General features: G+C 53.8%; 1 protein-coding gene across 2 annotated transcripts; it reads left to right on the top strand.

Annotated features, from left to right (window-relative positions):
• The first annotated feature begins 5,285 nt into the window (after positions 1–5,285).
• Positions 5,286–58,857, top strand: RUNX3 (RUNX family transcription factor 3). Of its 2 annotated transcripts, XM_055140357.1 has the most exons (6): positions 5,286–5,343; positions 37,221–37,495; positions 39,417–39,573; positions 48,180–48,284; positions 55,827–55,982; positions 58,252–58,857. In XM_055140357.1, the coding sequence occupies exons 1-6, from the start codon at positions 5,286–5,288 to the stop codon at positions 58,785–58,787; spliced, it is 1,287 nt and encodes a 428-aa protein (XP_054996332.1). In that variant the 3' UTR covers positions 58,788–58,857. The 2 variants fall into 2 exon arrangements, with proteins under 2 accessions (XP_054996332.1, XP_004603512.2); XM_004603455.2 differs by lacking the exon at positions 5,286–5,343 and having other exon boundaries at positions 37,205–37,495.
• The last annotated feature ends 11,554 nt before the right edge of the window (positions 58,858–70,411 follow it).

The raw sequence follows: 70,411 nt of genomic DNA on the forward strand, positions 1-70,411 counted from the left end.
TGATTTCCCCCAAAAAATGGCAGGGAGAATGGGATACAGAAGCAATGGAGCTCCCAGAGTGGGTCAGGTCATTGTGGGGGGGAGCAGCGGCAGCCTCCATGACTGCCCCTCCCCATAGACATGCTGCTTCTCACTCTGGCTGGAGACCCCCAAGCCCTCCCCAATCCCGTAGCAGTTAAGTTCGAAATCAGCCAGACCCCTGCACACAGCAGGCTCTCCGCATTTTATAGGCAAGGAAAATGAGGCTCCTGAAGGAAGAGCCTCACACCTGATTGCACCCCAATGCAAGAGCAGGATGGGCCTTGCTGGAAGGTGTGGGGGACAGGTCACATCTCCTCTAGATGTTTCCGTGCTGGGCCCTAAGGTAGAGTCCACTGGCAAGCCTGTAGCAGATACTAAATATTGGTCCAGACCTTTCCTTGGGTTAGGTACTGTGATTTGATGACAACTCAAAATCTATGCTGGCATGACACTAGAATTACTGGACCTCCAAGGCCATCGCCTTCCCTCAAGTCTGCAACCAGTTGTCCAAGCTGGGTGCTCAGACTTCTGCAGGTAAACTAAAACTTGGGGTTCACCCCTAAGATTGGTCTCTTCCTCATCAAAGAGTTACACGTATCTTGCAGGGTTTTAGGGTTGGAGGGGGGGCACATTGTACAGATTCCGGAGTTATTGCTATATAAACTATAAGGATCAGAGATGAGCCCTGCCTGACCAGGGCCTACTCACCAATCACTGGTCCCCTTCCCCTAGCTTAGAGGGGAAACATCAGCTTGCACACAGCTTAAGAAAATGAGTCCTATCACCACTCACAGTAGGTGCTCTCCTCATTGACCCCCATGTTACCTGCTCTTGGTGTTCTTTGTTATTTGTGAGAGAAAATAGCAAATAGCATGTTCTTGAGGGAACCACGTGTGAGGGACCCACTAGCCCACTGAGCTGTCAACTTGCCAGCATCAACTGGATTTGCTCCCAAACCCAAGTATGCCAGCAGGGCTTTCATGTTGCAAAAATTCATGGGACATTACGGGCTGGTAATGGAGCATCCTCAGGCACATCTGCCCCTTCTCTGCTTCTCCTACAGGGCAGAGTCTGACTCCATACTCCAAACCCCCCAGTGAGTTGACTCCATTTCCACCAGAGGCACGAGGCACAGATTGGAGGAGAGAAGGATGAGACACTCAAGGGTTTCTTTTCCCTCATTCTTGTCCTGGGTGGAGGGATCAAGATCTCCAAAGTGGTTGTTCCAGCAAATGTGGGACCCTTCAACAATGCCCCCTGCTTCCTGCTATGACCACCTATTATTGTACCAAGGGATGGCTTCCAGCTGCGACTAATCTCAGGGCTCCATACCATCTTTGTCAGACCTCTCAGCTCCCACCATGTTGCCAAGAACCCCTGTATTTACTCCTATGCTCTCCAAGCCTCTAATATCGTTTCCCTGACTGAAGCCTCATGACTGGTGACTTGCTATTATTGATAATATGTGTATGCTTTTTAATGAAAACTTGCCTGAGAACTTTGGAAAGACTCTGTGAGGGCAAGTTGCTGAGAAAGCACGTGGAGTTAGGAAGGGGTGGAAATTGTCCAAGTTCAGGGGCAATGAGGGTGATCCTGTGATTAGCACTGTTCTGTTCCGTTCATGTGCCTACAGAAAGCAAGACTGGACCTTGTAGGAGATGTCTTCCTGGTTGGCTTCAGACAGAAGAACAGAAAGAAAGCCATTTATAACGCACATCTCAAGACATCAACTCACAAGAGAAGATTGGTAGAAAATAGATATTAGTTACGATTCCCTTCTTCAACCTAATTTTAGGATGAACCCGATCTAATTGGTCCAGCAGCTTCTATGGCAGAGAACATTTTTTTTTTCCAAAGGATGGTCTTCCAAGAGAACATAGAAATGAAGGAACGAATAGGGCCCATCCCTGGAATTTGGGCACCAATAACATATTAGGCGAGCTCATCATACTTCATCTTTGAATCCCCTCTGCACTTTTGTGTTCACAGTTGAGTCTTGTTTCACAAGCTAGGAAGCTTAAAGCCTCTGTCCCATGTTCTCAGCGCCCACAAGATTCAAAGGCAGGCTTCACGAAGGTTCCTTCAGCTTCCCCAGCACCTCCAGCTATCCTTCAGTCTGGCCCTGCTTCAAGGGCTATTGGAGACAAGTGTCTCAGGCAACCCCAGGGAGGTTGTGATGTTTGGCTATGTTACCCCTCTCCTGAGGTCTTCCAATTCCAGGGCCTCGACTCAGTTCCCAAGGAAAGGGTATCCCTCAGAGTGGTCAAGTCTGATGGTGTAGGGGGGCACCATGTGGAAAAACCAGCCAAGTGCGTAGGGGGAGATGACAAAAACTGGAGGTGGTGCTGAGAAGCAGGGGACCCGGGTTCCACTGACTCACTGGGTAAACTTGGGTGATCCTCCACCCCTCTAAGGGCCTCTGTTTCCACTTACGTTGAAGGGGGTCTTCTCTGCGGTGCCCATCTGGACCCTTTCACAATGTCACAGATTCCAGAATACTCCGAATTTAACCACCTGGTGCAGGCCCCTTAGCAGGTGTCCCTATGCCTCTGAGCCACCCCCAGGCCCCCCACTCCAGCCTGGCAAGCTGCTGAGTTTATGTGGGGGGAAGGATGATTTTCCCTCCTCTCATTGTGACACTCCTTACCTGAGCTTACTCATAATGGACCCCTAATTACGTCACCAAGGCGGGCATGGAAACCAGTATATACCATGCCCTCACCCGGTTGCCTGCCCCTCCAAAGAGTGTGTGACCCCCATTTTATAAAGGAAGGAAACTGAAGCCCAGAGAGCCTACTAGACTTTAAATAAACTCCTGGAACTGCCCGGGGAAGCCAAGGGAACATTCTGGAAGACCTTGACTTGTGTTGAAGCTGGGAGTGCAGTGTCTTTCTCTATAAACTGGTTTCCTCTGGAGCAACTTAAATTCCACCCCCACTATCATCCCAATCAAGTCACCCTTGAGACACAAAAGACTGAATGCTCTTGGGGTTCCGGATGAGGCGCGGTGCATTTCCGAGTGTGTTCTGCTGGTGAGCCCGTGTGTCTGTCTGTGGGTACACATAGCTCTGTGTTGCCTTGGACAAGCCCTTCTTCCTCCTCAGTGTCCCTCCCACAGGGACAAACAAGAGTCCAGGCAAGACCTCTAGCTCTGGTTCCCCAGGGTGGAGGAGGGAGGTGTATGGGCCAGGTTTTCTGAAGTCTCAGGACTCCGAGTCTTAGAGGGCGCTTGTCTCATGGCAGAGGCCCAGGATGGTGAGTCAGAGGCAGCTGGTCTAAGACTGCTCAGAATTCTGCTGTGGAGCCTTGCACAAGCCCAGGGCACTGTTGTGGGCCTCAGCGGTCTGGGCTGTGAAATGGGAGAGTGGAGCTTGCCAGGGAAAGGGCCTCAACCCCCACCCCTGCACCCAGGCTGCTCTGGGAACCCAGAAGTGTATGGTTGATGCATCCTCCTGCTCCATATCTTTACTACTTTCGGGGGGGGTGGGGGAGGCAGGTGACGGGACACCCGGCGATGCTCGGGGGTTATTCCTGGTTCTATGCTCAGGAATTATCTCTGGCAGTGTTTAGGGGACCGTATGGGATGCTGGGGGTCAAACCCGAGTTCGGAGAGTGCAAGCAAATGCCCTACCTGCTGTACTATCACTCCAGCCCTCTTTACTAGTCCAGAGTCTCCTCTGAACCGCAGCCCCTCTGGGATGAAGGATCCCACAAAGGCCACTGTGGGTGGTGATGGCAGCAGGATCGGGATGTGAGGCGGGCGAATGCAGACAGGGTACACAGAGGCAGAAGCCCCAGGGGAGGCACGGGGGCAAAGGAAGCCCAGAGCTCACGGCCCGGCCTCAGCTGGCTGTGCTGCCCAACATCCTGAGGCCAGCTTCCCCGATGGACACGCAGAGGCGGAGCCTGAGCTGCTGATGTCGCCTCATGTGTTTTCCATTTGTACTTAATCCCAACTCCCATAAACCCCTCCTGAAGTGCCACCCAGCCACCCATGGGGATACCTCTCCTTGGCAACAAACAGAGTTGATGGACAATAGCGGGGTGTCGGCTGCAGCCTGAGGGGTGGGGGCACGCCGGCAAGCCCTCCACCCTCTGGTTGGTAGATCTGGGCTCCTGGTCTCAGTGAGAGCCCAGTAGGGTTCCCAGACCGCCCAGGCCAATGCTGTCCTTAATTAAAAAGGAGTCTCCCCCAGGATCCCAACCACCGCCTGGCCACCCCCACTCCAACTGCTTCCCGGCCGCGTGCTGAGGCCAGCCTCACAAATAAAAGCCATCGCTCCCCCCTATCCACCCCCCCGACACACACACACACACACACACACACACACACACACACGCATGCACACACACGAGCGCGCGCACACACACACGCACACACACACATACACACACACACTCTTTCTCTTTCTTTCTTTTTATTTTTTTCCCCCAAAAAGGAGAGCGAGGCAGCCACAAAATCTTCTAAGAGTCAGTGACATCACAGCCCCAGGTGACCAGGGCCCAGCCAATGGGCCCAGGCTGTGAGCTGGCTTCTCGCATCCTGTGAGCTGAGGTTGGGTTGACACTGTGAAGGCCTGGTCCCTCGACCACAGAACCACAAGGCCAGGCCCTCAGCCGCCTTCAGGGCCCTGTGAGGGAGCTGGTTGGCTCCTGGTCCTCCCCACCCCCTGGCCGCCCTCGCACCCACTGGAGCCTAAGCTCTGTCGGGGGGTAAAGCCTCATTCATTCATTCCCTGTGGCGCTCCTGCAGGGCCTGGCTGCGCTCACTGCCCCGCCAGCGCCTCTGCCCTGGCTGCCGAAGGCCCCTTCCCGCCATCTAATCATACACTCTGCATACGCTTCTGTTGAAAATTTGTGGCTAGACATTCCTGTGGGACCGGGAATCCAAATTCTTGGGTACAAACAGAAACTTACTTTCCTTGGGGATTTTTTTTCCTCTCTCTCTCTCTCTCTCTCTCTCTCTCTCTCTCTCTCTCTCTCTCTCTCTCTCTCTCTCTCTCTCTCTCTCTCTCTCATACACACACACACACACACACACACACATACACACACACTCGCGTTCTTTCCTTTTTTCTTTTTCGTAGCAGTAGGGGGAAAAGAGACAAAACAACAACAACAAAAACCAAACAAAAAGCAACACTCCCCCCACCCACCCCCCCTTGAATTTTCAGAAGTAGCTAGGAAAAAATAAAACAGCCAACCAACTCCATCCCAACCCAACCCCGGGAAGGGCTGACTTCTCGCCTTCCTCAGAGCGGGGCATGGCATCAAACAGCATCTTCGATTCCTTCCCGACCTACTCGCCAACCTTCATCCGCGGTGAGTAACCACTGCCCTGGGCCCTGGGCTGGCGCTTTCGGGTGGGGAGCTGCAGCCAGGCCCCGGGCAGATAGCAGGCGGCATCTCTCCACCGGCTCCTTTCAGTGCATGACCCGCTCCCTCAACCTCGGGCTGGGAAAGCAGACGTGGGCACAGGGAACTCGGTGGCTCCGTGGTCTCCTGCGCTGGAACATCTTGGTGGGGTTTCCATCCGCGGTGGGGGCAGTGGGTACCACAAGACCTCAAGAGCTCCGAGCCAAGCCCCCCTCGGAGGGTCTTGGGGTAGAGAGGACACGGGGTTGTCCCTGGGACCCAGGGCTCCCTGCCTCACTAAAAGGGCTCCTGTGCCTGGAGGTCTGACCTCCAAGCCCACCGGAGACTGTGGCCCTCCTGCTGGGGGCAGGCAGACCCTGACCCCCAAAGTCAGGCCAGTGCCATGGAGCAAGTGGTGGGGCCAGAGCTTCCTCTCAGGGTCTGGAGGTCCTCCCGAGGATCTGCTACTCTGTTTTCCAAGGGACTTCCTGGGCTGAGGGAAGCAGAGGCAGGGAAGGCGGCTCCGGGCTTTTGGAGAGAGCTTGTGCAGCTCTGAGTGGCTTTAGGCAGGAACCAAGTGGGGAGTAGATCCGGGAAAGGCTTGGGGTCTCAGAAGAAGGAATTTCTTGGTGGCTTGTAGCTCTGTCTGTGGCCTACCCAGATCTGGAGGTCTAGGTCATGTCCCTCAACAAGCACTTGTGACCCCTAATTTGATACCTCTGGTAGATACTGAAAGTCAGGGGAGATTTCCCCTGCCTCTGTCTGGCCCTCAGAGCTGATATGCCTTGGCCTGGACACCCCTCTACTGCCTTCCTGATCCCCGGCCTCACGGGAGCCCAGGCGGGGCTCTGGTACTTGAGATTGGGGATCAAGAATCTCGGAGTATGAGGCCCCTGCTCAGCATCGACCTTGCTGCGAGTTCTTAGGCAAGTTACTTAACCTCTCTGTGCACCAGACCGAGGTCCCCAAGATCCCTCTGAGGCTGGGACTGAGCTGTGTATGGAGACAGAACCTCTGGGCGGTACATGAGGAGCCCTTCTCCCCCCGGGTAGTGGGGCCGAGTAGCATCTGGGACTCCGGGTTTGAAGAACTGCTGGTCCTTTTTCTTAGCTGAGCTGGTCAGCTGAAACGCAGAAGTTGTTCTGGGGCGTCTGTCTTCCCATGTGTCCATCTGCCTGTCCCACTTGTGGCTGACAGAACGATTCAGAACCAGTCCCCAGGCGGCGGCTGCGAGTGCCTTTGAGGGCTGCTAGTCCAAAGGTTTCTGCACATTGTTGTCTGAGAATGGGGCACGTCTTAACCCCCTGCGGCGGGTTGTCGGGCTACAGATGGGGGCCGGGGGTGCAGGGTTGCCACTGCGGCCACCAAACCTGCTATGGCTGGTGACCAACTGCAGCCCGAGTCGGGGAGTCACGGGCTATGGGTCCCCTCCTTCAAACTGCTCCTATTATAACGCTATTCCCTTTGTAGTCCTCAGAGCTAATTAAAGGCAGTGCTGTGGCAAGAAAATAAGAGTTTATAAAGACCATTTGCTGGCTCTTTGTAATCTGTATTTTTTTTCCTCCATGACCATAATGGAGAAATGTAGGTTTAAAGCAAGGGATCTTCGGGAGGCCAGGGCCAGCTCACCTCGGACGGGATCCAGGGGCCACGGTGCCCAAGAAAGGGCTAATGGCGACAGGAGGGGTGGAGAGAGGAGCTAGTGACTTTGGGTCCTGTGTGCACTCACAGACAGGAGGCTGCGGCAGATGGGGCTGATCTCTTTGAGGGGGGAGTCAGGATTGTAGATGAGCCCAGGGAAACCTGAGTCTGGAGGGGGCCTCTGGGACGGGAGTCTGAAACTGTACCCGCATTTCCATGGAAACACCCTGTCTGCACTCTTCATTCTCACTCTCACCCCGTTCTCGTTCCTGTGTTCCACTCACAACATGCAGATTTGTGGGGTTCTATCTCCTGAGTTCTGTCCCAGAGGCTCACAGGCCTGCAGCTGCTGGTTCTGTCCCCCGTGAGATCCGACTTCTAGGTCCTGCCGTACTGAACTCAACACTGTCCCATGAAGGGTCCTTAACCTGTTCTGGGCTACAGACCTTTCCAGACTCTCAGGAAACCTCAGCACTGATTCTCAGTCACATTTTTAAATGCACAAAGCAAAATTCCAAAGGCTAGGCTGGTGAGAGAACTCAATGGGCTGAAGCTCATGCTTTGCCTGCTGGAGACCTAGGTCCCATCCCCGTAAACCATGTTTTCCCAGAGCACCAAGCTGGAAATAGTTCTGGAATATCGTTAGCTTAAGAAACCTAATAATAGGGACAGAAGAGATAGTACGGTGGGTAGGGCGCTTGCCTTGCACAGGGCTGGCCCAGGTTCGATCATAGGATTCCCTGAGTCCCACCAGGAGTGCTTCCTGAGTGCAGAGCCAGAAGTTAACCCTAAGCACTGCTGGATGTGGCCCCAAAACAAACAAATAAAAAATACTATAATAATCATACAATAAATTCAAACATTTACTAAATCTATTTTGGAAGCCAAATATAGTTATTGATCACTGTATCACTGTCATCCCGTTGTTCATCCATTTACTCGAGCAGGCGCCAGTAACATCTCGATTCGTCCCAGCCCTGAGATTTTAGCAGCCTCTCCTTACTTGTCTTTCCCAATGACTATGACTGGAGGCTCTTTCAGGGTCAGGGGAATGAGACTCATCATTGTTACTGTTTTTGGCATATCGAATATGCCATAGGGAGCTTGCCAGGCTCTGCCATTCATAGTTATCAATCTAACAAAAATTAATAATAATTCCATGGCCAGGGTGGGGAGATGGAGCACAAGCTGGAGCATATGCTTTACATGCAGGAGTCCCAGGTTCAATCCCCAACACTTCATGGTCTCCCTACTACTGCCGGTACCTCGTACAGAGTCGGGAATAGCCCGTGAACACCTCCAGGTGTGCCCCTGCAAAAAAAAAAACAACAAAAAACAGTAAAGACACTCAAGTTGTTGATGAGCAAACTTGCTCAGGGAGTCCAGCAAGGGCCTGGAAGCCCCAGCATGTGCCGTTTTCAGGAGCCCAGACCCCAGTATATCTGTCATTTCTGTGGGTGATAGAAAAGAGACCACATTTCACTTCAATGCAGGGAAAGCTGTCATATCTGTCATATGTTGCGCACTCGTTCACGGCCCCTGAACTCTGTGTCTGCAGGCTGGGAGGGAGGCAGCGTGTCTCTGGACATTGCCCCCCAGAGCCTTGAAATGTGGGTGCCGGACTGCAGGATTCTGTGTGCACCCTGGAGGAAGGAGGTTTGGGAAGGGGGTGGCAAGGCTGCGTCTCCTGCCTGGCAGGAGCAGGGGACAAGATGGAGGGGCTCAGAGGGGAGCAAGTGCAATTCCCACTGAGCAGGACTGTGTGCTGTGTGCTGAGCTGTGCATGTCCCCTTCTACCCAGAAGAACAAGGGTGATTATTCCTCTCTCGATTAACTGGGGAGCTGGCTCTCAGGGCTGTGACTCAGACTGTGTTGGGGCCATCTTCTCTTGGGGCCTCAGTTTCCTCATCTGACACACTCAGGCAATGAGCCCCAGGGCACATTCACAGCTCCATTGAAGGTCAGCACCTCTATCCCAATTTCTGCGCCCCCCACCTCTCTGCGCCTTCCAGGGCGGGTGTGTTAGCCCCACATAGTAATTCTACATGAGCTCATCCAGGAGCCAACTGAGAGCTGAGATTTAGTTGTGGACGCTGCCGTCAGTCCCCGCGTTCAAGGTTTAACACTCTTTCACTCTGCAGCTGGGGCAGGCCACTTGAGCAATTTTGTACCTCTCTTTACCCACAATGGGGGTGAGGACGGCACCAACTTAGTTGGTCTCTGGAAAGGATGAAGCAAGCAGGTGTCTGACACAGCCTAAGTGCTCAGTTGATATTTTCCTTCTGTTGATTATTTCTGATGAACTTGGCTTGGGTGGGGCTCTCTGCCCTCAAGCTGCTGACGGTCTGGTGTGGAAAGAGATGGGAAGCAAACTTTGCACTGGGCGAATGAAAGATTGTGGGGGAATCGCAGCGGGGCTGGAAGAGCTTTGGGGTGTTAAAGTCCATTTCCCTGGAGAAGGGGCATGTCAGATGGGATTGGCAAAATGAGGGGGTGACCAAGGGCTGGAGGGAATGGCCGAGGCAAGGGTGTGAAGGCAAGGCAGAGTGAGAGGATTCAGGGAGCCCTTCTCTCTCATAGGAAGGCACAGGACAGAGGGAAAGCATGAGGTGACCGCGAGGGACTGGGGTCCATCTGGCCCTGGCTCGGCTGTGTTCAAGGCTGGCTTAGCAGCGATTGGGTACGGGCAGCAGCTCCACCCCTGCAGGCGCCTGGAGAAACAGAAAATGGCCTTTCAGATGAACAAAATGGCCCTGGGCAGGTCCAGCCAAGATGGTCTGACTCAGCAGCGTGGACAGGAGGGAGCTGCCCAGACTGGAGAGGTCAGTCACTGGGTCCTTTCCCTGGTTCCTGGCAGCGACTGTAACCGGGGACTCTGCCAGTGTGAGCTGAGTGTCTCATTCCAGTCCTTCAGGACAGTTGGTCACCCTGATCCGGGCACCCACAGTGCCCCCCCACCCCCACTCCGCCCTCCCCCACCATGAGCAGCCTGACCGCCAGCATCTGCACCCGCCATGGTGCTTCCCTGGCGCCACGTCTGCCAGGCCTCCGCAGACCACCCTGCCTGTCCAAAGCACCCCCCCAACAACTGGAAGGACATTCCTGGGAGCCCCCCACCAGCCACAGGGTCTGGGAGGGCGTGAACTGGCCCCACACAGTGGGACTGTGTGTCCAGGCCTCGCCCGCACCCACACCGGCCCCCAGCGGCCCCCTGTCACATAGAAGGCCCATTGACGCGGCCGCCGCCTTCACAAGGCCGCATCAAAGCAGACCTGAGGGGTGGGGGAATGTACGGAGGGAGGCAGGCCAGGAGACGATGCTCCCAGCATCCCGCCCGCAGCCCAGCCTGCAGACAGCTCCAGGAGGCAGGGAGAAAGCAGCGGCCCCGGACCCCAGCCCCACCAGTCAGAGGGCCAGACTGAGGTCCGGGCGCCAGCCTTAGGCAGGGCATCTCCTACTCGACTCTCTGCAAATAGGGCACCTCATCTCGAGCTACCCGATTCAAACACGTTCCCCAGAATGTGCCCCACGGGGAGTTGGGGACCCACACCCAGACTGCAAGCTCAGAGCTTACCTTACCAGGAGGTCTTCCTGGCCTCTCGACCACCGCAGCACCCTGACCTCGAAACTGTGGGTGCCAGGGCCAGCCTCGGACTACACATGTCCCTCCCGTAAGGGTCCTTCCTTGGGAAAGTCAGGCCGTGGGCAGGGAGAGGCATCTAGTCTCCGTGAATTAGGAGCCTGGGTCCCTCCATCCTGGGTCTTGAAATTAGCACCTCCTGAAGGACCCCTAAACACAGGGTAAGGGTCTGAGAGGGTCAAACCTCAAAGAGTGGACAGGGCAAGGAAGAGGGAACTGATTCAGAAGGTGGGAGCCGGCGGGCGGCACATCACCTGATCCTTTCATAGATAAGGTCCAGAGAGGGGTCTAGGGCTGGAGTGATAGTAAGACGGGTAAGGCGCTTGCCTTGTACACAACCCAGATTCAGTCCCCAATGCTCCATATGGTTCCCTGAGACCTGCCAGAAGTGATCCCTAAGCTCAAAGACAAGAGGAAGTTCTGAGCACAGCCAGGTACAGGCAAAAAAACAAACAAATTAAAGAGGTTTCACGTCAAGCTAATTTCAATAGCAGGAGCACTAAGTCCTCTGCATAGTTAGGGAGACACACAGGCTGGGCTGGGTGAGTCAATGGGTGAATCCACCCACCTATTTCCACCTCCAGGTGCTCCTCTGAAAGAGGCATTTAAGAGCAGAGATCTCAAAAGGTCTTCAGCGAGAGAATATAACCCCATTTCAGGAACCTAGATGCAGTTGGCTTCTTTGGACCCCTCGGCTGCATCCCCAGCTGTACCCCCAAGCACGGGAAAACTGTAGAGTGACTGCCACAGCCCTTGTCAATAGTTCCTGGGTGGAGAAGAGGGTGCTCTAGTGAGGGGAGGCAGCCTGAAAGGCAGTTCTAAGTCTGGACTGGAGCCCTTGGAATCAGGTGCTTTAGCTCTGACCTCAGTTTTCTCCTCTGTAAAATAGGAAGAAAACACAGCTCCCTCAATATTTTCTGAATAGACTTAAGGAAGCAGATCTGGGCAAAGTCTCCAGCTCTCCCTAAATGCTAGACATTGCTACAGTTTTCCAAATTCCTCTCCTGCAAACGGTTCTCTGGCTGAGGGGCCCTCTCTCCTCTCAAGGGCTTGCTGACTGATTGTCCTTTTGGGGGTGGGGGGAGATCTTCTCAAGCTCCTTGTCTTCTCCCTTCCAGGCTTCAGGCGTGCTGGCCATGGCCCCCCACCCCCTGGGAGGTGTACATGTTGGGCAGGGGGGGGGCTCATGCACTCAGCATTCTTGCCGAAGGGCGGAGGAAGGCAGGGAGAAGCAGGTGGCCAGTGAATGAATGGGCTGGTAGCTGGCCTGTCTAGTCCCAGCATCCCCCCTCACTTCCCCCTTTGCTGTCTGGCTTTTTCTTTGAAATGCTCTTTGGTGAGAGCCTGGGTGCTCGCGTCCAGTCGGCATGGCAGCACAAAGGTTTAGGTTCCTCTTTGGGGTTTTCTTTTGCGTCTGGGAAAAGTGTTTCTGGCAAAAGGTTCAGACTTAATGTGGTGTGGGCGGAAAGGGCGGACACCCATAACTCATGATTCGAAGGGGTGACCAAAGTCAGCCCCCCTTTCCAAACACCCGAGCTGTATGTGCTGGCGACTTGAACCCCATCCTCGGCACACAGCCCCTCCGAGGTGAAGTCTTGCCCACTGAGCCTGGTTTTCAACGCAGGTTCCTTGCAGTCCTGCACACCTGAGTGTGGGGGAACCTGCCTGGTCTGCCCAGGGGCTGAGAGCAAGCAGTAGTATCAAGGGAAAGGAAAACTCTGGACACTGATGGAAAAGAAGGGAAAGTGAGAGAGGGGGGAGGGAAGGTTATGCTCCTGCCTCAAACTCTACTTTCCTGCCTGCCTAGCTGAGGACCATCGTCCCACTGTCCCAACACGCACCCCCGCCCTGTGGATTTCTCTTTGACTTCCCACTCTGGGAGGTCCAAGTTCTAGGCCCCATGGAGGGATTAGGTGCTGCAGTCTGGAGTAGGGGGGCCCCTGCCACAGCTCCAAGCACCCCATTCCAATCTTAGGCAGACAATCAGGCCTAGGAGAGCCGGAATCAGAGGATGGGTCATTGTGGCCCTCCAGAGGAGAGTCTGGGTCTCTCCCTCCAGCCAATATGCCCTGCTCAGGGGCAAAGGAAGTCACCTCTGAGAACAAGGCAAGTTTATGGAAAAGACTGGCTGGGGAAAAACTGAAAGACAGAAGCTTGTGCTATACGGTGCTACCATGGCAGGAGTTGATCTTTCCATTCCTCTGGGGAATGTGTGTTTTTCAGACTTTTAGCTCTGAATGGGTCTTAATTGAAGAGGAAAACTTTTTTCTTCCAAAGGAAGAGGAAGAGGCATCCCTGGTGTCTCAGACGAGCCGGGCCTCCTCTGCCAGGAGCAGCTCCTGCCCAGGCAAAGCCCCTGCTGGCCTCCCTCCCCCTCTCTTCTGCCCCCCAAGTGGCCATGTCCTGCGCTCTGGGCGGCAGAGCTAAACTGACCCTGAGCTCAGAGCCTGTGTGTAGGCCACATGCACTCAGCGTATGCGTGTGGCCAGCAGCTGGGCAGTCCAGCAGAGCAGAGTCCCTGGAAAGGGCTGGCTTCCCTGGCCTAGAACCGTGATGCCTGCAAATTGTCACTGTGATCACAACACACCTTTATTGAGCATTGACTTATACCAAGCACTGTTCTGGACTCCAGGGATCCAGGTGGGAACAGAATAGACAGAGGTGCCTAACTCCCCACACACACCACACACCAGACAACCCCCCCCCACACACACCCCAACTAGCATTTTATTTTTTTTATATAAAGTAGTTCACAATATTTGATTACATTTAATATTCAAACACCAATCCCACCACCATTACACCTTCCCACCACCATATTTTGGATGTTTCCATCCTGAACCTCAATCCCTGCCCCAAAGCAGAACCCAAATGATATATTTTGTATTGCTTGTTATGAAAAACCGCTGAAAATACTACAAAAAAGTATCCTTAGAGGAAAGAGTGTGAAGATTGTTGTATTTCACCCAGGGGCTATTAAGTCCTTCTATAAGAGATTGCAAACATGTTGTTAAAGATTGAGCCTTGTATAGATAGATAGATAGATAGATAGATAGATAGATAGATAGATAGATAGATAGATAGATATCTGAAAAGATATTTTCCTCTAAGATTGGTTGCCTCCTATTTTGAACCCCATCTAATGTGGTGCGGTACTCATGGAGTATGGTAGGGTGTGTTGTATGAAGTGTCGCACCGCTGCAAATGCGGCTGAACGGTCCAGGAATAGGAGGTTCACTCGTGGGTGAGGCTCAGCCTGAGTGTGTGGAGAGAGGCATGAACATGACAGCCTGGAGGTTTTTGGCTGCCAGGGCTGGGCCCACTGGGGCAGAGAGGGGTCTCACCCATCCCCCCCAGGGCGCCCCGAGTGAAACAGCCTGGCACAGGGTCCGGCGGCATGGTTATGGCGAGCATCCTGTTATGCTCCCTTCCGGGAGAGAAGGACCTCAGATGTGAATAGTGGCCAATGATGAGATTATCTGGTGCTAGCCAGAGGTAGCTTATGGGCATGACTGCTGAGATGCTGCAGACAGGGGGATACGGGCAAAAGATCTCCATTCCTAATCCCGTAGAACCCAGAATTCTCAGTCACAAAGTCCCGTATACCTGGGTTTTCTTTCTGAGGGTTCACTTGTGGGTGAGGCTGAGTCCGTGCTTGTGGAGAGCAGCCGTGAGCATGGCGGCGGTTGCCAACTCACATTCTGGGTAGTAGATATTGGCCTCAGGGAAATGCTTTAGTGAGAAGGGCCATCACCTGGCTTCTGTTCTTCCTTTTGGTGGAGAAAGTTAGCCTCTGGCACTTCAAAAATACTCATGCCATCATCCCACACATGTTCCCTGCAGCTCTGTGTGCCCCACTGCAAGGGTGAGTAAACAAAGGGGCTCAGATGGATGGTGCAATCCACTAAAAGTAGTATTTAAGAAGAAGAAGGCAATGAGGGGGAGACGAGACATATTTTTTTGCAGACATACTGGGTGCTGAGCACTGTCTTAGGCTCTTGGCAAGCACTTCTTACCTCATTTAGCCTCCACAATCCACACAGCATCCAAGATCATTATTATCCCCATTTTATAGATGGGAAAAACTGAGGCTGGGCCAAGGAGAGTCACTCACCCAAGATCGTGTAACTAGTAACTGGCAAAGCCCAATTCATGTCAGGAACAAAGTCAACCCAATAAAACTCCCTTCTACCAGGCAAACAAGAGAAGCTTTCTGTAAGACTCAGACTCACCACATCCATGGAGCCCTCCCTGATTTCCCTGGTCAGGGTTCCTCTAGGCAACCAAAGCATCGTTAGCCTCTTACCCTTGGTTTCTTCAGGCTTTCAATTATTGTCAAATCTGAGATGTTATAACTGGGGAGGAAAGTTATATCAGTGGTCCTGGCAGAATTAACGGCCAGGGCAAAGGCAGAGAGGCTTGATTAGAGACGGGTGGCGTGGGATCTAGCTGGCAAATTGGTGATCCAGGTCTGGAGGCTGGACACAGCCTTCCTGGCAGAGAGGACAGAAGAGGAGCTGGGCACGACGTGGAAAGGGGCCTCCCGGGATGCAGCAGCCACTCTGAAATAGGCCAGTGAGGACGTGCACCCTGAGCGTGCGGATGTGTGTGCATAGAGACCACAGGACCGTTCGCGCCCGCTCACAAGCCCTATTTTTATCACTCTCTAGACACTCATGCACACAGTGAAGCACACTGCTCTCCGCACGTAGGTGTCCATGGGGCATCGTGACGATGTCTAGACGAGGCCTGGAGAATAGAGCAGGGAGAAGGAAATCTGTCCCTCGGAGAACCCCAGTCTTGGTGCTGGAGGCGCAATTTGCAGGGCCCCATGAAACGGAAAAGACAAGTCCCTGCGTCTGATCATTAAGGATTTCAGGAGGGCAGCCACAGAGCATTCAGCCAAGAAGGGGGCGCCTTTTAGCAAGGAACTCCAGGGGACCAGGAAGCTTGTGTGGCCCGAAGCCAGCCCTGCCCAGAAGAGTCCTCAGTGGGAGGCACCCTGGGCTTGAACATAAACCTGTCTGCCTTTCCTTCCTTTGCGCTTTATTCCCTTGGCCTGTGCAGGGTTTCATTCATTGTGAGTTCACAAGTTGAAAAGGGAGAAGAAATTAAACTGTGGGAAAGATAAGACGACCTTTAAGATTTTAGGACCAAGGTCCAGGTAGGGCACTTGCTTTATATATGGCTAACCCAGCTTTGACCCCCAGTACCCCACATGGCCCCTTGAGCACTGTCAGGAGTGTGATCCCTAGTTACAGAAGCTGCAACAGCTGGGTGCAGCCCCCTAACGAAAAAAATAAAATAAAATAAAATGAAAACTTAAAAGTAAACCCTAATCTCAACACCCAGAGAAAACCGCTATCATTCGGTGTATTTCCTTCCAGACTATTGACCCCACAACTGGGTTTTGCCTCTCAAGAGTGTCATTCCCTCCATGGGTGAGAGCTATGACTCAGCCAGGAACCTCACTTATCAAGAATATTAATAATCATTATGCACAGAAGTCAGGATACAGTTAGAAAGAGTTTTAGAGCAATGTTAGCCAATGGAATTTTCTGGATGCAGCTGTGTGGCCCGTGCTCCATCCCCTGTGCTGCCCAATGTGGAAGACAGTAGCTGTAAATAACTCTTGAAGACCCTGCAAATTCAGTCCAGGGCCACAGCCAGTGCCACGAGGAACTGACTCTTTCATTGCATTTCAGTTTAATTTAAATGATGATTGCCTTGTTGGGCCATGCAAGTGTACGCCTGACTGTTAATCAGATTATCTCTTGGGGTAAGATTATAAAGTTGCTCACTTCCCAGCTCAAAATCGTTACAAAGTTTGCACACAACTAGCCTGAGGTTTTTGTTTTGTTTTGTTTTGTCATCAGAAGAAAGTGACCCAAGATTTCAAGTTTGTAAAATAACTTTAGATTTTTAAAAGCTTACCGCCAGGGCAGATTGATCCTGGCAGAATGAGATCTATTTTTATTTTTCCTATCAACGTGCAGGAGAAAGAATGTGGGCTTTAGAATCAGAAGCTGTGGGCTTGTCTCCCGGATCTGCCACTTACTGGCTGCAAGGCCACTTAACCTCCGTGAACCTCAATTTCCTCATCTGTGAGATGGGAGTATTGATGCTGCTGGTCTGCCCCAGCTGCTGTGGAGACTGAGACATGAGGTGAGAGCACAGGGGACCTGCGGAGCCCTGGGAGGAACCTACTGCTGGAGACAGTTGCTATAGCAGTTCCTCTCAGCACGCCCTCTCCACTCTGCCGTTTCCTAGAAATCAGGAAATGAGGGGGATCTCCCAATATGCCTTCAGCAGATGTGTCCAGGTGTCAGAAAGAAATAAAAGGGGGTTCTGTGGCCAAACAAGGGCAGGAATTGTTGCACCAAGCAATATTTGCCTTTGGTTGCAGGACTTTTTTGGAGCCTTTGATAAAGTTAACAAGTATTGGCTCCTGGAAAAGGCGAAGGAGCTGTGGAACCTACTTTGAGGAAAGCTGCTCCAGGATCCTGTTGTTGAATTTGTTCCCCCGTGGCTGTTGGTGCCACCGGGCAGGGGGATGGTCTTCTCAAGGACTGAGGTTACTGTGTGAGTCTTAAAGGGAGATGTGCTGGATATCCCCAACACCAAGACCAGAGTACAAAACTTGTTGCTGTTGTTGTTTGAGCAACACCTGGTGAAGTTCAAGGCTGACTCCTGGCTCTCTGCTCAGGGATCACTCCTGGCAGGCTCCGAGGACCATATGGAATACTGGGGAGAGGGGAGGGGCTGGAATCGGGTCAACCACGTGCCAAGCAAATGTCCTGCCTGCAATACTATCACTCTGGTCCCCCAAAGTACAAAATTTTAAGTAGCAATGACAAGATAGTTATGGTGAGGAAAGGAGACATTCCAATGACAACATAGCTCTCAAGTAGTTATCGTATTAACAGGGAACACTTAACACAGCTCTAACCAGGCACCACGTGCTTTACATATCTTTGCTCATTTACACCTCTGCAAGCTAAGGCTATTTTAAGCCCATTTTATAGTTGAGGAAACTGAAGCCCAGAGAGGTTAAACCACCAGCCAGAGGCCACCCAGCTGGGGTTCAGACACAGGCAGCCCACAGCCACAGCCTGTACTGCTCACCACAGCACCGTAGCGATGAGTTACTCATTTTCCAAGAATAGGGATCATCCCTGGGTCCCCATCCAGGGAAGAACAGTAGGCACATACGAGGCTCTCTTGTTCACTGAAAGGTCAGATGGACCTAGAGCAAGGTAGCGGGGAGGGCCAAGATCAATCATAATTAGCTCTGTCACTTTCTGGCTGGTGAGTCATTGCCTTCTCTGGACCTTGGTGTCCTCATCTGAGAAATGGTCCCGCATCATTTGAGAACCAAGCGAAGGGAGGTTTGGAAGACAGAACCCCTCAGAACGCACTTGGTGTGAAGTGACCCAATCCCTCACCAACCCATAATCAGGACCCTGAGGAATAGGAATGTGGGAAATAGATAAAGCTCAGCTCAGAGAGCACCTCAAGAAGTCAGACCCTCATAACTGGCCCATATCCACACAAACACAAGTAAAGGGCATCCTGCTCATTTGGGTACTCTTCCCATAAGAGCTCTTCAAGCAGTTGTTGGGAGGGGTTGTGAGGGTGGAGAGGAGAATCTCCTTTTGGGCTCTTCTCTCTAGGCCCCTCACTATCCCAAGGTCCTCTGGTTCTACTGAACCCTGCAGCAGGCCCCAGGCCTACCGCCCCAGAATTCCCCTCTGGGGCTCCCTTCAGGGGTGACACATACACAGATGTGCCCCTGCAGTGTTCATGGGTCCCCAGGTTTGCCCAGGGGGCATCCCTTTCCCCTGAGTCACCTCAGAGACTGGCCAGGGTTGGCTGTAGCCCTTTGTGTATATCAGATCAATCCCCACAGTCACGCGAAGTCGGGGCTTTTGTCCCTGTTCTGCAAGGGAGGAGGGTGAGGCCACTGGCCTGGGCTCATTGCAGTGTATATGTGGTTTATCTGGGATTTGAGTCACCACTCTCTTCACCACTAACACAACGTACCCTGAGGGTACAACCCAGGGCACAAAAGGCAGATGCTGATCATCTGGGCCTGCCCCTGCCTCATGGCCCCTGCACCCCTGCACTTTGTTGCTAGTATGAGGGGGCTGGTTCTGTCTGGGCTGAGTCCCTTACTTAGACAGGGCCAGATACAGGGCACATAAGCCATGGACTCTGGTCTCTGGGCCGGAGCTGGGGATGGAGGGACCAGATAGAACTCTATCTGAAATTCTTTGGGCTGGTTCTTCATCCATGAGGCCAGGAGAACCAAGTGTTGGTGGCAGAAGCAGGGGTGCTGAAGGGTGGCAGGGAACAAGTTCATGGATACACACACCAAGTTTTAGAGCAGCGAGCAGGTGTCTGTGAGGGTCTACACTTGCCCCATAGTCTCTCCGTATCTGAGGAAGTTCTGCATTAATGCCAGTATGAAGGCTGCGGAAGGAAGAACCAGGCCTTTTTCCTGCTCCTTGAATAGGGTCTCCTTATTTTCATTTTGTACTGAGCACCACAAGGAGGTAGCTGGCCCCATTTGAGAACTAGAGGGACAAGCATTGTTCGAAAGATAGGGCCCAGGTAAGGGAAACCCAGATCTGGCCTATCCAGATGCTTCTTCCCTAGTGACAGAAGCTAGCCCAGCTCTGGGGCCTCTGGGGGAGGCCTGGGGTCAGCAGGAAGAGGCCTTGAATTGTGGAAGGTCTCCCATCCCACCCATAACAGCACCAGCCAAAGTCAAAAATACCACCCAGAACTGCTGGGGAAAAGGCACTCAGGCTCAGAAGAGAAGTGGGCTTTCATCCCTGACCCCCAACCCCTGACCCTGCCAGGCCAGGCTACAGGCCAACCTCCAGCTCTAGTCTCAGCCCCTGGCCCAGGGCTTGGACCAGGGTGGTAGGCCTACTCCTGTGGCCTCTCCCTCCCATGAGGCTGAACAGACAGTTCACAGAGAACCTGCTGGGCTTCTGCCCACACCGTAGCCAGCACAGTGTTTACAGAAACCGTGATAAGTGGAAGAGCGGGGATTGCATCTCAGGGACTGAACTGTGTCAGGGTTGGGCTCTATGACCACTGGGGGCTCAGGCTGAAGCCGGCTTCCTGGTCAAGCCCTGAATATTGATGCAGACTATGTTGAGGAGACGGTCCTGAGTCACACTGCAGGAATGAGTAAGCAGGCAGCAGGGCCGCTGGGCTCTGGAAGGTTGTGTGCTCGGAAATCAGCCAGGCCTGGGCTCAAAGCTTGGCTCCCCATTTACTTGGTTAGGGAGGTAGGTAATCTCGAGTGAGGAGAACAGAGACTTGGTTAAGGCACTATGGAAGGGCTTAGCATTGCCTGTGCCATGGGAAATGCTCAGTGTGTAAGAAGAAATAGGATACTGGAAGATCTGCAAACCCACTGAGCTGCTCGCAGCACTTACCCTGCACTGCGAGTTCAGGCTTCAGCATGTTTTAAGTGTTTGTATTTGCTTTCCTTTTTTTCCCCCAGCTTGGGGGTCATACTCATTAGTACTAGGGAGTTTACTCCCGGCTCTGTGCTCCCGGGTTGTGCCCAGATATGCTCGGAGAACCACTGGGTGCCACGAATCAAACCCAGGCCTCCCGTAAGCAAAGCACAGCAGGAGAACACGCCCTTTAAACTATCTCTCTGGCTCTTGTTTGTGTTTTTCAAGTGTTTTTACTTGTACTGCTGTGGCAGTGTGTGTGTGTGTGTGTGTGTGTGTGTGCAAGTGTGTGTGATTCAATCAATGTTATTGACTCACACTATTGTTTTAAATAGACAATAAATAAAAGGAGACAAGTCATACTGAGCTCCCCTCCAGCATTCATGGGGGCCCTCGTGCCCGAGGCCATGACACACAGATTAGGCCCTGTGCCTTCCCCATGTACACCCCTGCATCTCATGAGCACCTCCCCCATGAAGCCTGCCTTCAAGTCAGACCCCCTCAACCCCCACACACTCATACACACATTCCCCCTCATAAATGTGCCCATACACATACAAAGTTGAACACACATCAGAAACGGTACCCTCTGTCACCCACACCTGACTTTTCAGGAACCCTGTCTTTAGGGCCCAAGGGACACCTGATGGTGTGGTCTGAGGGAGGCCACAGTGGGAAGCTGCTTAGCCCCAACTCAGGCTGGTCCCCACTCCTCTGGCAAGGAAATCCCTCCTCCATCTCAGGATCCCCAGACATGTCACTGGCCCTTATTCCTCCAGCCTGATGCTTCTGGAATGTTGAGGTCTCATGGGAGTCCAGGACTGATAAAACAGAGTTGAGACCCTGGCTCAAGGAGATTCCCCAGGAGGGAGGGACATCACCTGACAGAGGGGGAAACTGAGGCAGGGGATAGGACCTGCCCAGGTCACCCAGGCCTAGAAACCAGGTCGTGACCTCTCCCAGGAGCAGCCCAAAGCACAAGGACCATCAGGAAGGCTCTGCTCAGGCCCCTCGGGCCTTTGCTTTCCTCTCCATCACCAGGTCCCGTGGGAACCTTCCTGTGCCATCGCTTTGGCCTGCTGGACCCTCTGGAGGGGCAGGGAACCCTAGGAAGAGTTGGCACCGCTCCCTGGGGAGCAGAAGTTGGGGGAGATGCAAATAGGAAGGGTTCCTCAAGCGCCCTGGGTTAACCCCTTGAACCCATTTCTGGCCTCTTCTTCCTGTGGGGTCAGTTAAAAAATAGTCTCCCATCTGCCAGAGCTGAGTTTGGGGGGGGGGGTGCGTGGGAGGAGGCGGCAGGTCCACATGGGGCTGTCAGGTCCCTGCAGGCAGCTGGCAAGGGACTGAGACCTGTAGCTCCAATGCCCAAGCACCCCACTGCTCCGTCAGGGGGAGGATGCCCAGCGGGTCCCCAGGACAGCTCTCCCTTCTTGTGACTCAACCCTGATCCATTGCCCTGCTCAAGCAGTCACTCACTTGGGGACTGACCCTGCATCCTTGCTCCCCCATCATGCAGATGGAGAAAGTGAGGCACTTGCTGTGAGGGCTCCGGGAGGAACTGGCCACCTGGCTTTCAGGCTTCCTGACCATGCTGGTACTGCGTCCCCACCACGGGCAGACAGCAGATAGGAGAAGGAACAGGAACTCTGCAACCCCAAATTTAAAAATCCTCGGTTCCTGGAGCACAGAGATGGAATCAATAGCTGACGGGGAACGGTCTTGGGAGGGTGGGTGAGTCCAGCCAGCCAGGTGTCCCTGCTATGTGATCTCAGTCCAGCACTGGTTCTCGAACCCTCGGTGTTCTCATCTGTAGGGTGGGTGATGCATCGAGACTGACTTTGCGGGCACCCAGAGAAGTATGTGGGGAGCTCCACCCAAGAATTACTACCAAGTAACCAGGCCACATAGGCCTGAGGTCATGGGCACGCTTGGATTGTGGTCCTCTCCAAGGCCATTTCGGTTGAAACTAAGTGTCTGAGATGGAAACCATGAGCCTCAGACTGTAATGGGGACAAATGACTGAGTAAATGAGGATTTGCAGCCCCGATAGAAGCTGTGACGCCTTGGGTGTAGATGGAGCTTTTCTTCGAAGGAGGTCAAATCATTCCCTTGGTTTCCTGCCAAGCCCAGAGGCTGAGGCTGCCGCGAGGAGTCGGGCTGGAGAGCACCGGATAGGGGGGATTCAAAAGGCCAGCAGGGCCCACTGGGGCTCAGCAGCCCAGTTCCAGAACCCGTCCCAGGGGAGGAATGCAGGGCACGGCTCAGATATCCACACCAGAGTGTTCCCGGCAGTGCATTCATAACAGAGATGCAGAAAGCCCCTTAAGGGCTGCCCTCGAGGGAACATGATGGTGGTCTGGGGTTGGGGCGAAGAGGGTGCAGGGACTCCCAACTTCTCCCCCCACCATGCTTGAGCAGCGAAAACTCCGTCCCCCGACCCATCAGGATTCACAGAACAGATATGTAGGGAGTTTCAAAAGCAGGTTCGGAAAACAGAGATTGCATGTTCCCATGTTGGGAAAGCAAAGAAGTTCCAGGGAGGAGGGCCGCGGAAATCCATACATACAGCCAGCATACCAGAAGGCTGAAGCCAAAATGCTAACAATTGTTCTGGGTGGCAGGATTATGGGTGGTTTTAATTTTCCTCTTCATAATTTTATTTTCCAATTTTTCTTTAATGAATGTGTATTATTTTTATAATCAGAAAAAAATGTGTTTTGTTTTAAGAAATGGTGTGGGGGGACTGGCGGTTAGGGACTGTTCCTCCCCTTTCTTAGACTCTAAAACTGAGGTCCAGACACTAAAACTTCACTCACCCGTTCACTAATTCATTCATTTATGCATTCTCAAACACCTCTGGAAGCCCACTCTGATTTGGGCTCAGTTGTAAGTTCCCTGGGCAGACCTGAAAGTGACCCCTTTCTGTCCTCAGGGGGTCATAGAGCACTCAGCAAGTCCTTAGTGCATTTGACAAAGGGCTCTTGAAGGAGAGGAGATAAAGGAACTGAGTCCTCTAAAGGGGCAGAGAGTCTTACAAAGAAGGGGAATTAGGAGAGGGCTTTGTTGTATGAGCAAAATGTCTGCCATCACCAGCCAGGCAGCCCTCACAAATTCACCAAGATCTGTGGATGGGATAGGGTATGCTGGGAGGGCGATTGTGCTGGGAGATTCATCTAGAATGTTCTGGGAGATTCATCTAGAATGTTCTACAAGTCAGGTTCTTTGAAGCTTTGAACTGTGTGGCTCTGCCACAATGAGCGTATGACTTTGAGCAACTTCTAAACCTCCTGGGCCTTAGTTTCCTGTTCTGGAAAATGGGCTAATGACCTCAATGAACTGAGTTATTAGCTATAATGTGGCTAGTGTACCCAGTGAATAATTGCATAGAGGAAGGGCTATGGAATGCTTTGTTTTTATTGTTTGCTGTTATTCATACTTTATCCTGCAGGCATTCTGAAAGCCAAAAGGATTTTTAAGCTAGAAATTCATGTTAATTAACTAATGAGATTTTGTTTGTTTGTTTCACTCATTCGACATGTTTATTGATATCCTACTATACACCCAGGCACTTTTTCAACTACTGAAAAAGTGAACTCACCAAACCAAACATCAGGTACCTGAATTATGTGAATTTCAGATAAACAATAAACAATTGATTTGTGGGACACCTTTGCATTTTAATAAAAAGGTTTTGTTATTTATCTGAAATTCCCTTTCTCTGGGTGCTCTGGATTTTTTTATTAGCTAGCCCTAGTGAATAAAATCTTTACCTTCTATCACCGACATTGGTTTTGCTGTTATGTTATTGCTTTGGCTTGGGGTCCACACTCAGTGCTCAGGGGCTACCACTCCTGTAGTTTTCTAGGGACCATGTGGTGCATGGGCTCAATGCAAAGCACATGCTCCAACCTTTAAGCTATCTTCCTGGCCCTTGACATCAATAGTTTATGGGGGAGGAAAGGGGCCAATTTTTTTTAAAGGTATCATATATTACCAGGCAATGATAGATGTATGTATGTGCTGACTCAGACAAGAGGAATCTATGTGTTTCCCAGAATGGCTATTACAAATTGCTATGAAACACAGTGGTTTAAACCAACACACATCTGCTGTCCCCCAGTTCTGGGGTCCGAAGCTCTATGAACTTCTCAGGTTGAGGTATGGGCAAGGAGGTCCAGGAAAATCCAAATCCTCCCCTTGTCCCACAGTTAAGACCCCCGCGTTGCTGGCCTGGCACCTCTTTCCTCCATCGCCAATGCCAGCAGTACTGGCCACCGCTGCCAGCTCTCAGCTCTCTGCTTCTGCAACCATTTCCCATCCTATACCTCCCTCACCTGAAAAATCCAGGGTAAAGTCGCCACCTCACAGTCCTAAAGCTTCAACGTATCTGAAAAGTTTCTGTTCACTATCAAGGCCATAGTCTTGGTTGCCAGGGCCAGGGCCAGGGTCACGGTGCTGACTTCAAGGCTCAGAGAAGCCTCTGATGGCCGTGCTGGAACTGAACTGAGCTGGACTTGAGCCATGCAGACAAACATGTGAGGGGACAAATGTGCAAAGGCCCTACAGCAGACGTACAGTGTGTGAGGTATATTGGAGAGCAGGGAGGAAGCAAGTGTGGCTGGAGCCAGAGAGGAATGAGAAGACTGAGAACTGAGGGATGGGACCAGGATGAGGGGGAGGGCAGTTGTGTGCGGCCATCAGGGGCAGATTGTGAGGGAAGGATATTGATGTCATCCCCTGGCTGGGTCCTCAACTTCCTCTCCCCAGTACCAGTCTCTTCTGCTCAGGAGCCACCCATACCCAGAGTGCTGACACCCAAAGCCAAACTCCTCTCAGGAATATCAAAAGTTGAGAAGGAAGATGGTTTCCCTGGCACATGAGGGATTCAAGTTGGATGTTTGAAAGCACTTCCTATAAATGTGTGGCTGTGGGGGGAGGGGCACAGGGGGTGGTTCTCAGGGTCCCCTTTCCTCAGAGTCTCACGTTCAGAGCCCACCAGTTGAGCTCTTGAGATGACCCAGAGGAAGGCCCATTCCTGACCTTGGACTGCCCTCTACCCTCTTCTCTCCAGCCCTTCCTCCAACACAAGGGAATTGAGCTCAAGGATCTTCAAGGTCCTCCCAGTATTGGCCAGCCAGGATTCCTACACCCAGACTCTCAGTCCTACTGACCTGATGTGCTAGATCAAGATCCTCATAACTTGTGACCTTTGACAGATTTACTTAGTCCCACTGAGCCTCAGTAACCCCCATCAGCTGGAAAGAGGATCCCAGAGCCCACTCGTGTGGAGGAGGGAGAAAAGAGTTAAACCATATGGAGTACTCCAAACGAAGCCTGGCACACAGAGTGCTCAAAAAATATGAGTTCAGACGACAGAGACTGAAACTTTTGCAGAGTCTCAAAGTCCATGACCCTGGCCCTGGGAGTCTGACATTTGCCGGTGGTGAGGATCGAAGCCTGCAGAGCAACCCCCCCCTCGCCACACTGCCAGAGTGCCCCCAAAGCCTGGCCTCCCCCACGTGCTGGGTGGCATGCTTGCCCCACAACCACATGAAAAGCCATTCCCCCAGGGTGTCCCCACACCTGGGAAAACCGGCAGCCTGCCCGGCGCTGGCCCCGCCCGGTGGCTGGAACACCGGGCAAGATCAATGGAGCTCGGCTGGGCTCCCGCCACCTTGTTCCAATCAGGGCCGGGCGCCTTCCGCTCAGGACCCCCGCCCAGCCCCAGCCGCTGCCTCTCCCGGACCCTGCCCCACAGCCCACGTTTCCAGCCCCGTGACCCCTATGGAGCAGTGCCCAGGGGCCACTGCCATACCAGCTGTGGCTGGCCTGGACTGGGGCAACTTAAGAATATACTGGACAGTGAGGCAGAGAGAGGAGCACCAGACTGGGCTGGGCTCCTGGCATTCAGGTGCTCTCCAAGCCCCTCTTGTCTCTCGCTCTGTTTGAATGGACACCGTCTGCTTTAGGGACCCATGGCAGAAGAAGCACAAAGGATGAAAGAACAGGGATGGAAAGGTGATGAAAGTTATCTGACAAACTCCTGCCAACAGCAAATAACAAAAATGCACAGTGTCTGTGGTCTGACGTTTAGGAGGCCAGCATCCTCAGCACCTTCCCGGGGACCCAGGGTGGTAGACCTGGAGGAGACACAGCTCATTTCAGAGTACTGTGGTCCCTCACTGCATCCCCCAACCCTTCCCTCCACCCGTGTTGGTCTGAGCTCCCTGTCCTCCAGGGAGTCCCTCTGTGGACTCTGCACTACCCACAGTTCTTTTTTTTGGGGGGGAGAGGGGGGTACACCTGGCAGTGCTCAGGGCTTATATTCAGAAATTACTCCTGGCAGTGCTTGGAGGAGTATATGAGATGCCGGGAATTGAACCCTGGATAGCTGCACGCAAGACAAGTGTCCTTCCTGCTGTGCCATCTCTCGAGCCCCTCACAGTTCCGTCTGGCATTTGCAGTGTCTGTGAGCCCCACGGTTCAGGCCAGGTAGCAGACGCTGCCTAGGTCTCAAGTTCAGCTCTGACATTTCCCCAAGTTCTGAGCTTTCTGTGGTTCAAGATTTCTTCTGTTACAATGTGGGTGATGATAAGGGCACCCCACATGAAGGAGGGCTGTGAGGACTCAGTGAGAGTGCAGGGAAGACATAGAGAGCTCCAGTTATTACAGTTACGTGTCCTGCAGTAGCAACACCTCTTCATTCAGATCCCAGCTCTGCTCCTTTCCTGCTGGGTCCATGTGACTTACTTAAAGAATCCCAGTTCCTCACCTGCAAAGATGGCACAATGGCATGCCCTAGCCACTGGCAAGAGTTAAGGATCTGTGTGGGGAACGAGCACTGCAGAGGCTAGGTGCCCATAATGTTGCATATGGGGGTGCCCTGGTGAGGAGGGTTTCAAAGGGCCACCAGGAAATTTATCCAATGGTGAGTAGATGAACAGGACAGTTTGGCCAAGTACAGACACCCCACCATTGCTGCACCCCACTTTGTTGCACCCAGCCATGGCTTCACCCCAACACTTCTGTACAAATATAAGCATTTCTTTCCATTCTTTTCTCAGAGTTTGGGTGTGCTTTCTTAAGTTGAGTTCTTGGGATTTTTTCTTTTTTTCTTTTACTCTTGTCTTTCTTTTAAGATATTTTATTGGGAGTTAGAGAGATAGTGCAGCATAAGATGCTTGCCTTACACACAGCTGACTGGGGTTCAATTCCCTGCATACCATATGGGCTCTCCCAGAAGTGATCAGAGTCAGAAGTAAGTCCTAAGCAGAGCCAGGGTGGCCCCAAAACAAAAAGTATTATTATGAGATATAGTAGTAGAAAAGTGTACTAAATATAAATAATATTGGTGAATAATAAAAGACATCCATGTACCCTCTACCTGACTTTTAAAAAATAAATGACAAGGGCCGGAGAGATACCACAGTGGGTAGGGCTCTTGCCTTGCATGTGGCTGATGCAGATTTGATTCCCAGAACCCCATACAGTTCCTGGAGCATCATCAGGAGTGTTTCCTGAGTACCAACCCAGGAGTAAGCCCTGAGCACCCATGTCATGTCCCCATCTCCAATGTCATGTCACAGCGAGGGACTACTCCTGGGCTTTTTATTAGACATTCGCTACTGCTTTGTGCTTTCAATATCATCTCCTACTGGTAAGGGAAAACATCTGGGGTATACAACAATAGGATATGCAGACTATTGGAACTACCCAGGGTCCACACCAAGGGCATTGAAGATGGTCTATTCTTTCCATTTTACAGGGGAGGAAACAGGCTTGCGTGATTAGACCACAAAACTAGTAGGTGGTAACATGAAGGTAGGGATTCAGAGCTGGTATGAAGATCATCAAGTCATAAAGAAGCTTTGCCACTATCTTATTGCTATTGTTGAAGTCCACCCTAAGCTGGACATTGACTTTTGATCCCCCAACAATTGAACTTCCTCTACAACATGTAGCTGCAACTTGATTCCCTCCTATGATGGGGCGCTCTCTACCTGTGGGGCATTCTAGCTCTAGTCCAGCACTGAATACCACTTCTCTTTGCACGGGACCCAGCATGAACTGGCCCTACCTCCATTCCCGGCATCCAGAGAGCTGCCTGAGGCTGAAGCACTGAGTACAGATGAACATGGTGCTCACCCCCAGGCCAACTCTTCTCTGGGAGGAACCTCAAGCATGATTTTCATGCTCTTGTCCATGCAGAGATCCCTGGGGGGATGTCAGTGATGCTAGCAGAGGGGGTTCAGGCCGTCTCTGCAGGAAAGGCAGCTGTGGTTTCAGAGCTCCACTGTGGGGTAGGAGCCCCTTCACAATAGGCTTGAAGCCCCAGCAATGACCCCCCACTACACAGCTGAGGCCACCAAAGCTCAGGGAAGCCACTAAATCCGAAGTGAATCCAGGTCTTTGGGCCCCAGGCCAATGATCTGCTCTCTGGTCCCTGCTACTTCAGGAGACACCATGTACAACCCTCCTTCATGCCTACCTCCCTCCCTGCCGGACCTCCCCACAAGGGCCATTGAGTACTATGGAACCTTAGAACACCAAAGATGGACATCCTTCTGGGGGTCCCGTGGGTCCCATGTGCTTATGTTCTAAATGAGAAGTCTTGTTTAGGAAGCAACTTGTTGGGGGTCCTTCAGCCAAGGGATAAGGAACCAAACCTTGCTCCCCAGAATCAGCAGCCAGGACCATAAGTCAAGATTAGAGGTCATGCCCACTTATCCTTAAGTACCACTCAGCCCCAAACTTCTAGTATTTATCAAAGACTGGGGTGCCTTTGAGATTTTCAGGGTACAACTGCTTCCCCAAACAATGAAGGTGGCAGAGGAAAATTGGAACATGAAGGAGTGGAGGGAGAAGGACTTCCAGATGTTTCCAGCAGAGAGCTGGGGGAGGAGGCAGGATTCCCACTCAATCCCGTGCCAGACCTAAGGCAAAGATCCACTTCAAGAGAGTTGATACTTTTACAAATAGAAAAAACTAGAAAATTTGAACAGAGCCCCCTCTCTCGCACTGCCCAGCACTTAAAGATGCTGCCAGCCTACTGCTCCTTGGCACTTCCCAGTACTCAGTGGTGACTCACCACTGATTTTGGGTGCTCCTGAACATCTGAGTGGCATGACCCAAATGAAGAATTGCTGAAAGTGGAATGATTGCGAGCACTTACTTTGGAATCAAGGGGACCTGTGTTCAAATGCAGGCACTATTTGGATATGCTTATGTCCTGAGTGGGGAGTTCCAGGCCCATATAGGAAGCAAATTTTTATTCAAATCTACCTACAAGCCTACGTGAACCCTAGCTTTCTACGTCTGTTCCATTCCCAAGGTTCTTTGGAAGTTTATCTCAGATATTATAGGCAAAACACACAGTAACTAATCAAGAAACATTAATCTTCCGACCTGGGCAGGCTGAGGGGCCAATCAGTGGATGGACAGGTGGACAGGTCTGGTTTGGTCGTTGGGGGTGGGCTGGGACAGCTGGGCACGATAAGAAGGTGATTTCCCTGTTCAGAGTTTAGGGATTTTAGGCCCTGATGACAGTACATTGAGCCAGGTGCAGGACCGCAGCCGGGGAGCCTGTGCGACTGTGTGGTCACTGGTCCAGGAAGCTGGCCTTGCCTATGGGGTGATTGGGGCAGCTCAATACCAGCTGAAGCCCTTCCACAGAAACATCCAGCCAAGGGCCGAGGGCCACCCCCACCCCAGGCTGCAGCCACGAGCATGCCCACTGGAGCCTCAATGGCCATGGCAGGTTGCACAAAAGATCAACTGTTCTTCCACCTTGGATGCCCCGTTTTTATCTCATGCCATGCATACAGCACATAGCTGATTTCTTTCCGCAAAGGGCTGCGCTTTTTTTCTTTTCCAAGAGCGACGCTGGAAAGCCATGTGGCTTTTATTGCTGGCAGGAATGTCTGAGGCGTTCCTTAGCTACCACATGAAATGGAGCTGTAATCTTCATCTGCGTAAGGCCAAAGCCCCCGGTCTCCTCCGAGCCCTCGGCCTCTGAGATTAATTAAGGCTTCACAAGGACTGACAATCATTAGGACCTTTTTCAGGAGGTGGAAAATCCCTAATGGGACTGGCAGGGCCCAGGAGCCACTGGGTGGGCAAGAGGGGTGAGGAAGATTTGCCACAGAGGGGAACTTGCCCTGAACCAGAGCTGGGGGAAGGGGGGTAGGGGCATCCATGCCTCTGACGCAGTCTGGGCCCCCAGTAGGATCCCACCCCTAATCACCGAACCCCGCCATTTGATAAATGGAAGATGTGGGTATGATATCTCAGAGCTCTTGTTGATGCTGATATTAGAAAATTCTGAATCCTACCCACTAGCTCTCGCCAGGATTCTAATTCTATTTCATGACTGTAACTTTAAGCGCTGATTCTGGTCCATCCATGAGAGCTGAGCATGGTGGTCAGAAATAAGGACGTTGGGATCTAGTTGCCTGGTTGAAATCCCAATTCTACAATTTTTCAGCTGTATGGCCTCTAGCAAGTTACCTAGCCTCTCTGTCTTCAATTTTCTGTCATGTACAATTCAAGTGATAACTAAGTCGTATCTCCCCCATAATGATAACGAGGAATAACAGTATAAAATATGGGATGAGGCCTGGTAGCTCATAACAGTTTAACTGCTGTCGGTAATGGCTAATAGAGCTGAGGATTCTAACCCTGTGGTCCCAAACCTATTCCAAAAATTGGGTTCGGATGGGTTCTTCTTGTCTCCACCTGACTAGGGTTTGGAGACACTGTGAATCTTGGAGTCCCCATCTTTCTTCTCCAAAGGAGAGAGCAAGAGATGACTGTCCTTTGGGTGCCCTTTCTCTCCATGACTTCCAGAGCTTTAGCCCCATCCTGGGGCTACTTACTCTTCCTAGACGCCCTCAGCAACATCAAAGAACCCAGATCCCTCTCTCTGCCTTCCCCTACCTCCCAGAAGCTTCCTCAAATTTGAAGGCTCATGAGCATGGAGCTTTTCACCCATTCACTGTGGGGGGATAATCAAGGCACAGTGGTCAGCAAAGCAGAGGCCGAGCCTGAGGAAGGCCCACTGGAAGAAGTCCTCAGACTCTGCTCTCTGAAACTCTCAAGTTCAGAGGGCCAAAGCCCTGCCCTCTCTATGCCAAGATTTCATTTGTGAAATGGGGAGAAAATATTCACTACCCTGAAGAAGCCCCCTAAGGTTAGCAATTTTTAGTCAAAACCAAAAGACTCTACTAGAACGATTACTGCCAAATGGTGACCAAAATGAGGTGCAGGGGAGGCAGTAGAGGGACAAGGTCCAGTGGGAGAGTCGAAACCAGATGCTTATTCCTTGTGGGGTTGCTGCTCCTTTTCCTTTCTCCCTTCCCTAGAGCTGAGCACCTCTCAAGATCCCTCTAGGAGTTGGGACCCTGGGGCTACAAGCCTGAGTCACTGTGACTACAAGCCTGAATCACTGGAGGTGGTGGTAAGGTCAGGGTGGGAAAGTGAGGCATAAAGTGACAGTAAAACTCATCTTGGGGCTCAACAGGGAGCTGACCTAGCACCTGGGGGTCCCTGGAAGTGCATCAACATTATCCGGAAGGGATGCTGAGACCTAAAGAGAGTGTGATGCTATTCTATTCGTCGTGGGTCCTCCAGCCAGAAGGGGGCGCTCTCTGGATTCTGCACTACACTTTGAATCCTCCCAGGCTGTCCCACGGGCTTGCCCAAGCTTAGTTTGAACCTGCGTAGGAGTCTCAGACCAGCCTCTGTCCCTTTCTGGACATCAGTGGTCCAGAATGTACATGGAGGGAGGAGGCTTAGCAGAGGCCTCCTTGCAGACACAGAACAGTAGTACAAGGTTGGGGGGGGGGCACTGTAGATAATTCTTGGTGCCCCTCCTGCCTCCCACCCAGGGCTTCAGTATCTACTGATTTACATGCCTATTGGACCGACTTCATGGCCTCTAGCTGCATACATTTATTGAGCAATTCCAGTAGCGCTCTTCTCATTGCTTTACTCAACCAAGGGGTGTGATGTGGTGGGAGTCGGGGACAGTGATGTAGAGAACCAGGTGGGATCTCTTCAATTATAAGGATCAAATAAGGTGCTTCCCACCCAAACCCAGTCAAACCCAGTTTGCTTACTGTCAAACCTCAGTCAATTGGCTTCAACATTTGGGGGGAGGGGGGTGAGGAAGGGTGTTGGGGGACAGCCTTGGATCACACTTGGCTCTGTGCTCAGGGATTACTTATGGTGCTGGGCTGAAGTTACACAGTCAGGCAGTGGCAGAGCCAGGAGCTATAACCCGCCCACAGCCCTTGCCCATATTCCTGCTCCTTCCCCCTAAATCCAGCTCTTTCCAAAAAAAGGAAAAGAGAGTTCTCTGTAATCCCTGCAGTGCATTTTCAAGGGCCTTCCAGAGAAGATGGTCCCAGAGCTGAATTATCTGGGTAAAAATCCTCAACCCTGTAGTCACTAACCCATAGACCATATTATATTTTCATTACCATTTATTACTAAGCAGATATATTTCATACTGGATGCATTATACACAATATTATATAATTCATTATATATGAGGTTGAGATGACGACAAGTCCCACTTTAATTAACAGCTTTTTCTTTCGCATGGAACAACATATCATTTCAGATGCAGTGAAACACAATATTCCTCCCTTCTTAGATGTGGTCTTGGATGTGGGGTAATTAGAAAGACCTCTGTGCAAGACAAGGAAACTGAAGCTCCATGAGGGACAGGGGTGTTCCCACCTGGAGTGCAAGAGCACGAGGCAGGCAAGAGGTGCCAGCCTGGACTCGGGCATGGAGACCAAGAGAATCATCTAGCTTCTAGAATAGAGTTCTCTGTGTAATTTTCTGGACCAGGACTCAGAAAGAGATAAAAGAACAAATGTTCCTGGTGTCGGTGGGTTTGGCAATCTGAGAGTCTAGGGAGAAGGTAGCTGTCAAACACCTAATTCAGGCAGCCCAGTGATGGTTAATGATGCTCCTTCAAGTTGCCTCAGCTCAGAGGGGGTTGGTCACAGGTGGTCTTTACCTCCTACAGGCAGCCCCTAGGTGAACCCAGGGGAGCAGAGCAGTCATAGCCTCTGCTCAGGGTCATGGCAAGTTCTGCACACAAGAACTGAGTATTTCACAAAGGGAGGTGTGAGGCCCAGAGAGGAGAAAGCAAAGGATTTTTCCAAAGCCCCCAACACAAGGCCATCCAGCCTCATCTTTAGAGAATAACATGGCAGCATCCCCTATACATAGGCCTGTGCTAAGCACCTTACACATGAGTCTGAGGAAGTCTCCATTGCCCTCCATCCTCTCCCCACTTTATAATGAAACAAGATGAAGCTCCGAGAGGTTTTCTCTAGATGCTGATAGTTGGTCGAAGACAGGGCTGACTTTCCAGCCCCAAGAGTTTCTTTCTGTAGCCCCAAGTGCTTCTACGACCAAGAAGCCTCTTAGAAGGTTGTCAGAGCATACAGGCTTGCTGCCCAGCACACTAAGGGACTCTCTCACCTTCCCAGGGAAAGGGACTCCCCGTAAGTAAGACTTGCCCTTGAAAGCTCTCTGGCTGGCAGGGTAGACATGCGCCTGGCCTCTCGTCACCAAGAACACACTAGAAGGCACTCCCAGACCCCCTCAGACCGTAGGAGAGCACCCCTATGCTATATACACATATAGGGTCTCCTGGGTGAGGGAAGATGACAGCAAGAAGAGTGACCCCCAAACTTGCCACTGCAGGCCCCCTACTGGATTCTGTTCACTCAGCTCCAGCCAAGGTAAGCACAGACCTCCGCTCATCACCCCCTCTTGCAACAACTTGGGGTGCTAGAGCCATTCCCCAGACCAGCAGCTTGAGGTGGAGAGTTAGAGGGAGGAGCAGGAGGAGCTGTCCGTGGAGAGTCAGAGGGTGGAGGCAGTTAGCCCCCCACTTAGGAGCTGGGAGTTGCCATTCCAAATGGCAAAGAGCAAAGGAGGTGGGAGGAGGGAAGGAGGGAGGGAGGGAGAGAGGAGAGGAGAGAGAATACTGATTGGGGGTCAAAAGGAGCTTCATGGGGGTGAAGCATGGAAGGCATGGTCATCCAGCACTGCCTGAAGCCATGACTGAGCAGACCCCAGGACCCAGAGGAGCCCGGAGATACACAGGGTGTGGTCCAAAAATAACCGTGGGGGTGGAGGGGAAGATAGAATGTTTGATGCTGGCGACCTTAAATCTGTAGACCAGAGATGAGGGCGGGTTCACTGTAGTTGGAAACCCGGAAGGAGCTGGCGTGTTCCTCCCTGCTTCCCAGCCCCCCAGAACAGGACCAGGCCGAGCTTCTGCAGGGAGAACCTTCTGTGGGGCACGGGGGCTCCTCAGGTGTCGGGTTTGTGAAACCAGAAAGCGTCGGGGTCCCGAGGCGACCTGGAGGCAGCTTTCGGCTTGATAAATGCCATTTGGTTTGTTGAGATGTGGCCGCCGTACCAAAGGTGGACGCGACTTGTGTTGCAGAGAAGGCGCTCACAGGGGACGGCGGGTGGCGCTAGGACATGGGGACCGCAGCTGGCGCGCAGCTGTGCTGGTGCCCGGGAGCGGCAGCCCCGCAGCCGGCAGGCTGAGAGCGCCAACTGGCGGCAGCTTCTGGGACTGCACGAGTCTCGACGGGCCCCGCGACCTCCCGCTGGCTGTCTTGCGCGCTAATCCGGTGGGTCCCCAGGTGCTGGCGCCCACCAGCAGCGAGCGCCCTCCCGTGGGCTGGAGCCGCGCCGGGGCCGGGGGCCGGGTGCTGCGACCCGCAGGCACCTGATTCTCGAGGAGCCCCGTTGGTAAAGCTGCCCTGGGGTAAGAGGGAGAAACCCGGTGCAGGGACGTGTCAGGGCACCAGTGCGAATCGACAAATCGAATTTACGAGCCCCGGACGCCGCGGGTGCGGGTCCCGTGGCCATTCCCAGGCAACGTGCTCGTACACCCCCCCTGGCCCCGGGCCCTACCTGGCCACAAAGCGGAAGCTCGCTGAGGTCAGACGTGGCGGCGCCCGGCCCGGGCTTCCCCTCTGGTTCTGTGCTGGTCCCGGAGCTTCCGAGAGCGCGGGCCTCGGTCTCGGGTGGCAGGGATCTGCAACGCCGAGGGGCAGGCGTTGTGCAAAGATCCAGTAAGGGGCCCCGGCTGTCCCCGCCATCGGAACGGTATGAAGGGCGGCCACGAGCGTGGGCACGAGAGGAAAAAGGATCAACCGTCCTGGGGGTCCAAGTTGAGCCGCAGCCCCGCTGCCCCGGAGCGCACCCAAGGCTCGATTTCGTTCGGCTGCGCCCAAAAGGCTCCCACGGGACCAGAGGTCAGCACCAAGGCGAAACCTTGCGGCCACTATCGACTCCCACGCTGCTTTGCACCAGAAGCGTGGAGTTCGTTTCGCACCTGTCGAACGTCAGGGGGACAACGAAAATGCCGCCTCATCTCCCTAAGGCGGAGGGGTGGGCTCGCGAGTTCGTTCCCCCGGGCCCGGGGAGCGGGTTGGAGCAATAATCCGGAGTGAATCGGGGCTCGGTCTGTCCAGATCCCCTCCCCACTCCGGCCCGTCCCCAGCCATGTTCGCCCGGGAAGGCCGCGACGCCCCGACAGTGGCTGGGCCGCGCGGGCCCCGGGGCAGAGCCACAGGCCGGGCCGGGGTCGGCGCGCAGAGGGCGGCCCCGCGCCGGGGAAGGCGGGCATGACCCCGCGGGGCCCGGCCTGCCTCGACCCGGAGGGAGAAAACCGCCTTCTTTGGAAGTCAGGGCCCTTCGCTGGGAGGCCATTCCCGCGTGCTCCGTACAGTTTCCTTCTAACCACCGACTCTTTCACGGCGCAGGGCCGCGGTGATGAGCGCGGAGGGTCGATGAGGGGAGACACACGCGCGTTTTCTCAGACGCCATCGTGTTTTCCCCCCTCCCCCCCAGCGTCTCGGGCCACCACAGTACAGCAGGTCGCGGCGAGGCCTGCGCGATCCCGATAGCTGTTTTCTGGGGGAGATCGGAGACGGGCGGCGTTGGGCGCCCCCGAGCCGCATGCGGGCCGGTGGGAGACACTCGTTCCTCGGCCCCGGGGTTGGCATCGGGCGGCCGGGCCCGGCCCAAAGTCTCTGTCGGCGCGTGTCGGGGTGGCGTGCGCTGGAGGCGTCGGGGTCAGAATAATTCGCGAGGTTAGGGTAGTGAGGGGCCTCTTTGGGGGGGGCTGAGGGGTCGCCCCATTCGATGTGACCGGCCTGGGGGGCGGCGAGGAGGCTCCCCGCGATTCCCAGGCGCGGGAGTGCGGGTACCGCAGGCCGAAAGCTGCGGGCGGCGGGCAGGGCGAGAGCGGGGACCGAGCCGGCACGGCCCCGGCGTGAGGGGGGCGTGAGGGGGGCGTCAGGGAGCCGGAGCCCGGGAGACCTCAGCCAAGGCGCCTTCTAGAGGGTCCGGACGTTGGAAATGAAATTGTGGCCTGGGCACCGAGAACGTCCAGGGAGCCTCGGCGGGCTGCGGTGCCGGGCCCCTGACCCGGGGCGTCCTCCCGGGGCGGGGCCTTCCGCCCCTCCCCGCGGGGCGGCTTGGCGGTCCCCGTTCCTCCCCCGCGAGCGCGGCCGAGGTGCCCGCCACGGGGCTCCGATTGGCTGCGCGTCGCGTCGCTCGGGCGGCCCCGCCCTCGCAGGCCCCGGGGTAGTCACCCCGCGCGGGCGGTCGCGGCGCCGCCACTTGATTCTCGAGGATTTGTTCTGGGGCGGCGACCGCGGAGTTCGTGGGGCGACCGCGAGCGGGGGGGGGGGCGGGGGCGGGAGGCGGCGGCACCGCCCGCGCTTGGCCCGGCCGCAGAGCCGGCCGCCGGCACCGCGGGGCGAAGAGGCGGCCACACGCGGGCAGCGCGCCCGGGGATGCGGGACTAGCGGGCGGCGAGCGCGGCCGTCGGGGCGGTGAGGCCGCGCGGCGGGCGGGCGGGCCCCGGCGGGGCGTCCCCGGGCGCCGCCCCCCGCGTCCCGAGCCGCCGACCCCGCCGCTTCTGCTTTCCCGCTCCTCGCGGCGGAGGAGGCGCCCGCGCCGGCCGCCCCCCGGGGAGCCGCGCCGCCGCCGCCGCCCGCCCGGCGCCCTGACGGCCGCTGTTATGCGTATTCCCGTAGACCCGAGCACCAGCCGCCGCTTCACACCTCCCTCCACGGCCTTCCCCTGCGGCGGCGGCGGCGGCGGCGGTGGCAAGATGGGCGAGAACAGCGGCGCGCTGAGCGCGCAGGCGGCCGTGGGGCCCGGCGGGCGCGCCCGGCCCGAGGTGCGCTCGATGGTGGACGTGCTGGCGGACCACGCGGGCGAGCTCGTGCGCACCGACAGCCCCAACTTCCTCTGCTCCGTGCTGCCCTCGCACTGGCGCTGCAACAAGACGCTGCCCGTCGCCTTCAAGGTGAGTGCGGGGGAACCCGGGGCGGGAAGAGCCCCGCTCGCCTCGGGACTCGGGCGTCTCGGCGGCGGGAGGGAGGAAGGCGCGGAGCGGGGGGACGGAGAAGGGGGAACGGGGACGTGCGCGACCCCGCCGCCCGAGCCGGGCCACCCAGCCCCGGGCGCAGTCGGCTCGGCGGGCGCTCCCTGTCGGGTGCAACCCCCTGGCATGCCCCCCCTTCCCGCCCCTGCACCTTCGGGGAGCCCTGCAGAGAGATGTTGATGCGGAAACGGACGGATGGAGCTTTTCCTCCTTCCCAGTTCGAATCCCCGGGATCCTGCAGTGTGGGCCGCGGGAGAGAGGGATCCCCCCCCCCCCCCGGCCCCGGACGAGGATCCCGGGGGTGGGGTGGACCTGCCCAGGACCGCGGCACCCCTCCTCCCGAGCAGCTTCAGAAGCACTTCCTGCTCACACCCTCTATCTACCTCGGGCTTCTGACATTTTGCACCGGGTGGCACCAGGCCCTGGGGAAGTGGGGCGGGGGCACTGAACCCTAACCGGCTGGCGCCGGGATCCCGAATGTCAGGCAGGGGCGGGGGAGGCTAGCAGACCCCCTTCATTCAGAGGATCTTTTTTTCTCTGCCGGGTCAGTCGCCAACTGTTTCATTTTCATATTTTTTAAGGGGGCAGCGAGATGAAACGAAAACGCCTTGGTTTTCCCCTAAACCTCTCGCAGCTGCCGTGAGAAAGGGTCGCTGCAGGAAGGGCCGGCGGCTGGGGGTGGCGGTGCCCGAGGTGGCTGGAAAACGGTGGTGGCTCCTGGCAGCTGAGGCCCGCCTTGCTCCCATTAAGGCGACTCCAAATTGGAAAAAGGATGAGTGGCTCTTTGAGGTCTCCCGGGTGACATCTTAAAATACCAGTGGGGAAAATCTCCCGGGGAGGAGGGGGAGGAGGAGCTCGTGTGACTTTAATCCTCAGATCGGAGGTTTTACTGTCACTTGGAGCTTAAAAGGAATCTTTGAAATTAAAAGAAGACAGGATGTTGACAGGAAATCTGGCCTTTTTAATCAGACCCCAAACATTTTCTCCTTGAAATTTTTACCATCTGGATTCCTAGTCCCCGCACGCGGTGGCCACGTTTAAATGGCTGTGACTTCGTTCCCCGGTCTGATCCCTTTTCAAAAGGCATCTGCTGCTTCATGCTCCCCACAGTGAGGGGTAAGGGAGATGGGATGGGGGGTGACCACCACCCCCATCCTGTAGTTCCCAGCAGGTGCATCCTCCTGCTCTCGAAAGTCCCCCTTCACTGTACAGGGGTTTTCTGTACAGCCCTTCTCTGGGCGTGAGTTTGTTTTGCATTTTTGCATTTTCCCCTACCCAACGAATTCAGGCTCTGCAGAAGCCACCATAAACTGGACCTTGGTTATATTTCAGGGCCAAATTTCACACCCCAAACGACTCTTTCGTTTGTGGGTACGGTCTAGCAGTCCCATTGTTGTTTTTGCTGTTGTGGTGGTTGTGTTGTTGTTGTTATTATTATTATAATTATTATTTTCACTTAGCGACTTGGTTGCTAGGAGAATGTTGATTCCTCTTTTACGCAAGCTGTAAAAGGAGAGGGGAACTGCTCCCCACACCATAGTGACTGAGCTAATTCGTAGCTCTCACTCCCGGTGAATTGAGAAAGGAACATTTCTCAAGACATGGCTCAAACAATTGATGTAGGCTTTTGGAAGGGAAGGTAGAGATTTTTGTCTTGGTGTTTTTGCTGTACTTGGAGGATGACCTCTCGTTTTTAAGCCTCTTTTACATGGGGCATTTGAGATGCATTTGAGAAATCCGCAGTGCGCCTAGGACCTAGGAGAGCTGCCCAGCCCTGCCCCTCCCCTCCTTTCCCTGGCTTCCCCTTACCTTTCTGAGCTGTCTGCCTGCCTGGTACCCTCAGGTGGTGGCGCTGGGGGATGTGCCGGATGGAACTGTGGTGACTGTCATGGCCGGCAACGACGAGAACTACTCTGCAGAGCTGCGCAATGCCTCCGCCGTCATGAAGAACCAGGTGGCCAGGTTCAATGACCTGCGCTTCGTGGGCCGCAGTGGACGAGGTGAGCAGAAAGCATCCTGCACAGCCCAGCAGACACTGCCTGTGGCTAGGAAGGAGGGATCCCAATGGTAGTCCCAGAAACAGATTCCTGGCTCCCCCTCTTGTCAAGCAGCTGCTTATAACCCTTTGTGGTGTCCCAGACCCCTCTGAGGATGCGGGAAATGCTAGGGTCTCTTAAGACACAATTTTCTTCCAGTTTCTGGGCTTTCCTAATTCCTGAAGTCCTTTTCTCTTTCCCTGCCCCATTTTCCTTTAAAGCACCCTGTTGTTGGGAGGGATCTCAGATGTACATACTCCAATGCGGGCAGAAGGGGGGGGGGCTTTAGTTCTTTCAAGAGGGGAGATTAGGTAACAAATCCGAAGCATCCCAGCAGCCTTTTACCGGGGCAGACTACACAGCCCTCCCCCACCTCCACCCGACCAGCTTTGAGGATACCTCTCCCGGGCTGTGGTCTCCCAAAGCTACGGTTTCCCTAGCCCTTTTGGCCATACGATGGTTTAGAACAGAAGTGCAATGCAGGGTGCTGAATGTGGGGAAAAGTAGCTCAGAGGCTGCCATCTCCCGCTGCCGCTGTCTTATCTACCTGATGAAGAGAGGCAGGACCAAAAGCTGCGGTGGCATTGAGTGGCACACTGACTGCTAGAACCAGAAACCCCATCACTTCTGGTCTGGAAAGCCTTCCTGCAAAATGGGAAATTGAGGACTCACTGGCCCTTTAAGACAGCATACTGAAAGGTGGGGACAGCCCTTCACATGTAGCTGACCTGCCCCTCCAGCTTCCTTAAGAAAGTCTGCAAGGTTCCCTCTGCCCTGGGCTCACAGAGGCTGAGGCAGAATTCTACTTTTCATCACCAATAAACAAGACCTTCTCAAGGTTTTAGTTCCCTCTAAGCCGCCAGCCCTACACAGAGACGGGCATCTGGGCACCATTTTTTTTCCCCTCTCCAGCCGTTCAATGTATACATACAAATGTCAAACATATTTTGACTTTTCAGCATTAATTAAAACCAGGGCATTATTTGCATGTAATAACTGTTTACTTGTTACTTTTTATGAAACCGAAATAGTTTACATTCTTTCAAACATTTCCTGTTCCTGTTGGCTCCCTTCCCCACTCGCAGATTTCTTTCAAACGTTGCCCTTAACTGGTTGCAGGTTGATGGATGGAAAATGTTTGCTTTTATGAATTAAGCTTTCATTGCTGCTCCTAATTAGTCTCCAAGCCCCTTTTGTCATCCCCAATCTCTCAAACCTCTTGCAACTTAATCCCAGCCCTGGTCCTGAATGAGAGTCCCTTGCCAATGGTGGGTGGTGGCCGCAGTACAGTCTCACACCGACTGTGGCCAGGTTTGCATAGCTGGGGCGGGGCTGGAGTGTGAGGGAAGAGATAGGGAAGGAGCGGGAGCCCCCTTAGAGCTGCTTGTGAGGCTAGCAGAAGGGGAGGTGAGTGCAGGGAGCCCAGCATTGGGAAGGTGGCCCCTGACTCTGTCCTAGGAGGTGAGATCTAAAAAGAGAAGTGGTTCTCCAGGTTACTGAGATTTTATTTAGCCATTCTACTGCCGAACAGGAATTCTTTATGGCTTTTATGCTCACATACATGAGCCCCATCCCCTAGTGTCTGCAGGGAGGGAGATGGATTCCCAAGTATACTTTAGCCTTGAGCTTATTCGTCATTCTCATAGCCATTCTCGCCCCCATCTCAGCAGTCTTAGAAGGCTGAAAGAGAGAGGCCTAATGCCCCTGGAACTTGACAGGGCAGTCAGACCTCGGATGTTCCCCGGATGTTCCCCGCCAATGTGGATTTCAGTACTCTGTGCCGACAATCACTTGCTGGATGACAAGAGGCAAATTGCTTGACCTCTCTGTGCCATCATCTGTAACATAGGGGTGATAGTGGCATATATTAAGAGTGGGATGCGTGTTAGAGATTTGTTACTTCAAATGCTGGTACTGGGAGAGGTCTTTGAAGTTCCTTTGAGTGGTGACAGTCACTCATTCTCTGATTATGGTGCGGTTTGGGCGGGGGTGGGGGAAACCCAGAAGGTGTGCTTTGCTCAGTGGGTGGAGTGGAGGCGACCAGCAGAGAGGCAGCAAGGCAGAAGGGGGTCCTGTGGCACACAGCCAGGCATTTGCCATGCCTATCTTGCCTGCTGGGAAATTCCCGTCTCTCTGAGCAGGGTGGTGACTGGCACCTGCTGTTAGGGCCATGGTGGGAGTTGGGATGGGTTGAGGGTTTGGGAGACACCAGAGTCTTTCCCTGGCTCTCTTGACTTCAGCCAGGATAAAGAAAACAGGTGGAATTTTCTGTTAGTTTCCTTGCCTTTTTATTCCATGAAGACTTCATGCCGAGAGCTTTTTGTGAAACACATACATACACCCCACCGCAGGGTGTGGAAGGTGTGAACCAAGAAATGGAAGGAAATGGAAGGAAACCAAGTCACTGGTTTCTCCTGCAGTGATTAGAGCTGAGGTTCCTGTCCCAGACCGCCCATTCTTATAGCAAGTGCTTTGTAATGCACCTCTCTGAGCCTATAGGGACAGGCATGTTGGCCCAAAATCTGCCTGACTCCTGAGCAATCATGGGGCAGGAAAGTACTTTATCACAGCCAGCCTATTGGGGATTGCTGCATAGTGGCTAAATGTTGACCCCTCTCAGATGAAGCCCATGATCACCACAGTGGATTGTAAAGCCAAGGAGTTCCTCACTCAAGTGTGAACTTGACTTTGCCATCATCATATGCTTTCCTGAGTATGTGAACAAACTGAACAAAATTCAGAGAAAAAGAATCTTCCATCCTAGAATATTTAATAGGTACTTAGTGTGCAAAAGGGGGGGAAATTAGGGGGTTTTTGTTGTTGTTGTTGTTGTTGTTAAACCGAGTTAGCACCCTGCCTCAGAGACTCTTTAGAAGTAGGTATTGTACCCACGAGAAAGAGGACAATTCCAGGGCCAGAGAGATACTACAGTGGGGAGGGTGCTTGCATGCAGCGACCCTGGTTTGATCCCCAGAACCACACATGGTCCCTCCGTCCCTTCTAGGAGTCATCCCTGAGCATACAGCCAGGAATAAGCATAACCAGGTGTGCCCCACCACAAAAAAAAAAGGATAAAGTGGGGAATAGGACTGTTCCATTTCCCGCTACACAGCTGAACATTTGTATCCCCCTACATCCTCTTGAAGAACCCACATCACAAATCTCCATAATGCCTTTACAGGGTGGCCTCTGGTCTAAAAAATGAACAGAACCTGAGTCACTGAACCATCCTGAACTGATTAAAGAGGAATGTGGTGTGTGGACAGAGCTTGGGGTGAGCTGGATGTGTGGACGTAGTCCTAAAGGGGACCACTGGAGGTAGAGGATATTGATGGCTTGATGGCTTATGTTAAGAAAACCCAGAGGGGCCAGAGAGATAGCATCGGGTTAAGGCCCTAGCCCTGTATCAGACTGACCCCCATCCCCAGCACTTCCTGGTTCCCTAAGCACTCCTGGGAGTAACCCCAAGCATAGAGAAGAGTGGCCCCTCAAACACAGAGGAAAATGCAGAGGCCGGATACAAGTCCTTCCTGATACCTGTGAAGCTCCTATGGGTGAGGTTGGCCACATAGTAGCCCAGGTCAAGAGGAGCAGGGTCTTGTGCCACCCTGGAAGTGCATTCTGATAGTTACAGGGGCCTGAGGCCTCTCAGAGCACCAAGGGGTACCTGCTGCCCAGGCTGCATCTTTTCTTCCTCCACCCCAGGCCATGAAGTACACTGAGTGCAGTTCCTGGGGATCTGTAGTTGCAGATTTGTGCAGTTTCCAGCTCAGAAAGGGAGAGAGAAGTGGATGAGCAAAGCCAGAACTCAGAGGGAGCTTCCCCCACCCCTGCTTCCAGGTCCCAGCCCCTCCCTTTCCTCTTCCCTCCCTCTTTCCCTCTTTTCAGGTACTGGGAGGGAGGGACAGTGTGTGGCTTGCTGTGGATGGGGCTTTCCATTTCACGGACTTAGTGACTGTGTGGAGGGGCAGGGGCAGGCTCCAGTACATTCTACCCTTCCTGGGCCCTGCCTGAATACTGTGTTTTTTGGCACCTCACTGCTCCCTGGTGAGATTCAATCTTCTCATCTGTAAAAGTGGAGCTGCAATCTCTGCCCTTTTATTCAACTTACGGACCCTGGGTGAATACCTGCAATGTATCAAATGCTGTCCTATGAACTGGAAACACAGCAGTGACCAAGACACAAACTCTGGCTTCCAGGGAGCTCATAGTCTAGTATAAGGAGACCCCTTCCCCCAAAAAATAAATCAGTGAATTATTATTATTATAAAAAGCACTAGTGGGCATTCAGCAGGTGGTGTGGGTGTGGGAAGGTGTTTGATGCTTCCGATTGGGCTTCTTAGCATTTATTTATTTACAGATGTTATTTCTGAGATGTAAATTGCCTCTCCCCAAAAATAAACTTAAGATGATGTTGCTCAACAGGACTGTAAGGAATATGATATCTATCCAAGCAGTCTTTTCTAATAGTAAAAAGAACGGTTTTTGAAGGATAAAATAAAATATAAAGGATTGCAGTAAAACCACTGATCTTAAAACAGTGAGAAAAATATTCAAAAAATTGTGAAATATGTGCAGCTTTTCTAGAACATTCAATAACAAAGGGTGTGATGACGACTGTGATTTTGAGGTTGTGACGAGCATAGAAGATATTTAGAGAAATCTGCAGCGTCTGTAATGTGATATGTAAATATCTGTGACGTCTGTTGGCGACAAGGTCAGAGTGAACTGCTGGAATGCCTCTGCTTGGCAGCTTGTGTTCATACTTAAAAGTGATGCTGGGGGCTAGAGCAATAGCACAGCGGGTAGGGCGTTTGCCTTGCATGCGGCCAACCCAGGTTCAATTCCCAGCATCCCATATGGTCCCTGAGCACCGCCAGGAGTATACCCTGTGCATCGCCAGGTGTGACCCCCCCCCCCAAAAAAAAGTGATATTGGAGCCGGCAATAGTACAGCGGATAGGGTGCTTATCTTGCACATGGCCGACCCAGTTCGATCCCCGACATCCCAAATGGTCTCCTGAGCACTGTCAAGAGTAATCCTGAGTGCAGAGCCAGGAGTAACCCCGGAACATCACCAGATGTGATCCAAACCAAAACGTACTCAAAAGTGATGCTGAGGGGCTGGAGCAATAGCACAGTGCGTAGGGCATTTGCCTTGCATGCGGCCAACCCGGGTTCGATTCCCAGCATCCCATATGGTCCCCTGAGCACCACCAGGAATAATTCCTGAGTGCAGAGCCAGGAGTAACCCCTGTGCATCGCTGGGTGTGACCCAAAAAGAAAAAAAAAGTGATGCTGAATTCCGTCTTGAGAGTAGGAACAATGCAGCTGCCACTCCCCCACAGCCCCACCTCAGTACAGGGGTTCTCTCAATTCTAAGGGGGGACCACAGAGGCCAGACGTTCGTTAGATATGCTTGCTGAGGCAGGCCTTCCTGAGAGGAAGCATTTTAGTGGAGACCTGGAGGAAGTGAAGAGGGCAGTGGCTCCGGGGCTCCTGGAATCAGATGAGGGCTTCCTGGAGCCAGGCTTTGCCCGCGGTTTTGGGCCCCTCTGGCAGTGGTGGAGTCCCAAGCCACCTGGCTCTGGGCTGTCCACTTAAACTCTCTAGTAGCGAGGAACCCAGTTGCACCAGGTGATGATGGAGGGGCACGAGGCCTCAGGCTCCCAGTGTGGCTGGCTGGAGCCACTGCCTGTCTTGCTCCTAGGCCTCCTGGACTTTCTCTTTCAGGTCCAGGCAGAGTACTGTAGGGCCAGAGAGCAAGGGACCACCTCTGTTCTCACCCAAGACCTGGGACAGGTGTCAGCTGCATTTCCACTCCCACCTCCTGCTGTTGGCTCTGGAAAATTTCCCCCCTGTTCTCGGTTTGAGTCATACCTAGCTGACTCGCGCCCACCTCCTGTAAAACTGTCTCAGGAGCTGTGTGTGCGGTTCCTTAGTGCAGCCCCAGGAGTCCAGCTTTCTTTAGTTTTGAACTTTACTTGTTTGGGGTCAAAAACTTTCAGGACATACAAGACCAGCGGCGCAAGGAGAACACAAGTGCTCAGTCCCCACCGCACAAGCTCTCTTCCCCACGTGGGAATGTGAGATCTGCCTGCTTGCCAGGGAGAATTGTTGGGAGTACAGGGGAACAGCAGAGGCACTCACTTTCCAAACCAATTCTGGAGACGTACAAGGACCCATTGTCCCTGCCCTCAGGGAGACCCCAGGTCGAGTTCTGGGGTTCAGAGATACTCAGAGGCAGCTGGGAAGGTGTCATTTGACATGAGGGCGTCTGCAGAATTTCCCCTCCCACCCACACCTGTCTCATACAGCCTTGAGGCTTTGGATATAATGGAGAAGAGTGAGCTCCAACTTCAGTAAAGATGCAGAGAAAATAAGGATGCACTTTTGGGAGAGTAGTATAGCAGATAGAAGGCTTGCCTAACATACGACCAGCCCGGATTTAATCCCTGCCACTGATATGGTCCCTGGAGTCCCACCAGGAGTGATCCCTGAGCACAGAGTCAGGTGTGGCTCCCCAAAAATAAAAAATAAATATAAGGTTGTCCTTTGAGGAAGAATCCTAAGCTCATACTCTATCAACCAGGAGTCCCCAAAAGAACCAGAGAAATATAGAAAGCAGAGGGAAGGATGGTTATCAGAGACTTCCTATCTGTTTTCTGGGGAAACCTGTCTAAATTTAAAACAATCAGCAAAGTTAAAAAAATACATAATAGATAGAACTGAAAATGCAAAACAGCTTAGTGTCAGAAAGTGAAATGAAAGACCAGAGAGCTGGGAAACTGCCTCCAGTCTGATTTGAAAAGTTCAGAGGCTTAGCAGAGAATTTTTTTTTTTTAAGCACTAAAACCTTATAGGAAAGTATTTAAGAAAAAAACAAACAAACATGAAACAGTAATTTGTGATGGATTATGACAGGTAGGACACACAAAGATTTCAGCCTGACAGTAAGGAAGTGACTTCAGGGGCTAGAACAGCATGTGGCGGACTGAGTTCAATCCCGAACTTTGCATGGTCCCCTGAGCACTTCCAGGAGTGGCTTCTGGGCCCTCTGAGTACTGCTTAGGGAACCCACCCTCCCCAAAAATAAAATTCAAAGAGCATTTCCATCTTGATTGAAGACCTAATGGGGCTGCTCGCCAGGCAGCGACCTCTTGCTAGTGCCTGCAGAGAACAGGCCCCCCTGAATACAGCCTCGTCCTCGGCTCGGCGAGATCACTCACCGCTGCTTGGAAGCCAGTCTGAGGAAATAAGCAGAGATGTAGACTTCTATAAAGAGAAGGTCGTTTTCATTTTATTTTCAATGGTAAGAAAAAAATTATTATTTTAAAAGATTTTCCCCTCTCAGGAATTTTGAATGGAGACTTTTGAGCCAAATGTCTATCTAAAAATAGAACAGTTCTGGAAATAACAGTTGTGTCTACGAATGAAATGTCTGCAGCTCCCACATCCCTCCTCTTCCAGCCCCAGCTGCACACACCAATGCGAAATCTGCAGCAACGTGATTACCTGACAGTGAGGGAATGGATAAATACAAACAAGATGAGGCTTCCAAGAATAGAAATATTTTGTAGCCATTAAATGTGAAGGTTGGGAAGATTTTTTAATGGCATGGAAAAGTGCTTTTGATGTTACATTAAATAGATCTTTTTAGACATAAATTCAAAAATATATGTTAGTGTCCCTGTAGCATTGTAAAGGCACATATCCACACAAGAAGGATTGGAAGAGAAAATACACAAATGTCCACATCTCTGGCTAGTGAAACCGTGATTTCTCTTTTTTTGTTTTGTTTTCTGTCCTTTGGGCTGCACACACTGGTGCTTAGGGGCACGGGCTTGGTGCACAAGAGTTGCTCTGAGAGGTGTTTGGGGAAGCAGACAGTGCCAGGGATTGAAGCCAGGGCGCCCCCACATGCAAAATTATATGCTCTGGCCCTTTGAGTTATCTCCCTTTCTTCTTTCTTCTTATTTTTTTTTTGCGGGGGGAGAGGAGATTTTTGAGCCAGATCTGGGGGTGCTCAAGGCTTACTCCAGGCTCTGTGCTCAGGAGTCACTCATGGTTGGGTTCAGGAAACCATATGTGGTGTCAGGGATCAAACAGACATCTGGCACATGCATGTGCAAGGCAAGCCCATTACCTGCTGTACTATCTCTCCAGACCCCCCTTTTTATGTATATTTTCTCTGTTTTCAATGAAGATCATGAATTACTTTCAGAAATAAACATATGCTCCCATCTTTGCTTCCTTACTCCCAATTCATGATGATCTCTGGACAAAAGGAATAGCACAAAAGCCACGATGGAGAGGGAAGGGAGCCAGGGTAGCCAGAGCATAGTGTAAGGAGGTGATAAGTTAGTTTCTGACCCCTGGGGGCCTTCCAGGCCAGACCTAGCCACTTGAACGTCACCCAGAGTCCCATCATTTGCCCAGGTTCAAAGGACAGAGACCTGCCCCTTTGGGAAGGTGAAGGCCTTTCAGGATTGGGGGTGAGATAGGGGATCCAGGTGTTGTGAATGGTGCCGAGAGCAAATCTCTTACCTCCCCCCCCCTTTCCCCCACCAGGGAAGAGTTTCACACTAACCATCACCGTGTTCACCAATCCCACTCAAGTGGCCACCTACCACCGAGCCATCAAGGTGACTGTGGATGGACCCCGGGAACCCAGACGTAAGTGCCAGACCCCCTGGCTGGGGCAAGGGTTTGGCCTGGGAGAAGATGGTATCGATGCCAACACTTGGTCTGTGTGTATTGGGGGAGCTTGGGCCTGTCCTCCACCCCACATTCAGGTGTGACTGCTGCCAACACCTCGCTCTTGGCTCAGCCTCAGACTGCAGGAAGCCTGCCAGGAGCTGGCCAGTGACAGGCTAAATTCCTTGATCCCCTCTTGGGGGCCTAACTGCCCCTGGGACATGTAAGTGAGAAAAGGTTGGCTCTGCTCAACCCAGCCTCTTCTGGGTTCATAAGAATGAACATTCAAGAATGTGGCTGGGACATTCTTCTTCTGCCACCTGCATCAAAAACGGGAGCTAGTCTGGCTGAGAGGCCAAACCCCCTCCTTAGAAATTCTTTGAAGTGACTCACTTGAGTGGTTTAGAGCCCTTTGCTCCGGGATCCACATACTCCACATCAGTGTGGTGGGTCAGCAAGCCTTTCACGCGTCCCCACTCCATGCAACTCTGTGCTCATTGATGTTTATCTAGGAGGCTGTCTGCCTGGAGAATGAAGAACCCGGATTTAGTCGATTTTAACTGGACCGGGAGGTGGGACTGCCACAGAATAGGGCACAGGGCTGTGTCTGCTGAATGGGAGGGAGGGAGGGAGAGAGAGAGAGAGAGAGACAAAGGGAGAGAGAGACAAAGGGAGAGAGAGAGAGAGAGAGAGAGAGAGAGAGAGAGAGAGAGAGAAACAACAGGAGAATGGCTGTACCAGAGCATCATCAGGAATGACCCTGCAGGCAGGCAGCCCTGGCAGGGACCACCAGGCCTGGGTCTCCATCAGTCCTGTGTTTGGGCCCAATCCAAGGAAGTTTTCTATGATTTTCAAGGTGATTCCCTCTGGTTTCCCAGGGCTCTTGCGCCTACTCAGCAGCCCACAACCCTTCACCTCCCAGCCAGCTCCTACCTGATCTACTTCCTTTTGGAGGGGCTGTGGGTAAGAATGTGCCCCTGGCCATGGCCTTGATGATCCTAAGCATATGCTGTCTCCTGTTTGGTCTCAGATTTGTCTTCTGCAAACCAAATCAGTGACCTCAGAAGTTTTAGGTGGCAATGACTTGGGTACCCTGAAGGCACCAGGTACAAAGACAGATTGAGACAGTTGTTTACTTGCTGAGCCTGTGACAAGTTGCTGATCCCACTGGGCCTCATGTTGCACCCTCTTCCAGCAACTGAGACAGTGCCCCCAGACATGAGCCTGGAGCTCAGCAAGGCAACTGGGTGGCCTCTGGCTTGCAGAAGGAGGGTCCTTGTGAGTGGTGGGAATCCTGGTTCTCTTTCCAGTCACCTGCCTCTCTGCACTTCCACTGCCACCACCGCTGGTGGATGGAGAAACTCTTGGTCGGCAGCAGGGTGAGACCCCTGGGCCATGGTAATAAAGATAGAACATCTCCATACGACAGTCCTACTCTGGGTCTCCAGGAGCAGAATCATAAGGGGCGAGAGCCACAGTTGAGCCCAGTGTGAGGATATGTACTATGAGCCCCTCTAAAAACTCCTGTACATTGAGGCCTATGAGCAGGGGGCCAAGCGGGGTCTGAATCCTACATGTCCAGCCCCACTCAGCCCAGTGCCATCAGCTCTCCCCAGGGAGACTCCTGAGCCAAGGTAATACTCGGCCCTCCACGGTTGAGTCCTCTGCCTGCTTTCCTTTCCTGGGGTACCCCAGACCAGAGACAGACCCTCCTTGGGTTAAGCTGATGGGAAGAGGTACCCAGTGGACCAGGAAGCTGTTGCCCAATAGAGATGAGGCTGCTAGAGGAAGGAAAGAAGTTGGCACTTCCGATGGGCCCAGCGATATATCAGCATATGCTCCCCATTTACCAGGCCAAGGTCTCCACTAATTGACTTCCTCCCAGGAGGAAGTCAAAGCCAACCCAGGCTGGGGTGCCAGGCTAAGGCTATGGACGTGAGGACCCCCCACTCCTGTCCCAGGAAGACCCTCCACCTCAGTGTGCTCATTTCTAAAATGGGGGTGAATTGTAGACCTGCTCTGGGGAGTTGTTATGGGAATTAAATGGGTTACAGCGGCCTGACCCCATGAGAGGACTCAAGCATCCCTCATCAAGGATTTTCTGCCCAGGCTTTTCTCCTGCATGGTGAGCCCTGAGCTGGGGTGAGGGGTGAACTGTCTACTTATCCCCGAGGTTCAGCTGTGGCTTCTGCGGCCAGGTCGTTCCCCTCCAGCGCTTGGCTGGGTGTGCCCAGTGGGCAGCCAAGTGGCCGGTGGTGTTTGAAGGCTGCCTGTGTGGCCTCGGTTTCTGAGGTTCCTCATACCAGTGTCTCTCACAGGTGGCTGGTGGGACCCCAGGGTACAGTCAGGAGGGGGTGCTGGCAATTCAGGCTTGATTTGGGCACTGCTCACCCCAGCTTCAAGGATCAGCAGGTCCTGGGCCTAAAGGGGGAGGACCCTCGTCCTTCATCCTGCTAGTGAGGCAGGTGGCGTCTTGCCCCCAGATGGACATGGAATGATTCAACAAATATTTTCCTGGGCACCTGTTGTGTGTCACGCTCTGTTCTAGAAGCTGGGGACACTGAAGTGAGGCCAACTGACAGCCTCTGTCCTGTTGGATCACCAGTGGGGAGAAAGGGACAGAGATGGTAAACAAACAGGGTTGTCCTGGCCCAAAGGCACCCCTGATCAATCAGTGCTAGCACTGCATCATCCCCTGCACCCTCCTCACTGGCCACTTGCATGCCAACCCTCTACCCCAGGGTCTTTGCACCACCCTTCCCCCTCCTAAGAGTAGCCTACTCCTACCCCTAACTTGTTGATGGCTTGCCCCCTCCTTCCCACCCTGAAGGCCTCACTCCAACTTCTCAGGGAGCCTTCCCTGTTCACCTTGCTCCAGATTGCACACAGAGCCCCTTATCCATGCTGCCTTATTTTCCCCCAGAAGCCTATCATCTTCTCAGACTTGTGTCATTTACTCATGGTAAACGTTGGCCGTTTACCCCAACTCTAAGTGCTCCCTGAAGAAAGGGGCCCTTCGCTCTTTTTCAAAAGCCCTGGCATGGTTCCAGCATAAGGTGGAGCACTCCTAGGGGGTAGAGTCCCTAGTGAGCAAGGGCACAGAGTGACACAGAGGGATGCCCAAGGCTGAGGAGAGGATCCGGCTGGCTCCCGAGACACCCTTGATCCCCTGAGACTTCCAGCAGGAGGGAAGGAGTTAACCTCAGACCTCCCTGCTTCCCCTAATCAAGCCCAGGCTCCAGGAAGCCCCCATTGCAGCCTTGGAGGGAGCCGCTGGCCTCCCTGTCCTCTGGCTCCCTGCCAGCTTGTTTCCCTGCCCAGCCACCAGCCTCTTTCATCTGCTCACAGGGGGCCGATTCACGGCAGACCACCCCGGGCCCAGCACCCGCCTGCAATTCTGCGCAGTGGTTAAGGGTCGGGTGTAAATCCCCTAACAGGCCACAGAGCAGGCCAGGGACCCAGGAGGCCCAGGGCCCCACCCATGGCTGGTGGACACTGGCTGCTCTGTCTAGGATGTGGCCAAACCAGGGCTGGGCCACGCAGCTGAGGCAGCGGCCCAGTGGCTTCAGAGGATTGAAGGGCCCCCATCGCAGGGCCCAGATTGCTCCGCCAGGATGTTGTTCCTGTGGCCCTGCCTGGGACCGCAGCCCGTCCCATTGGCGCCCCATGCTCTCCCACCCAGCGGAGCAGGACTCGGAGCTGCCAGGCAGCCCAGTCTCCTCTCTTGGAAGTCTCCTAGCAGCTGAGCTCCGAGTCATGCTGGCAGTTCCCGGTTTGACATGTGCCTCTACGATCCCATCTGCAAAATGGTGGTGACCATAACAGCCACTTACAAGGGATGGCACAGTGCTTACCCATATAGGTGCCAGCTAAGGCGGTGTTCACTCATCGTGGAGGGCCCTCCTGGGCCAAGGCCTTGCTGCTGCCTGCTTATGGTGGAGGAAGTGCCCAGGAAGCATGGGCTGGTTTGTATTTCTGCTCCAGTCGCCGCTGCAGCTGCTGCACGGGAGGCTTAGCCTGCAGAGAGGGAGAAGGGAGGCTCCTGGAGGAGGGGCTCTTGGACTGCTCCCCAAAGCCCAGGAAAGCCTTCACACAGAGGCTGTGCCTGAATGGAGGCTTTGGATGTGGGAGGCAGAGAATACAGGGGAGATCCTGGGAGCAGCCGCAGCAGGAAGAGGTGGTGGGAGAGCCAGCGCCCTGCTCCCCTCCTCTGGGAAGCCTCTTTGACTGGGGGAACTGAGCCTTGCGACCTTACATCAGGGGCCTGTAGGTACAGTTCCAGAGGAGATACTGAGCAATAAAGGGCTGGGCCCTGGTGATCAAGGGCACGGCCCCCCGCCCAGCTCCCTCCATGGGGAGCGGAGTGAAAGAGGCCTTTTCTGTGCCCATCTTCTTTCCTCGGGCACAGGAAGTTCATTTCTGCTCCCAGAGTGCGGCACAGGCCCCGTGGCTCTGAGACTCTCTGGCGCCCTGGCCATGAGGAGCCGCCTGCCTCCGCTTCCCTTCGTCCCTTCTACTGTGACTTCCACAGCCACCGGGAAGCAATGCCTGAAGCGCTGCTCACACAGCCCTTGGCAAGGAAGGCTGCCCCGTGGGAGCCAAACAACATGCACTGAGCACAGGCGCCTATGGCCTCGTGACCAGGCTCAGATCCAGCCCCAGACCTGACCACATGACAATGGGATTGGGGGTCCTTTTGAAGATGCAGTGGTCCCAGCTGTCCAGGGGAGCAAACAGGAAGTTGGCCAGAGCAGAGCCCTGGGCTAGACTTGGCTGTCCTGGCTTTTTATTTTTTTTGGGGGGGGGCGGTGGTTTGGGTCACACCCGGCGATGTGTGTATGATTACTCCTGGCTCTACACTCAAGAATCACTATCACTCCTGGCGGTGCTCGGGGGACCATATGGGATGCTGGGAATAGAACCCGGGTCAGCTGCATGCGAGGCAAACGCCCTACCCGCTGTACTATTGCTCCAGCCCCTGGCTGTCCTGCCTTTGGTGTCATACCCAAGGTACAACCTGCTCCCTATCGTGGGGTGCTAATCTTGCCTCCCTGCAGGGGTCGAACTGGCACCTGTGACGGTGGCAATCCGGTGGGTGGAAGAAACCAGCAAGCCTTGTTTGGTGGCCTCCCACATGAGGGCACCGTACTGACACTGTGGCTGGGAGTGGGGCAAAGGGAGTGTGGCTGGAGCGAGGCCACGGGCTGCAAGTGTCAGGGCCCATCCTGGAACCTACACTGGCTGCGAACCCCACCCTCTCCATTGACTGTAAACACTTGGTCCACAGTGTGACTCAGAAATGGGGCTCTGTTTGCCAGTGACGGTAATGACAAGGCCTGAGGTTTAGCCCCAGCTTTTTTGTAGCCCTATTGGCACACTGGCATCGTGTGGCTGACTAAAACACCAGATTCTTTGCACCCAGCCTGCAATCTCCACCCCCAGGCCTGTCCTGCCTGTTGAGATTGTTCTGAATCGCCAGCCCTGTCTGTCCCCATTGCCCTGCTGCCTTCAGTGTCCACCCAGCATGGGCAGCCTGAACTCCAGCCCGACCTAAGCATATGCTCAGTTCTCAGTGGCTAAGGTCACACAAGCAGGCAGAAAACAAAATCTCCACCTCGAGTGGGTATTTGTTTTCAGTGTTTGAGTTGTCAACAAGTAGAATCCAGGAGATGTCACATAAAAGTAGGTTGCAACTCTCACTAAATTGGAAGCACTCATGACACTGGTTTCACCACCACCACCACCACCACCACCCCCCTCCCCCCCACACATGCACAGGGCACCTCTGGCTTATACAGGTTGGCAGCTGCACCTCTTACAGGCGCTTGGCCTGTCCTACCACCTATCTCCCACCAGCCCACCACAGGGACCTGAGCCCTGAGCCCCTGCTCCACCCAACCCCCATCAAAACCGTTCCAGTAATCTTTTCCTCTCTATTGTGGGGGCCCTGGCTGGAGACCATGTGACCTGGTTGCATAGGGCCCAGGGCCTCCTTGGAGCAGAAAGTGGGGCTTCCTGGTTCTCTCTGAGTTGCTGGGCCCACTGTGATTCCCGAGGCTGTCCCCTGCTCACACCAGTGGCTCTCAGATACACGTTTGGACAGAGGTGCATCTAGAGCCTGGGGATCTGTGAGCAATCCCCTGCAACCCCAGTAGAAAATCAGAAGTCAGGCCCGGCCCCTTGATCCCAGGGCTGGTCACCAGACACCAATCACTCGCACACAGCCCTGCAGGATGCTGACTCCCAGACCTCCGGGGCCATCCAGAGAACCACACAGCACTGCACCCCCACGATGTGTCAGACTTCCTCTCCCTAAGCCCGTGCTCCACACCTCTTTTCCAAGGGCCCCCAGGTCCAGGAAACCCTTCTCCTTCTTCACTGTGTGGTTCAGGCAAGTCTCGTCCTCTCTCTCTTGATAAAAACAGGGTAGGCCACCCACCTGCTGGCTGCTGCCTCCTGGCAGGGCTTGTGGGGCCAAGTGGTTTAGCCTTGGTGTTAGGCTGAGCTAGATAACATGTAGCCCCAAGCCCACATCTGCCCTGGGGGCCCTCATGTGTCATGAGAGAGCATGCGACCAACCTATGTCCCTCCTAGAGGCTGAGCTGCGGGCAGGTGCATGGCAGGCGAGAGCAAGGGCCATCCCCTGGCAGAGTGGGTGGGTGCCGCACAGCTGGAGTCAGAAAGGCTCCCACAGCTTTGAGGGAACTCAGCTTTCCTTGGGACTGAGGACTCTTTCGTTGCACAACGGAAGAGGGTGGTACTAAGGAAAGGATGGCACTCAGGAGACATTCACTCATTGCATGAGTGACTTGCTGTGCTCCCGCTGCACAGAAAGTCAGCCTAGAAAGAAAGCCCTCCATACCCATGGCATCGGAGGTGGGTCAGAGGAGCGACAGGCCTCAATGCAGGCTCTCGTTTGGAAGATGTGTGTGCATTGTTTGTGTAGTTAAATGAGGGGCCGAAGAGATCGTATAGCGAGATGGCATTTGTCTTGCACATGACTGACCGCGTTCGATCCCTGACACCTCTTATGGTACCCCAAGGGTAAACCCTGAGCATCACTGGGCATGGACCCAAAAAGAAAAGAGAACATGAGTAATTAAAAAGGTGTGTGTGTGTGTCGTGTGTGCATCTGTATATGCACATGTTTGAGCATGTGCATGTGTATGCACATGTGCCCAAGAGGGAAGTCCCTGAAAATGTCATGTCACTCTCAAGAAGCCAACCTCAGGGTTGGCCTCAGCTGCTGCCCAAAGGCAGGCATGACTCCGTGGACCTGCCAGCACCTCTGAGCCTGGGAGCCTTAGCATGAGGGGGGTGACTGAGACAGGAAAGAAGTCTAGGGGTCCTGGTAGCTCAGGGGAGGAGCCGCAGTCCATCAGGGACCCTCTCCCTTTAACCCTTGCAGGGCGAGGAAGGCAGTGGGCCCTGGGGGGCAGAGGTGACAGCAGTCCTGAGTTAGCACCGTGCTCTGAGTTGAGACCCTCTGCACTGTCTGACCATGACTCCCTTGTTCTGCAGGGCACCGGCAGAAGCTGGAGGACCAGAACAAGGCGTTCCCTGACCGATTTGCAGATCTGGACCGGCTGCGCATGCGGGTGCCCGCGAATGCACCCAGCCCCCGCAGCTCACTCACCCCAAGCCACTTCAGCAGCCAGTCCCAGACCCCCATTCAAGGTAGGGCACTGCTGCAGGGGACAAGAGTGGACTGTTGTCCACCAGGTACTGGCCATCTCATCCAGACCAACAACCCCTTGAAGATGGGTGGTCCCGGTTTGTGAGGGACACTGGTTCCCACTGGTACCCTGCACAGGATTTCCTGTGGTTCCTCATTCAGTGAGTTTCTGTTGCTGCCACTCATCAGTGCCTGGCCCCGAGAGCTCTCTGTTCCGTGATCCGACGGCTGCTGTCGGACAGGACTTGCTCCAGAACCTGGTCCAGCTAAGGCCTCCCCTCCCCAGTCTCACCTTTCTCCTCTAAAGGGGAGGGGGACACCATTGCAGACATGCTCCATGACCTGCCCGTGATGTATACCCCTGGGGGGTGCGCAGGATCACATAGGAGCACCCCCAGCCCAGAGACTCCTGCAGGAGGGGGACCCGTCTGGGAAGGAAGCTGCTTCCCGTGTGGCCTTGTGGGAAAGGACTGGTAGGAGGTCCTCATGCCTGCCGCCCGCGCCCCCACCGCGCCCCAACACTGCTGGCTCCTGTGTCCACAGGAAGCATTTGTCAGCCTGCACACCTGACCCTGCCATGGGCAGAACTGAGGTTCAGTCAGGGAGCCCCAGTATTGGGTTCTCTGGCCCTTTAGGAAGAGAGGTCCCTTCCATAGGTGTGCGGACGTAGCTTCCATAGGGGGTCAAGTGCCTGAGAGAGTCTCAGGCAGGCCTGGGGTGAGGAGAAGACAAGGGCCCCCGAGACCCTGCCTGCCCCACCCAGCCAGCCAGTGTAGCCCCGGCCCCGGCCCCAGTAGAGGGATGGAGGAAAGACCCAAGGGAGCGGGAAGGAGCAAGGACCTGGCTAGAACTCTCATCCTGCCAGGCACAGGCTGTGCCATCTTGGGGAAAGGCACATCACCTCTCTGAGACTTGTTTTCTTATTTCTGGAGGCAAAAGCCGGGTACCTGTCCCAGAAGGCTGTGAGCAGGCAGGGCCGGCTCTAGAGCCTTCTCAAGGGCCTGCCCTCCCCTCAGACTCCATTCCACGGGCCCCCTTCAGGACACCTCATCACCACATCTCTCCGGGCCTGTTGATAGCTCTGACCCCCTGGCTTTGGTCACTGGAAAGCAGTGCCCCAGCCCCTCTATACCCTGTGAGATATACCCTGTGAGCCGGAGCTGGCCCCCCGGCTGCAGCAGCCACAATGGGGGCTTCTCCCAGCTCAAAGGGCTCATTCACCGCGCAGCAGCTGGGGCAATTGGGAGAAGAAAATAAACATTTCCTCCCAGTGTTGGGATTGGCTGTTGGACAGCAACCCGACAGCTCGGGTTTCCCGGGATAGAGGGTAGTAGGGGGTGGGAGCAGGAGGGCACCCCTGCCCTAGAGAGAGGGCAGAGAGGTCAGGGCAGGCCCAGCTCAGAGCCCCATGAGCTCAGGAGCCACCCATACCAGTCCGGGTCCCCTTGAGAGGCCTGCATCTCTAGGGGACCCTGTCGGGTGCCTTTGCTTTGGAGTGGGGTTCCCGCTGGGCAACACACAGTCCCGGGAGCAGAGCAGAGGTGTCAGCCCTGGGCCCTGCTGTGCCTGAGTGGTGGGCATGACCAACAGGCCCTGGGGGTTCTGACATGAGCGCAGTAAGCAGGCCCCCTTGACCTAGAGGAGAGGTTCCCAATATTCCTGATGTTCCCAGGCACCCCAGGCCCCACCCCAGGCTACAACTCCAAACCTTGAACCTGGGAACACGGTTCCCTTCAGATTCACACTCAATCCAGAGCGCTGTGCTGAAAGACACACCGAGGGCTGACTAGGAAGAACCCAAAGCCCAGAGAAGTTCCACTTGTGACCTGGACAGATACCTCAGGCAGATGTCTCACTTCCCTTCAGCAGAGGCCTCTCCAGCTTCCCCTCAGAGCCGCTGCTGGGTCTCAGCGCTCTCCTCCTGCTGCCGTAGGACCACCCCATTGGCAGGGAACAACAAAGGCTGGTGTCAAGCTCACCTTTGTGAGTCCTGGCTGCCTGCTGTGGACTGGTTTGAGCACTGCCGTGTGCCCGCCCCCCACACGCACACATACATGAGTCCTCACCGTGCGCAGTCTCAGCACTGCTCTTGCCTGTTTGCTGAGTGGAGAGGCCAGGCCCCAGGGTTGCGAGACTTGTGCGGAGACACTCAGGTCCCTAGAGTCTGTACCACGCAGCCCCCGGGGGGCCTAGCAGCTTGGGGCAACTTGCAGAGCCAGAGCCCGCAGTGGTGGTGGGCTGCAGCTGACCATCCTCTTTGCTCTCCCCCAGGTACCTCGGACCTGAACCCCTTCTCGGACCCCCGCCAGTTCGACCGCTCCTTCTCAGGGGTGCCTAACTTCCCGGAGAGACCCTTCTCCGACCCCAGGATGCATTACCCGGGGGCCATGTCTGCGGCCTTCTCCTACAGCGCCACGCCCTCAGGCAGCAGCCTCAGCGGCCTCAGCATGCCGGCCACTAGCCGCTTCCACCCCACCTACCTCCCGCCGCCCTACCCTGGGGCCCCGCAGAACCAGAGTGGCCCCTTCCAGGCCAACCCATCCCCCTACCACCTCTACTACGGCACCTCCTCCGGCTCCTACCAGTTCTCCATGGTGGCCGGCAGCAGCAGCGGGGGCGAGCGCTCGCCCACCCGCATGCTGGCCTCCTGCACCAGCAGCGCCGCCTCTGTGGCCGCCAGCAGCCTCATGAACCCCAGCCTGGGCGGCCAGAGTGACGGCGTGGAGGCCGACGGCAGCCACAGCAACTCGCCCACTGCTCTGAGCACGCCGGGCCGCATGGACGAGGCCGTGTGGCGGCCCTACTGACCACCTGGGGGTCATCGGACTGCTCCTGCTGGCAGCGGGGACCCCACGAGCCTTGCCAGCAGTGGCTGACTCAGCTCAAGGCTCAGGGCAGGGATGGGACATACGCTCCAGGGCAGTCTTGGGCCTGGGGTCCCTGGGGCCCAGGGCCAGAGCTGGTGGGGGGCTCTGAGAGCCCCTAGTCCAGCCACATCTCTGTACAGAAGGGCTAGGAGTGGCCCCAGGGCACCGCCCCAGCCTACATCCTACTCATCTCATCCCAGTTCCCACAGGAATAGACCCTCCTCCTGGCATCTCCCTGGAACAGCCTGGCTGCCACCCAGCTGCCCCATGTGCACAGGAGGCCTGGGGCTCGGTCCAGAGGCCAGCTCTGCTGCAGAGAGGCATTGCCTGCACGCTCAGTCTCAGCTGCAGGCCCAACCTTCCCACCGACCATCTTCCTCAGAGGCACTGCACCCACAGCCCAGCACCCCCGGCCCCATTTCAGGAATCTAAACTGGAAGTTGTCCCCTCCCAGCCCCTGAGAGGGGTTCCTCTAATTGTATGTCTATGGATGGAACCATCCAGAGAACCCAGGAAATCAATGGCAGAAGCCAGCCCCTCAGTTCTGCTTCTCCACAATTTCTAACAGTTGAGAAGCACCCCCTCCCCTCCTCAGCTGTTTGTGGGCCCAAGGCCCTGGGGTGACTCATCTTAAATCAGCAGGACCCCGCACTAGGCGGGCTTACATGCACTTTACCCGCCCGGGGCCTGGGACGCCCCCTCCTCTGCACTTGTCTCTAAATGGCTGGTTGGGGAGAAAGTCCGGGGACCAAGCGGGTCCTAACAGAAAAAGGGAGAGAGGTGGCACTGGGCCTCAGGTTAGCTTCTGTCCACCAAAGTTTAGGCAGGCTAGGTCACGTCCCCTGTCCTGAGCCTCTGACTCACAACTGCCCTTCTCTGATCAGTCTGCTCCCAAAGCAGCCCAGACTAAAAAACCAGCTTTAAGGCTGACTTTAGAAACAGAAGCTTCATCCAACTTTCAAACACGAAGCCTCTGCCAGGGCCCAGTGAGGGTGAACTCCAGCCCCCAATCAACCCGCCCCCCTACCCCCACCCTGCCCAGCTCAGAGATTTGGGAGAGGCCCTCAGGAGTCCCTTCCCCAGCCTCCCCGAGGCTCCCACAAAAGGCCCACCCTGGTGCAGAGAGGCCAGAGTCATCTCCATGGCACTTGGATATTTATCCCAGGAGAAGGCCCAGTGGATGTCCTGCAAAGGGCCGTCCTCCGATGCTGGGTGAGGAAGTGCTGTCCCCGCCTCACCACGGGGACAACAGACCTGGCCGTTTCTGCTGCCCAGATCCTCACTGCCCAAGTTCTCTAGTTACAGACAAGCATTTATGGACCAGGACAAGAAAACATGAGGGCTAGACAGCATGTGGTTTTTCATAATGGCTTCAGCCACATCCTCTGTGAATGTAGAAATCTCTACAGAATGCTCCTTAGTGGTTGTCTCCATAAGCACCCCTGGCCCACCAGGCCACCCCCAATCATACCAACAGCTAGACAGACACTCTAGGCATTCACTCTGGCCGGCAGGCGAGGAAGGCTGCTCTTCTTCCAGCCCTTTTGGCTGCCATCCTCCTTGTCTGCCCTCACTGGAAAAAGCAGTCTCCATTTCTTCACAACAGCTCCTGGGGGGCCCCTGCAATCCCTCCATCCAGGGGGCTCCCCCCCCTCTCAGGAAACAGCTACAAGTCCGTCACCCTGGCACCACCTTTGTTCCTTTTCTCTGTGGTTCTAGACTGGTTCCAGACCCATGGGGGAGGAGGCCCCCTGGGTTCCCAGTGCCCAGCACTTTGTAGCCCCACCCCCAATTACTACCCCTTCCTGAGACCCAAGCCCCGGTGGGGATGGGAAATCAATTGGCCCACCCCTTGACAAAGTGACAGCAGCCAGGCTGTGTCCCTCTGGCTCTGAGACAGGTGGCCTGGCCTAGTGGGAACGGCCCCGACTAGAGAGTGGTACCAGCAGGCACATGGATCTGGAAAGCACAGGGAGCTGAGGGATGCTGAAGCATCTCACTGGAAGCCTGGTGGTGGTGGGCACACATCCTTTGTGACGTACTGTTCCACTGAGATGTCACCTCTGCCACATTCATCTGTGAAACCATCCCAGGCAGACAAGAGGGTGGGAGGGGTGGAAACTGCTTTGCACTATAATTTGCTTGGTGTGTTTGTTTTTAATGCACAACTTGCTTGTACAGTAAACTGTCTGTCTTCTGTACTATTTAACTGTTAAATGGAATTTTGACTGATTTGTTACAATAATAACATATAACAGCTGTGTTGCAGGATCCCAGTGCCAGGCTCCTGGGACTGTGTACCTGGGCTGGGGGTGATGGGTGGGAGACTCCAGACAGCCCCCCATGGCTAAGGAGGACTGGGCAGGAACAGGACTGAACCTGCTGTTCCGGGCCCCTCGGTGCCTTGGCTTCCCTGCATGCAGGCCCCTCAGGAAAGTCCTCGGAGACCAGGCTGGGCAAGGTGGCTAGTGAAGCCTTCCTCCAGGATGACAGAGAAACCCAGTTTTTAAGAGTCGACTGGAGGGGCACCTCTTCTAGCTGGGACCCAAGTTCAGTGAGGTCCCAGGGGCCAGAGGTAGGTCGGGCCCAAAGGAGACTGGGTGAGGGTCCTTCTGGAACCTGAGTTTGCTAAACAGTGTCAGGCCAGCAGCTATCCGCACTGCAAAGCCAACCGCGTCATCCACTCCCCCATGTTGCAGATGAGGCCCTCAAAGTGCAAAAAAGGGGTGTCATCTGGCTTCCCAGCAACCCAGCATTGTTTGTGGCTGTGGTGGGGGCTGTGGGTGTGATGGTGTGGGGACCTGCCTCACCACCCCTATCCGCCCTGACTCACCCCATTTCCTTCTGGCTGGCTGGCTGGGACTTGGGAGGGGATTTGTCATGAGGAAAATGCCACCAACGCTATTCCTGAGTTCAGCACAGTCAGCCCTCACAGGATGCTCTCATTTTTCAGCTCAAATCCGCAATCCCCAAGCCAGGGACCGGTAGTTCCCCTCTGATCAGGATCCCTGCCTGTGCTGGGGCTAGCAGGGCTCACTGAAGCAGCATCCCCACACCTGCCCACTCAGCTTTCCTGTGTGTCTCCGGGGTCCTTGGCAAGGAACCAAGGAGGAGCCGAGCGGCCCACCAGCCACTTTGTGCCCCTGTGATGGGAGGGGAGATGTGGCCTCCAGAGCCCTTGCCACGAAGCCCCACTGCCTTAACCTCAGCAGGTGCAGACCTGGGCAGCTTCCCAAGAGAAGACTCCCAAGTGCCTGAGTTAAGAGGGTGGCGGAAGAAAGGGCTGCAGTAACCACAGTGGCCTGGAGGTGGCAGCAGGTGGGGCGAGAGCCAGCACTGCCCCCCTTGGCACCCCCAGGAAGTCAGTCCGGGTCAGCTTTGAGAGCTTCCTTGCCTCTGCAGGCTCCTTCCAGAAGCACCTGCGGAACGTCAATGTGAGGAGAAGGCTTTGCTTTCCATTCAGCCTTCTGGCTGTGGGAGGTCCGTGCCCTGTAGCTGCTATTGCAAGGCCTGTAATCCCATCTTCAGAAATAGAGGTTTACCTGGCTGAAGGACAAGGTTGATAGCCCCAATCCAGGACCGCCAGTCTCCTGCAGTCAGGTTCGAACCCTTCCCCCAAGCCACCAGCAGGATCTCAGGGCAGGAAGCAGCCAGTCCTGAGTACAAACTGTTCAGCTGGAGCCTGGAAGCTTGGATTCCAGGATTCTGTTTTAAAAACTCAGACTGTCTTGATTTTCTCCCGCAGCCCATGGCTGCCTGCGAGGTGGAATAGGCCCGGTAGGGTGGTCTCGTGGGCTCTGGACTTTGCTTGGCACCTCCTGAGGGGTGAAGTCCCCAGACAGCCCTGCCTGCTGCCTTTAGGAAGTAGCCCCAAGACAGCTGAGCTGCCAGCTGTGGCTACGGCTTTGGCTTTTCAGTCAACAAATGGGCCTCCTGGCAGAGCTTTCAAAGCTACAGATCGTGACCTCTGCCCAGAGACCCACACTGTGAGAGTCTGAGGACACCAAGGTAAGGAGCTGGTCTGGTCTTTCACCCACACCCCATAAACACAGCACCCAGGCCCCCCAACACGGAGCAGCCCTCAGCCCACCAGACAGCAGCCTGGCCCCCAAGCAGGGAAAGCCCCTCAGTTCATTTTGGGGTCGTAAATGAAATGAGCTGTCAAACGGCAGTGGGGGGGGAGCCGGGGGGGGAGCAGAGAGAAAGAAAGAGCTGTTCCTTGCGGAAAGCCAGAGTGCCCCCATTCCTCCCCAGGAGGGTTGGGGAGCTACGAGAGGGTGAGAGGCCGCACCCCCCCAATATCCGCATCCACACTTGTGTGGCCCAGCAGCGTGAGGAGCCGGGGGAGCCTGTTCCAGGCTTCCTATTTTTAGTTCAGCAGCAGGGCGCGGGCTGTTTGTTTTATGTATTTATGCTCACCCGCCGGAGCCTGCGCTGAGCCGGCCTGGAGGACGCAGCCCGGGAGCCGCCTGCCCAACCTCCCGCGCTTTGTGCCCGTGCCCACTGCTGGAAACACTTGTGTCCTCTTTGGTGTCCTAATGGGTGGCAGCTGTTTGGGTCACACCACCTCGCTTTGGGGCCTGGTGTCTGCGAGGCCTTGGCCAGAGTTCATTCACTCCTCCACCAGACAGAGACCCGAGCTCCACCCGACCCCAGGTGCCAGCCAGCGAGAACAATGGAGAAGTCACAGCCATGCCCTAGAGACGTTCCCAGCAAACAGGAGTCGGGCGTGTTAACCTGTGGGATCCAGAGTGCGGGTGGAAAAGTGAGTAGAAACACCCCAGGCCTCCAGGCCCGGAGGCAGATGGGGGTGGCTCAGAACTGGGCAAAGGCGAGGAGAGAGGGCAGGCAGGTTAGGCAAGGCACCCAGGGCCACGCTGAGGGGGTTGGATTTGGTCCTGAGGTACTGGGACCAAGCTGAGGAGCTCTAGAGGCTCGGATGGGGGTGCTGCAGAGGGTCGTGAGGAGGGGGGCCCACTGGGGAAGAACACGGGGCGGCACAGAGGGCCTGATTGGGGCTGCAGGGACTGTCCCCCGGGCTGAGTCTGGGTGCAGGAAGGAAGGCGGCGGCGGCGGAAGCAAGAGTCCAGTGTTCCTGGGGCATCTGCAGCATGAGCGGTCCAAGAAGAACCCCAGGCCTCAAATCTGGCATCAAAGCCTCTGCTTATTGATTTCTTGGGGTTCATGGCAGCTGGTGGAGGGAGCCAAGCTAGTGGGACAAGATCTCAATACTCAGTCCTGTCCTTGAGCCCGACACGAAGTATGTAGTGTGACCTTGGCTCTTGCCCCCTGATGACCTTTGTCTGAACCCAAGGCCCCCAAAGGCCCCTCGAACTAAAGGGCTGAGAGCTCCATCTCTTCTGTGGCCCAAAGATGTCATTGTTGTAAGTAAGTCCCGGAGTGTGAGATGCCTGTGTCCTGTGGATGAAATTTATTGTCACATTTCAAAATTCACTCAATAATAATCATGAAAGAAAATTTATTTGGTATTTGTATTTAGTAAACATATTGCCAAAAATAACACAGGAAAATTTACCCAAAACCCCACTCCACAAAGATTACCATTTTTTTTTTTTTTTTTTGCTTTTTGGGTCTCACCCGGCGATGCACAGGGGTTACTCCTGGCTTTGCACTCAGGAGTTACTCCTGGCGGTGCTCAGGGGACCATATGGGATGCTGGGGATCGAACCCGGGTCGGCCGCGTGCAAGGCAAACGCCCTACCCGCTGTGCTATCGCTCCAGCCCCACAAAGATTACCATTTTTAATCTTTTCAGGGTCTTTGTTTTCTAGTAATACAGAAATATTCTCTAACAAGATATACATATATACACATATATACAATATAGTAAATTCATCAATGTAATTAAATCATCAAATAGAAGTAATCTAGAATAAAATCACTGGAAAGCTAAGATGATAATTTTCTTTTTAAACATTTGTTGGGGATATAGTAGCTTAAACTACTAGATCTTGATAAATAGGCAAACAGACCATGCTTGGCTCAAGTCATTTGTCATTTGCAAAAGCATCAGCTCTTCCTGGAAGCCTTTCATGGTAACCCCATGAGGTTTGGTTCTTCCATATTGTATAAATATCTTGGCAATTTCAGTAATAGTAGCATCAAATAGCAACTGTTAATAATAGCTATTACAAATTGCCAGAAACTACTATAACTATTTTGCCATGTTCAACACAACCCATTGAGGTACTAGTCATCCCCATTTTGAAGATGAGAAAACTGAGGGATAAGGATTGAATTCCATCCCTAACAACTAACAAGAGCAGAGCAATATCTGAAAACTTGGTGTCTAAGTTCCCTGTCAGTTTAAAGCTCAAAGGAAGATTAGTTGACTTTAAGAAAAAGTTGACATTTTTGCACATCAGAGTTTGTGTCCCATGAGACATACTTACTATAAAGACTGTTCATTGAGAGGAAAAGAAAGAAAAAAGAATGACATTATAAAAAATCTTTCAGGGGGCTCAGTTGTAGAGCACTTGCCTTGCATGCCTGATGTCCTGGGTTTCATCCCTGGCACTGCCCCACATCGCAAAGCGCACCTATCAGCACTGCAGCAGCAATCATAGATGAATGGACAGATGGATGGGTGGGTAGACGGATGGATGGGTAGGTAGATGGTTTGATGGATGGATGGGTAGGTGGATGGATTGATGGGTGGATGGGTGGGTGGTGGGTGGATGGATGGATGGATGGATGGATGGATAAAAAATGATATCGAGATTACTAATCAAGCTCATCATCATTTGATTCCAACTGTCAGAAACAGGCTGAAAGAACTTGTGTCAGGCCCTTTTCCTGCTCTGAGAGGGATGTTTGTGGCTGCCTCTCCTGGGTGGAGGCTCTGTGGTTTCTGGGAGCAAGAAACAGTCAGAAATCTCTTCTGCACCCAGAAGACCCCATGCATCCTGGCCCACTCTAGGGGACATTTTATGCACTGAGTCCCCTCAGTGAGGGCCCAGTCTCTTTCCATCTCTACACTGGTGATGCACACAGTGAGAAAATCTACCAAAGAAGCAGTCTTAGCTCCAGCAACTTCTATTTCTTTTTCCATGAAAACAACTCCGTCCTAATTCACCGACGCCTAAAAGTAGAAAAATACGAGGAGCGTATTATCATAAAATGATTTTAATGTGGCGGGGCCCTCACAGAGGCAGGAGGGGGAACCGAGCAAGGCAGCCGCCCATCCAGTTGCAGCCCCTGGAAATGCTCCGAGGAACGGGAAATTTGGTTTTCATTAGCGGCGAATGTGAGGAGTTCTGTCGCTCTGAATGGACCTTTGATTCTGGCTGGCGATGGAATCTTTCCAGGACTCGGGGAGTTTTGTTTTGTTTTGTTTTTTTTCACATAAAATGGGCCAGGCCCTTCCAGCTTATATCTCCCTGAACTACACGGGAGTTGGGCAACACCCCAGCCTCTTGACTTCTAAAGTCAACAGCTGGGGCGGGCAGGAGAGACACCCGAGACCATTTGGCTTTATTGACTCTGAGGTTTTATTAAAAATGTTATGTTTCCTTGAGGTCTGAGCCAGACCCAACAAGAAGACAGGCTGGCAAGGGGCTGGCCTGGGTTTTCTCCACCATGAAGATGGCCCACCTTGACCTGCTCTCTCCCTCCCAGTGACCCCCAGAAATCGCCTCTTCTGCAGAGTCATCACAGAACTCCCATTTCTTCCCTTCTGTCTCCTTCCCATGAGAGAACTTTGGCCTTGTCTTGGAGTCCCTCTCATCTCAGTTAAGCCCTGACAATGAGGTTGCGTACCTGAAGGGCAGCCCCATGGAGCTCAGGCCCTGATGGGAGAGAAAGACCATCAACAAACAAACAAAACATTGAGACATGATTTCAGGTGGTAAAAAGTGCTGAAAATGTGAGCAGGAGTGTGAAAGGGGGAGATTGGGAGCTGGGAGGTGATGAAAAAGTTGGGGTGACTCTGACGGGTGACTGCAGGCTCTCAGGAGCTGAGGCAGGGTCGTAGCTGGGTGAGATATCTGTGAGTGAGAGCAATGAAATACTGCAACTTGCTATATGCCTGAAGAGCAGTCAAAGACTTCCCTCCTCGTGTGGGACCATGGAGGAGCCAACAATCTGGAAGAGCCCTGGAGCCCCACCCACAGCAGTTACCTCTCTGTTTCCCATCATCATACACTGCCAGGGACCTCCTCAGGCCCGGTTCCCTAGAGTAGAACCTGAGACAGGGTTTTGTGGGGTGGACTTTCCAAGAGGGAAAGGGGAAGGGTTGGGCAGATCGTGGAAGAAAGGTCCCCGCTGATGGGTTTGGGTAGTGACTGCCCTCATTCTGCTCTCAGCGTCTCTACAGCAAGGATGGCGCATCTGAGTTGTTCCCGGAAGCCACTTCATTGTTTATGACGGCCACTGGGGGGGTGTTGCCTCCCTAGTAAGATCCCTATCCCCAGGCACTGGTTTTGGGTGCTTGATTCCAGGCATTGCTTGTGGTCCCCGGAGCACCACCAGGGATCACTCCCGAGCACAGAGCCAGGAATAGTCCCTGAGCATCACTGGATGTGGCCAAAATAAAAAGCCCTCTCCCTAACTTTTGTAGACAATAATTCTGCAGAAAAGGGGCAGGTAGAAGCTGTCAGCAGCCAACACGCGTGGAATATGGACAAGTTGGATCTGAGCAGTGTCTGTGACGTGTTAAGACAATCCAGTCTGAGCCAGAGCAATAGCACAGAGGGTAGGGTGCTTGCCTTGCACACGGTCACCCCAAGTTTGATCCCTGGCATCCCATATGATCCCCCAGGCACCACCAGGAGTAATTCTGAGCATTTCCTGAGCATCACCAGGTGTGGCCCAAAATAAACAATAAAAGAGACAATTCAGGTTATGGAAGTGGATGCTGCTGAGGCACTGCCCTTGTGGGTGCCAGAGGGCAGAGGACTTTCCCACCAGGTGAGTCCCAGGTAGAGCAGGCTCTAGGTGTAGGTACCTGTCTTTCAGATTGGGCTGCCCAGTGCTGAACTCACTTTCTTATGTGAAAATGAATCTTTAAAAGTGCTCCCAGGACAAGCCAAGAGCAGAGTGAGGCACACTGGACAGGGTGTGTGAAGAGGCCGTTACCCTGCAGAATGCTCCCGCTGGGAGCCAGGGAGCCACCTGCATGCCTCTGAGTCTTATCCGGCTAAGGCTTCCCAGGCCCATGAGTATCCCTGCCCCTCTGGTCAGGCGTGTGTGCATGTGTGCGTATGTGGGTGTGTGAGTGCTGGTATGTGACAAGCAGATACTAGAGTGCCTGGGAGAGAGTCCAGATGAAGATAGTTATCTAGGAAGAGGACCACAGGAGGACCACTCAGTCACGAATTTGGCCTTTTGTGCGGGCAGGTGCCCTGCTTGCAGGTCCCCTCCCCAATACCTGAAACCTCATAATGTGGCCTTATTTGGAAATAGGGTCACTCCAGGTATAGTTAGCAAAGGCAGGTATAGTTAGCAAAGGCAGGTAGGGTGGACCCTTCATCCAGAATGACCAGTGTCCTCAGAGGAAGAGAAGGAACACAGAGGCAGAGACCCAGGGAGAAGACAGGTGGAGTGAGTGTCTCTAGGCCCAAGGGTGCCACACATGGTGGCCAGCAGCCCCAGTTAGGAGAGGGGCAGGGAACATCTTCTCCACAGAGTTCCCAGAAGGACCCCATCCCAACACATGGCTTCAGATTTCAAGTCTTCAGAACCGAGAATGAATACATTCCTGGTATTTGAAGACATCCAGTTGGTGGCACTGCCACTGAAAGCCAGTCCGTCTGAGGACATCTAGGGGGTGGCAAGAGAGGCAGCCGGCAGGACCACTGGGCTGACAGTGAGGCCAGAATGTCTGCACCATCATCATCTGGCAGGAGAGACATGGAAAGATACTTAAGCTCCGAAAGCAAAAGGAGAAAGGAAAAACCACACACTTCGATGCCTTCCAGGAGGTGAGGAGCCGCCTCCCCAGTGGAACCTGGGTCTGGACTGGGACGGGAGCACCATAGTCCGCGCTGAAAAACATACTCAAATGTTCCCAAGGTTGTTTTTGGAACCACATCTGGCCAGATGGGAGAGGTGCCGGGTCTGGCAACTGAACCAGGGCCTAGTTAGGGAAAGAAAGCAAGCAGCTGAGTACCAGGTGAGCAAGGAGGGGTGGGGATTGCTCTCTGGGGCTCCCGAGACCCCTTGCCCAGGAGTGCAGGTGGAGACAGAGCAGAGGAAAGAAAACCTCGTTCTGGTGGTCCTCTGGGTGGGAGACCAATGGCCCTCTCTTCTTGGCCTTGGCATCCTTTTCTGAACTGAGCGTCACCCCAGGCCAGAGGATGTCTCAAGGAACAGGCATCTACATCTCCTAACTGTTACTCAAGTGCTCACTTCCCACTTATTTGTCCTGTTTCACTAGACGAGTGTTGTTCTTAATACCTCTTCTTTGAACTGCTGCCTCTTTCTAGTCCCCTTAACAAAGGAAACTGAAACAAAGGATGATGTTGAATCCCTACCTCACACCATGCACAAAATTAACCCCAAATGGATCAGTCGATGTAAGCATTAACAGTCACAACAGTCTCCAAAGAAAAGGGGTAAAACCTTCATGACATTGATATCTGTTAATGAATTTATAGTTATGCACAAAAAACACAAGCAACCAAGGAAATCAGATCAATTGTACTTCATCAAAATAAATTTGTGCACCATGAGATACTGTGGACAGAGGAAAATGGCAACTCAACAGTAGCGGGAAAGCAAGATATATATGTAAGAGTTATTATTCAGAATTTATGGAGTAATGTGTACAAACCAACAGTAACAGCACACAGCACACACACACATACACACACATATACACACACACATACAAAAATCCAATTCAAAAAATAAGCAGGGGCCAGAATGGTAGTACAGCAGGTAGGACGCTTGCCTTGCATGTGGCCAACCCAGGTTTGATCCCTGGTATCCCACCAGGTTTCCTGAGCACCATCAGGAGTGATGCCTGAATGCAGAACCAGGAGTAACCCTTGAGCACTGCCAGATGTGGCTTAAAAAAAACAAATGGGAAAGAACTGAACTAGTTATTTCTCAAGAAAAGAAAGAAATGTGGCCAACCAAGACATGAGATGATCCTCAAACATCACTGATCATTAGAGAAATGCAAATCAGAACAATGAGATGCCACTTCCCTTATCCAGAATGGAGATGATTGAAGGAAAAAAGAAAGCAGCCAGTGTTGGCAAGAATGTGAAGAATTGGTGGTGGGAATGTAAAATGGGACAGTCACTTTGGAAACTAATTGGGACAGTTTCTCCAAAAGTTACCTACAGAGTAATCAGATGACCTTGTAATTCTGTTCCCGATACATCGAGAACAGGTATTTTTTTTTTTTGAGAACAGGTATTTTAAATACCTGAAATGGCACAATACTCAATCCAAATAGTCATCATGTTACTATTCCCCATCGTCAGAAGGTGGAAACAATCCATGTGTCCATGAATGACAGATGTCACATAAACAAATGTGATATGTCCAATAGGAACCGCGACAAGATTGAGATAGGGCAACCTGAACCAAGTCATG

This window comes from Sorex araneus, chromosome 5, assembly GCF_027595985.1.
Source record: "Sorex araneus isolate mSorAra2 chromosome 5, mSorAra2.pri, whole genome shotgun sequence".
NCBI classification, from domain to species: Eukaryota; Metazoa; Chordata; class Mammalia; order Eulipotyphla; family Soricidae; genus Sorex; species Sorex araneus.

Excerpts from the sequence above, each read along its gene's own strand:
- RUNX3 (XM_055140357.1), top strand. The coding sequence starts at position 5,286 with ATGGCATCAAACAGCATCTTCGATTCCTTCCCGACCTACTCGCCAACC. Across the intron at positions 39,574-48,179 it reads CGTGGGCCGCAGTGGACGAG|GGAAGAGTTTCACACTAACC; the intron begins GTGAGCAGAAAG and ends TTCCCCCACCAG. Across the intron at positions 55,983-58,251 it reads GTCCCAGACCCCCATTCAAG|GTACCTCGGACCTGAACCCC; the intron begins GTAGGGCACTGC and ends GCTCTCCCCCAG.